At 60.6% G+C, this 60,948-nt stretch overlaps 2 protein-coding genes across 10 annotated transcripts; one reads left to right on the plus strand and one right to left on the minus strand.

Annotated features, from left to right (window-relative positions):
- The first annotated feature begins 32,644 nt into the window (after positions 1–32,644).
- Positions 32,645–50,680, plus strand: HSPA12B (heat shock protein family A (Hsp70) member 12B). Of its 7 annotated transcripts, none has more exons than XM_058287481.2 (15): positions 32,645–33,134; positions 38,341–38,476; positions 38,602–38,722; positions 39,124–39,183; positions 40,771–40,868; positions 41,550–41,674; positions 44,063–44,249; positions 44,783–44,887; positions 45,161–45,277; positions 46,610–46,784; positions 47,360–47,446; positions 47,791–47,895; positions 47,970–48,228; positions 48,604–48,707; positions 49,246–50,680. In XM_058287481.2, exons 4-15 carry the CDS (start codon positions 39,141–39,143, stop codon positions 49,911–49,913), a joined length of 2,073 nt encoding a protein of 690 aa, XP_058143464.1. In that variant the 5' UTR covers positions 32,645–33,134; positions 38,341–38,476; positions 38,602–38,722; positions 39,124–39,140; the 3' UTR covers positions 49,914–50,680. The 7 variants fall into 7 exon arrangements, with proteins under 7 accessions (XP_058143464.1, XP_058143463.1, XP_058143461.1 ...); XM_058287480.2 differs by lacking the exon at positions 32,645–33,134 and adding an exon at positions 34,243–34,331 and having other exon boundaries at positions 38,341–38,497; XM_058287478.2 differs by lacking the exon at positions 32,645–33,134 and adding an exon at positions 34,243–34,331.
- A 259-nt stretch (positions 50,681–50,939) lies between these two features.
- ADISSP (adipose secreted signaling protein) lies at positions 50,940–60,439 on the minus strand. Of its 3 annotated transcripts, XM_004463798.4 has the most exons (7): positions 60,348–60,439; positions 59,261–59,408; positions 55,503–55,617; positions 54,337–54,479; positions 52,445–52,583; positions 51,701–51,823; positions 50,940–51,537 (listed from the first exon to the last, which is right to left on the minus strand). In XM_004463798.4, the coding sequence occupies exons 3-7, from the start codon at positions 55,519–55,521 to the stop codon at positions 51,437–51,439; spliced, it is 525 nt and encodes a 174-aa protein (XP_004463855.2). In that variant the 5' UTR covers positions 55,522–55,617; positions 59,261–59,408; positions 60,348–60,439; the 3' UTR covers positions 50,940–51,436. The 3 variants fall into 3 exon arrangements, with proteins under 3 accessions (XP_004463855.2, XP_071067620.1, XP_058143485.1); XM_071211519.1 differs by lacking the exons at positions 59,261–59,408; positions 60,348–60,439 and adding an exon at positions 56,572–56,689 and having other exon boundaries at positions 51,299–51,537; XM_058287502.2 differs by lacking the exons at positions 59,261–59,408; positions 60,348–60,439 and adding an exon at positions 55,946–56,078 and having other exon boundaries at positions 51,299–51,537.
- Between the last annotated feature and the right edge of the window lie 509 nt (positions 60,440–60,948).

The following is a 60,948-nucleotide window of genomic DNA, read 5'->3' on the forward strand; positions in this document are numbered from 1 at the left end:
CATTGGCCCTGCAGGGGCCACCCCAGCCGGGCTGTGGCTCAGGCCTCCATGGAGAGGCGCCGGGAGCACAGAAAGGCCGGATGCGGCTGACGGCGAGCGGGGCTTGGCCGCATGCTGCGGGACAGGGAGGAAGCGCGAGCTGCAGCCTGAACCCATGCGCGGCCCAGGGGCTGGACCCTGGACCTCCGGATGCCCGAGCGAAAGTCCCTCCTCGGGCTTCTGTCCTGGGAACGCTGCTCAAGGCTTTCTCCGCTCTAGGGGGCAGCCACCTAAGCAGCTCAAACACGGCCCTGAGCCCCTCAGGGACCCCTTTAATTCAGGATAGAGCTCTGCCGCGTCCTAAAAGCAGCCAGGCCCTCCCGGGGTGCTGCCTGGTGCTGCAGGAGGCTCAGCCCGGTCCTGCGCCGGCCGTCGGAACTCTGCCCTGGAGAACACTCAGCCACGTGCTGTGGCCAGCATCCGGCCATCGGACCTCTGCCCTGGAGAACACTCAGCCACGCGCTGTGGCCAGCGTTCAGCCGTCGGACCTCTGCCCTAGAGAACACTCAGCCACGCACTGTGGCCAGCATCCGGCCGTCGAACCTCTGTCCTGCAGAACACTGAGCCACGCCCCTGGGCCAGCGTCAGGGCCCTCCCTGCCCACCTCCTGGCCCCCGCAGACCCCAGCCACCTCCGCAGCTTCCTGCTCCCACCCGCCCTCTCCTCAGGCTGGTTCCTCTTTGCTCAGGACACTCACCCCAGGGCGTTAGCCGAGCCCCTCCTCTGTGCTTCCTGGTGGGCACGGGCGGCAGGAGGGAGACGGCGGGTGGTGGGGAGGCCTCCCCTGGCCAACGGCAGGTGCTGGCTCAGTGCCACGGCAGGCATGGGTCTGGGAAGGCGGGCGAGGTCTGTGCCAGCTCCGGGGCCGGGAAAAGGGATGGGGAGTCAGGAGAGGCTCTGTGCCAGGAGCCCAGGGAACCCTAGCAATCAGCAGCCGCCAATGGGTGCCTCCTCTGATTCAGGAAGCGTCCAGAGGCTCGATGTCCTCCAGGAACCAAGCTCTGAGCCCGCAGGGGCTGGGGGAAGGAAGACAACGAGCAGGTGCTGGGCGCTGCGTCACAGCGTGGAGCCGGGCGGTTCAGGATGGGGTGTCAGGGCAGGTGGCTGCGAAGGAGAGAAGAGGCTCTGAGCACCTCAGGGTGGGGGGGGGAGCAGGTGCAGCCCCTTGGCCAGGCCCGAGGCTGCCCCACAGCCCTGCTCCCCCCCTGGGCGTTTCCCTAAGTAGGTGACAGCCAACCTGCCGCATGCGCGCCCGGGGCCACAGCGGCTTGTGTGAAGGCCCCAAGCTGGGGCCAGCCCAGATGGCCCGACGGGGAAGAGCGTGGAGCAAACGTGGCCCGTCCACACCGTGGTCCTGCTCGACAGAAGAGGAGTGGAGGTGGCGGCTCGCCCCGTGGAGCATCTCCAGGGAAGAAGCCGCGCTGACGGAGGCCGACCGAGGGGCGGGGGCCGTGCGGGTCCCTGCACAGGACATCCTAGTGCGCACAGTGTGTCTCCAGCGACGGGAGCGCATTGGTGTCCTGGGGTGGGGGCGGCGGAGGGAGGGGGGACGACAGGCAGGCGGTGCGCGGCCTTGGCCTCTGAATCGCAGGTGGACCGGGGCGTCACGTCCCGCCTCCCGCTGCAGCGGCTGAACCTGCAGTTACAGGCCCGTCACGCCCGGGGACGCTGCTTGGGGACAGATGGGAGGCGGCGGGGAGCGCTGGAGTCTGAGGAGCCAGGGCAGGCGTGGAGCCGCTCGGGGTGCAGAGCGCACAGGGGGCGCCCGGGGGCGGGGCCCAGAGCCGCGGGGCCAGGGGAGCGGAGCCCGTTCTCGGGGTCCTGCCTGCCGCCGAGCGCCCAGCGGGTGCTGTCACCTAGAGCCTGCGCGTCGGGTGCGCTCCCTCCTGTCCCGTCACTCTGCCCGCCCTGGGCAGCGGGGCCTTGGGCTCCACCTTAGGGGTCCCTGCTGCTGGCGCCTGCTGTGACCACAGGCGGGTGGCCTCTGTGGTTTGGGAGATGGGGCCACAGGCGGGTGGCCTCCGTGGTTTGGGAGATGGGGCCACAGGCGGGTGGCCTCCAAGGTTTAGGAGATGGGGCCACAGGCGGGTGGCCTCCGTGGTTTGGGAGATGGGGCCACAGGCAGGTGGCCTCCGAGGTTTGGGAGATGGGGCCACAGGTGGGTGGCCTCTGAGGTTTGGGAGATGGGACCACAGGCGGGAGGCCACCGTGGTTTGGGAGATGGGGCCACAGGCAGGTGGCCTCCGAGGTTTGGGAGATGGGGCCACAGGCGGGTAGCCTCCGAGGTTTGGGAGATGGGGCCACAGGCGGGTGGCCTCCGTGGTTTGGGAGACGGGGCCACAGGCGGGTGGCCTCCGTGGTTTGGGAGATGGGGCCACAGGTGGGTGGCCTCCGTGGTTTGGGAGATGGGGCCACAGGACAGGGTGGCCTCCGTGGTTTGGGAGATGTGACCACAGGCGGGTGGCCTCCGTGGTTTGGGAGATGGGGCCACAGGCGGGTGGCCTCCGTGGTTTGGGAGATGGGGCCACAGGCGGGTGGCCTCCGTGGTTTGGGAGATGGGGCCACAGGCGGGTGGCCTCCGTGGTTTGGGAGATGGGGCCACAGGCGGGTGGCCTCCGTGGTTTGGGAGATGAGGCCAGGGCCCGCCAGAGCACCTGGACACGCTCGGCCCTGGGCACCCTCTCTTCTCTCCTGCCTTCCACCAAGACCCCACCCTGGCAGCTTGGGGCACCCCCTCCATGTCCCACACTCTCCCCTGGATGTGCCAGGCCCGCCTGAACCCTTTCCAACCCCAGTCGGAATGAAGGGCAGGATGTCGTGCTGCGTAGAAACCCTGGGAGCAACTTGTCTGGGGCAAAGAAAATGCCAGAAGGAGGCTTCAGGGCTCAGGGTGATCACAGGGGAGGAGACCCTCGAACTCGGCCCAGCAGGACACACGGCCCAGAGGACGGGGTGCCCCGGTCTACTCTGAGTTTGGGGAGTGTTCTTCAGGTGAAAACTCCCTCTTTTCATGGGAGGCAGCTGGGGGGACTTCATCGTTTCTGGAAATCCACAGGGAGTGGCCGGCCCGCCTGGTCTGTGGATCGGGCGCTGGCCCCTCAGGTCCTCGCTGCCCAGCTCTGCGGCCCCTGGAGTCACCGCAGGGGCAGGGCTCTGCAGGGACCACCTGGGGGGGCAGAGGATGAGGCCGCAGGGGGCCTGGGTCGCCAGGCAGCCCACCTGCCGGTCCACCGCGGGGCCTGGCCCCTTCTGGACAGGTGCTCCAAGCTTCACACAGGGGGTCAGTCATGCCTGCACACGAGGAAACTGCTCTGCCCCTGCCAGGAGGAAGGAGCAAGACCCTTCAGGCTGGACCAGGACCCAGAGCGGAGGGGCAGCTGCTGCGGCTGTCTTTGGAGCGCGGCTACAGGTGGAGCTGGCTACAGGTGGAGCTGGCTACAGGTGGAGCATGGTTACAGGTGGAGGTGGCTACAGATGGAGTTGGCTACAGGTGGAGCGTGGCTACAGGTGGAGCGTGGCTGCAGGGCGAGGGTGGCTACAGGTGGAGGTGGCTACAGGTGGAGCGCGGCCACGGGAGCCGACCTCACCCGCTGGGCCCCGCCACACCGGCAAGGCAGCACCTTTCTGCTCTGCTGGTCTTTGCTTTCAGAGACCAAAACGGGCAGGATTTTGCTGGCTTCAAATTTTGCTTAGTCCTGGGTGTGGTTAGGAAAAGTTCACACCAGCCCTGGCCCCAGGGGCTGACCACCAGCGGCCGCATCCCCACGCCACCCCGTCCACACGAGGACCGCGAGCTGGACACCTCGGCTGCCCGTGCTGCCTCCTCAGCTGGCTGGGCCGCCCGCCCTGGCCCTTCCCCTTTACCTGCGACCTGGGTTTACCGGGGGCCTTTCACGTTGCACCTGAGGTGCAGGGCCATCCCTCCTCGCCTTGCCCCTCTGACGTTCTCCGTGTGTACAAGGATTTGGAGAGTATCTTCACTCCTAAAGGCAGGCTGCCATGGATCTGAACAGCTCTGGGTGGATAGACGCTAGCTGAGAGTCTAGATTAATTTCTGCCCTGAGGCTACAAGGTAGTAAGAAGAGAAAAAAGGCGTCTCTGGATCTCAAACACAAACTGCGGCCGCCCGGCCAGGCCTGCGCCCTCCCTCCTTCCCGCACTGAGGTCACATCCACATGGCACCGCCCGACCCGGGGCCCGCTGTGAGGGACGCACTAATCAAACGGGACTTTGCGGCTACAGGACGCATGACTCTCACTTGACTTTCCTCTATTTCCTCTTCCCTGGAAAACTTTAAAAACCTTCTCAGGCGAAAGAAAGGCAGTTTCAGTGCTAATCTGACTATCTCTGGCCCAACATAGTAGACGAACATGTTGTATCTTCTCCCTCCAAGAGAAAGAGAAGTACATAGCCACATGGAATAAACTGAGGACACGACACAGGTAGGTCATGTAAAAGAAAAGAAAGGCAATGAGAAACTCCAGGAAAACAAGGTCAAAGAGAAGAGATAAATGCATATAACTGCAGAATACTAGGGAATTTAGGAGAGAGGATGGACTGATAGTGCCAGTATCCTCTTTGCAAGCTGGGAACCTGCAAGATTCTCCTGTATTTTAAGGTACTCAGTGCTACAACGATAACCAGGAAAGAAACAACAATAATGATATTTTTGCCGTGGGTTGAAGGTGGAGGAGCCCTGGACAGTCTAAGCTCATTCTTCTCTATCCAGCAGGTATAACGGGTGAGGTCAGGGGGCACAGAGCAGAGAGCAGAGGGGCAGCAGCTCTTCCCTTTCATTGTATCTGTTTTTACACACTTACTCTTTAGCCATCTGTGTATTTCGTTGTGCAAAATAAACTAAAAGTGATTGGCTGTAACTGTGGGAAGAGTCTCTGTCCCGTGGCACAGGTTCTGGGTCTAATCGGACGACACTGGATGGAAATAAACATCCTGACCTGTCCCCCTTCACACCCTCAAACGAGAGATGGGGCCAGGCACCGGGGGCAGAAATGGGTCGTCTGCCTGGCACACGCCTCCCTGTGGGGCTGGGATTGTCCAGGCGACGAGGGGCACGGCTGCAGTGGTGTCTGGACGGAGCATCATGAGGTCCAGCTCCTGACTCTGGACCAGCTGACACTCTGGAAGGAAACCTCCGTGGAGGAGGCCAGTGTGAGGGATACCAGCCACGATCCTGAGGTGGCCAGTGTGGGCTGTGCCAGGCAGAGGCCTGCGGCCGGAGGGCAGTGGCCAGGCCTGGGCAGGGGGGCCAGGGCGCAGCGTGGAGGCCCGGGGCAGGGGGGCCGGGGGGCAGCGTGTAGGCCCGGGGTAGGGGGGCCCGGGGCAGGGGGCTGGGGGCAGCGTGGAGGCCCGGGGCAGGGGGGCCGGGGGGCAGCGTGGAGGCCCGGGGTAGGAGGGCCGGGGGGCAGCGTGGAGGCCTGGGGCAGGGGGGCCAGGGGCAGCGTGGAGGCCCGGGGCAGGGGGGCTTCAGGGGACAGCGTGGAGGCCCAGGGCAGGGTGGGGCAGCAGGCAGCATGGAGGCCCGGGGCAGGGGGGCTTCAGGGGACAGCGTGGAGGCCCAGGGCAGGGTGGGGCAGCAGGCAGCGTGGTGGCCCGGGGCTGGTGGTGCCAGGGGTTGCATGGAGGCCCGGGCAGGGGGCCAGGGGTCAGCAGCCAGGCCAGGGGCAGGAGGGGCCAGGGGGCAGCATGGAGGCCCGGGGTAGGGGGGCCAGGGGGCTGCAGCCAGGCCTGGGGTAGGGGGGCCAGGGGGCAGCATGGAGGCCCGGGGCTGGGGGGGACAGAGGCAGCATGGAGGCCCGGGGCAGGGGGGCTGGGGGCAGCGTGGAGGCTCAAGGCAGGGGGGCCAGGGGGCAGCGTGGAGGCCCGGGGCAGGGGGCCCGGGGCAGGGGGGCTGGGGGCAGCGTGGAGGCCCGGGGCAGGGAGGCCAGGGGCAGCGTGGAGGCTCAAGGCAGGGGGGCCAGGGGGCAGCGTGGAGGCCTGGGGCAGGGGGCCCGGGGCAGGGGGGCTGGGGGCAGCGTGGAGGCCTGGGGCAGGGGGGCCAGGGACAGCGTGGAGGCCCAGGGCAGGGGTGCCAGGGACAGCGTGGAGGCCCAGGGCAGGGGTGCCAGGGACAGCGTGGAGGCCCGGGGCAGGGAGGCCAGGGGCAGCGTGGAGGCCCGGGCCCTCCCCCGACACCTCGGGGCCCTGCAGAGTCCCGAGGGAGAAGCAAACCCGCCCTCGGGGCAGAGGCTTCTGCCACACGTGGGAATCTGGGCTCCCGGTGGGCTCAGCCCTGACGGCTGTGGGGCCTCACATTAGGGATCTCCCTGTGTGCCCCTGTCCTCCTGCAGGGCTGAGCTGGGTGAGGGGCTGGCCAGGGACACGTCGCTAACGTGCTGCTGGGAACCTGCACCTCGTTAGCAGCTGCGTTTCCAAAGGCTGCTGGTGGAGCTCTGCTCTGAGACTGGAACTGGGGAGGCCCAGCCAGAGCCGGTGGGGTCAGCCCAGGGTGCGTGAAAGCAGCACCAGGCAGCAAGCAACTAGCGAACGACAGAAGCAGAGCTCGTGGCCCGGGCTCCAAGCCCAGTCAACCCCAGACAATCTCCGCAGCGACTCAGCATGGCAGGGCCCATCACTAGCCCCATTTCACAGGTGGGAAATGAGGCACAGAGAGGTCAGGCGAATGGGCCCAAGGTCGCACAGCATGGTGGGGCCAGGCCTGGAAGGGAACCACCCGGGAGGCCACGAGCGATTCTGATGTCAGAACATTTAAACGAAAAGGAGGCACATGCACAGCAGGGTCGGGGGCCTCCAGCACCGTCCTTATGTCCCGCTGGCTTCATGCTCCTCGAAGAGACTTGGCAAGTGCTGGCGGTGACATGTTAAAAGACAAACTATTGGAAATAACAGCACTCGGCTCCTGGTCTCTTCCCCCTGCAGCCTCCCGGGCTCCGTCCATCCCGGTACGGCCGTCCCTCTCTGCCTCCACAAAACACCCTCTCCCAGCCCTGCTCTCATGCCCTCGGAGCAGAGCCCAGCTAGACATGAGGTGCCCTCTGGACGTGACGTGCCTGCTGGACGTGAGTGCCTGCTGGACGTGAGGTGCCCGCTGGACATGAGGTGCCTGCTGGACGCGAGGTGCCCGCTGGCCACAGGGAGACTAGAGGGTCTCGTCTCCAGGACACTCCCGGCCCCGGGACAGCAGCTCCCACTGTCCTGGCAGCCTCCGGGGACGGCGAGGGTCACTTCCTGCTGGACGCACGGCAGAGCCAGTGGAGGGAAGGCCCGGCTGCGCTCTAAGGCCGGCCTCCTTCCCCAGGGTCTGAGGGCTCCCGAGCAGGAAACCGCGCTGCTGGCTGGGAGAGGGCACTGCCTCTGCGCCAACCCGCTGGCCATTATTGGGCGTCCGCCTTCGTTCTGAACCGACGAGCCTACGGATTCAGGACACCCCGAACCACGACCCTGGTTCACCCACCCCTCCGTCTGGCCACGTGGCAGCCCCTTCTCCGCCCGCCCCAGGCCCTGGCTGCATATTAACCTCTAAGCACAGAGTGGCTGCCACGGGCCACCTGGCCAATGCTCAGCCACAGTCGGGCCCCAAAGCCCAGTGGGTCGTCGGCCTCGGCTGCAGCACTCGCACCCCCAATGACAGGTGGACCCCGTAACACCTGAGGGGGAGCTCTCGCCACCAGGAGAACACCTGGCCTGCCAACGGGCACTGCCCCTGCCAAGCAGAAGGTGACAATGTCAGAGGCCAGCACCGGACTCCAAAGCCCGAGGGGCCTCGGCCCTCAGGCCACTCGCCTGACTGCACAGGCTGGTCCCAAACTGGGGGTCATAGTGGGGTTGCTGGACGGCCTGGCAGGGCTTGCTCGGGCACAGGACGGCTCTTTGGCATCGCTGGAGGTTGGCAGACCAGGTGCAGCCCTGCCCGGCCGACAGCTCATGTCCAGGGCCAGGAGCCGCTGCCCAGGTCGGCAAGCCGCCCGTTCAGCCCGCGGCAGCCGCGGCAGGGCCTGGGGTGTGCCTGCCCGCTGCTCCCACCTGTGCTGCCCAGGGCGAGGAGGGGTCAGCGGCGAGCAGGAGGTGCAGCCCCTGCTGGCAGGTGCCGCCCCCAGATGCTGGCCAGAGGCCGCCCGAGCCCCAGGGACCACGGCCCACGCTGCAGCGCCTGCACCCCTGGGGACGCCAGGTCTGAGCAGGGGTCTCTGCCTGAGCCCCGGCCTCACTCCCCGCACACCGACGGCGCGCTGTGCGTGCTGGGCCGCCCGGGCGCCAAGAGCGGCTCCTGCCTCATGGACCCGCTGGCTTCAGATCGTGGCTCCGGACAGAGGCGCGGAGGCCATTTTAAAACCGCGTCCCTGCGGCAGAGCCGGTGCCCTGTGGCAGCCCAGGCGGCCCCGTGGGCGTGCGCCTGCCCGAGGGCCCGCGGCGGCCCCGGGGTCTCTGCGCCCGACGGGCTGCCTTCCCTTGGGGGCACAAGGACCCCTCCTCAGGAAGAACGTGGACGGGCCTCCTCCGGGGGGCCGCCACCTCCCGCTCCCTCGGCCCCTGCCCCGCTGCCCCCATGGCTCCCCCGGGGGAGGCGAATCCCAGGGCAGGTGTGTGCTCAGGGCTGCACGCGGGGGAGGCCGAGGGCGAGGGCACCTGCGGGCAGTGTTGGGGCTCCAGGGGCAGAGCAGCTGCGTGTGCAGTCGGGACGACGAGCCCCTGACCCGGGACCACCCATGCAAGGCAAGTGGGGAGCACTTAGATGGGGGGCAGCCCCAGAGGGAGACCCCGGGGAGGGCAGCCTGTGGGGAGCACACTAAGGGGCGCACCTGGGGGCAAACATCCTGGGCTCCAGGCTCTGGGAAGGGAGCTCCCCAGGGGGCTCGGCCTGGGAGAAGCAGCTGGGGCTGGAGGGCTCCCGGGAGGGGCTCCCGGGGAGGCGGGCGCTGGGGTGGGCCGGGGGAGTCCAAGAGGAGCGTCTTGGGGGGAAGAATTCTGGGTCGGACGAGCTTCCACGGCTGCATCCTGGAGGGGAGGGGTCCTGGAGTAGGGGCACAATCGGGGAGCATCCTGTGGGGGAGCATCCTGGGGGGCATCCTGGGGAGCATCCTGGGGGCGCGATCCTGGGGAAGCATCATGGGGGGGCATCCTGGGGGGGCATCCTGGGGGGCATCCTGGGGGGGCATCCTGGGGGGAGCACTTATTAGTCTACGTGCCCCCGACTGCCCTGTGCATCGGCCGGACCCCTTGGTGCTGTCCGGCCCGTGATAAGCTTTGTGTCCACAGCGTACGGGTGGCCGCTGCCCCACGGCCGTCACGGGACACGTGAGTAAATGAACGGCGTGGCTGCTGCTGGCCTTGGAGCCTTCCGTGGGCGTCCTCGGAGCATCAGAAGGACTTGGGCGCCTTCCCGAGCCCGGCCCTCCTGCGTTACCATGGCGTGCTCGGCAGGATTTTCCAGGAATCTCACGGGGATAAGGCGGGTGAAAGCACATCAGCCATTCCAGAGGCGAGACCTCAGCCCACGGGGCGTCTGCGGGGAGTCCCGGGCACTGTGCCCGGAGATGTGGTGCGCGCCTGCCCAGCTGGTAGACACTTGGGGACCCGTGAGGGAGTTGGGGGCGCCCCGTACACTCCCGCTGGATTCGAGCAGTTGCAGAAGAGAGTAGAGGAAACTAATGAAGAAAGAGCAACCTGCGGTGGCTGCGGGTGTCGCGTGGCCCTTCCTCCTCGCCTTGCGCGAGAGTCCCGACAAGCCGTTAGCAGCCAAAGCAAGGGCAAGGCGGCTGGAGGCGAGGGAGGTACCGCTGGAGCAGGATCTCCGACTAGTCCAAGTAGATCAGAAGGAAGATTTAACCAGGAAATGGAAGAAGCACAGAAACAGGTGCAGACAACGGCGGTCTATTTCCTGGGGTTAGAGGAAAGAAGAATTACAACTAGAAAGGAATTTGCAGCTCCTCCTCTGCCGTGGAGACAGGTCTCTCTGAGCGACTAGATAAGGAGATAGAGACTCAGATGGAGAAAATACAGAAGAATCTTTAAATCATGCTAAACCGCGTGTGGAAAGGAAGGCTGAGTCACAAACACAACATCCTGCACGAGCAGAAGTACTGTCAGTGAAACCTTGCTTGTAAGGAAATATTCTGCTCAGGAGTTAACCAAGATCAGGAAGACATCCCAGCAGCAACTCTGCTAAACCCTGCTGCCTGGAGGGGGTGACTGAGGGCTGGTGGAGGCTGATAGAATTAAACTGCTGGAAAATAGAAAAACTTAGCAAATTTAATGCTATCTGTTTTGTTTCCATGCCAATTCTAATTGGGCCTGGATAGCCTCAATGATGAAATTACTGCTGTTAAAGTTTATTAACTTTTAAACTGGACAACTCTATGGAAGTAAGAGAAAAAGAAGGAAAAAAGAAAAGAAAAATGCTAGCAGCTTTTGTACACTTGTAATTAAAATATATTACAAACTAAAAGTCCATAATACTTGTGTAAACTATGGAAGAATTGAATGGGATGTTACTTTCACAATATTTTAAGTTTCAGTCACTTTTTTTAAAATTTATTGAAGCATATCACTCATACATGAACATACATAAACAATAAATATGTAGTAATAGTTGTGAACTTAAAAAGCAAACTATGTAACTTCATACAGGGCTCTCATACCTCACCTATACCAATACCTGGCATTGTTGTGAAACATTTTTAACTCATGATTAAAGAGCAGCCTCAGAATATTACTACTACCCAAAGCATTTTCCCCCAACTCAGCCTAGTATTAGTAGTTTCATATCATTTCTATGTGAGCATAATAAACAATAAGGGCCTAGTAAAAGTTGTGAACTTACAAAGCACACACGCATAGCATCACACAGGGGTCCCATACAGCAACCCTCCACCAACACCTTGCATTGTTGTGAGACATTCCTTACAAATTATGAAAGAATACTGTCAAAATCTTCCTGTTGACTATAGTCCTTTTCTGATAATTGGTGTATTTTTCCCCCAACCCACCCAATTTTTTTAAAAATATGTTTTTATAACAGAAGTTGTAAACTTACAAAACAATCGTGCACATGTGAAGAATTCCCAAACAACACATCCCTATCAGCACACCATACCATGGTGGAACATTTGTTACAAATTATGAGATGATATCATCCAGTTATTTCTAGGTCCATAGTGCATATTTGGCACACATTTTCCATACTCCCCCATTATCAACACAGTACGTCTTTGGCATAGATGCAAGAATATTACATTAGTACTTCTAACCACAGTCCACAGGTCACTCCAGTTGTATTTTTCCCATGCGTCTCCACATTCCCACCTCCCTGCAGTAGTGATGTACATTTGCTCTAGCACACAAGGACACTCTTGCATCTGTGCCACCAACCACAATTCTCACCTCTGGGTTTACTGTGCTATTCAGTCCCTAGATTATTCTCTAGCTTTCTGCCAATTAGTATTTATATCCCTAGATTACCATTTTCAGGCACAATCCCTTTATAAACCAGCTGTTACTCACTATGATGTGTTACCATCAACTCTGTACATTTCCATACTTTTAAAGTAAAGTTAATTTAAACTTCTACATACATTAAACATCAGTAATCCATCTGTCTTCTTACTTCCTTTTTTTAAAATTTAGAACTTTTAATGTTTATATTCACATCTATACATTAAAATACATTTGTTTTATTTCTAAAGAAAAATGATGTCTTTGAATAAAATCTCATGTACTTTCTCCACTACACATTATCAGAATTTTTTTTATTGGGTGAAATTCACATAATATAAAATTAACAAAATTTTTTATTCATCTTTTTTTATGAGCATTTATTTTTTATTGTATTTTTTTGAAGATACATAGATCACAAAAAATGTAACATTAAAAAATATGAGAGGGAAACGGACTTTGGCCCAGTGGTTAGGGCGTCCGTCTACCACATGGGAGGTCCGCGGTTCAAGCCCCGGGCCTCCTTGACCCATGTGGAGCTGGCCCATGCGCAGTGCTGATGCGCGCAAGGAGTGCTGTGCTACACAGGGGTGTCCCCCGCGTAGGGGAGCCCCGCGCGCAAGGAGTGCACCCATAAGGAGAGCCGCCCAGCGCGAAGGAGGGAGCAGCCTGCCGAGGAATGGCGCCGCCCACACTTCCCGTGCTGCTGAAGACAACAGAAGCGGACAAAGAAACAAGACACAGCAAAAAGACACAGAAAACAGACAACCGGGGGGAAGGGGAGGGGAATTAAATAAATAAAAATAAAATCTTCAAAAAAAAAAAAATATATATATATATATGAGAGGTTCCCATATATCCTGCCCCCCCACCCCACCCCATTCCTCCCACATCAACAACTTCTTTCATCATTGTGGCACATTCATTGCATTTGGTGAATGCATTTCAGAGCACTACTGCACTGCATGGATTATAGTTTATGTTGTAGTTTACACTCTTCCCCAGAACATTCAGTGGGTTATGGCGGGATATATAATGTCCAGCATCTGACCCTGCAATATCATTGAGAACAATGCCAAGTCCTCAAAAGGCCCCCAATCTTATCTCTTCTTCCCTCTCCCTGCCCTCAGCAACTACCATGGCCATTTTCTCCACATCAATGCTACAGTTCCTTCCATTACTAGTCACAATAGTTCTATAGTAGAGTACCAGTAAGTCCACTCTAATCCATATTTTATTCCTCCATCCTGTGGACCCTGGGATGGTGATGTCCAGTCCACCTCTAGATCAAGAGGGGCTTAGATTTCACATGGCTGATGGATGGAATTCCTCTGCCTGCAGTTGTAGGCACTCTTGATTCCCTGGTGTGATGGTTGTCCATCTTCACCTCCCTGTTAGCTTACCTGGGTATGTCCAACGAACCAGAGAGTAGGAGTTGCAACTCTGCTAAGGCTTGGGGCCCAGCTGGCACATGGCCAGTCCAAAGATTCAAGTCTCCTGAGTATACACCAACCCCAGTGCCAACCACAGGTTCAGTAAAAGTGACAGAAGAGGCATGTGTAGAGAGTCCAACTCCATCACACCCAGGAGAACAAATTCCAAAGTAGGGCCCACTGGCAAGGCACTGAACTCCAGAGCCAACTGCCCTGACCATAGGTCTTATCTCCTTTAAAAATCCACCACCTACCACCAGGTGTTGCATATATTTTCCTACATTTTCTTCTAGAAGCTTTATGATTCTTGCTTTTATATTTAGGTTTTTTATTAATTTTTAGTTATTTTTTGTATAAGGTGTGAAATAGGAATCTGCTTTCCTCCTTTTGGCTATGGAAATCCAGTTCTCGCAGCACCATTTGTTGAATGGACTATTCTGCCCAAGCTGGGTGGGTCTGACAAGCTAGTCAAAAATCACTTGATCATACATGTGAGGGTCTGTTTCTGAACCATTAGTTTGGTTCCATTGGTCTATGTGTCTGTCTTTATGCCAGTACCATGCTGTTTTTACCGCTATAGCTAGGAAATACGATTTCCCATGCAGGAAAGCCGCTCTGTGCAGGAGTGCCAGCCAATGCAGAGATTTGGTGCAGCAAGATAATGCAACAAAAGACACAGAGGAGAGAAAATAAGAAGACATAGTGGAACAGGGAGCTGAGGTGGTGCAAGAGAGTAGTCGTCTCTCTCCCACTCCAGAAGGTCCCAGGATCGGTCCCAGGATCAGTTCCCGAAAACGCCTAATGAGAATACAAGCAGACATAGAAGAACACAGAGTAAATGGACACAAAGAGCAGACAAGGTGGGGAATGGTGAGGGGGAGAGAAATTTAAAAAATTAAGTCTTTTTAAAAAATGCTGGTGGAATTTTTATCAGGATTGCATTGAATCTGTATAGTAATTAATTAATGTAATTAATTGAATCTGTAGAATTGACATTTTAATGATATTTAGTCTTCTGATCCATGAGCATGGAATGTTCTTCCAATCATTTAGGAATTTTTTTTTACTTTTTTAAAAACCGAGTTGTAGTTTTCTGAATGCAAGTTCTTTACGTTGTTGGTTAAATTTATTCCTGAATAAGTTTATTCCTGAGTATTTCAGTTTTATCTATCATATTTTATATTAACCACTCTTTTGACACTTTCAGTTACTTTTGCTGATACACTCTTCATTTCTAGACTCTCTTCAGGCCTCTCTTGCCTGTCTTTTCTTTTCAAGCTGTAGCACACCCTTTAGTATTTCCTGCAAAGCTGGCCTCTTGGTTATAGTCTCTAGAGTTTCTGTTTATCTGTGAATAGTCTAAACTCGCCCACATTTTTGAAAGACATTCTTGCCAGATATAAGATTCTTGGCTGGAAGTTTTTCTCTTGCAGTATCTTAAATATATTATACCACTGCCTTCTTGCCCCCATGGTTTCTGGTGAGAAATCAGCACTTAATCTTATTGGGTGTCCCTTATATGTTATGCATTGCTTTTCTCTTGCTGCTCTCAGAATTCTTGCTTTGTCTTTGGCCTTTGACATTCTGATGAGTATGTGTCTTGGAGTAGTTCTATTTGAATTTTTTCGCATGGGAGTACGTTGTGCTTCTTGGACACAGATATCTATGTCCTTCAATAGGGTTGGGAAATTTCCTACCATTATTTCCTCAAATATTCCTTCTGCCCCTTTTCCCTTCTCTTCTCCTTCTGAGACACCCATAACATGTATGTTTGTATGTCCCTTGCTGTTGTTTAGTTCCCTGAGACGTTGTTCAACTTTTTCCATTCTTTTCATCATCTGTTCTTTTGTATGTTCACTTTCAGAGGCCATTTCTTCGAGCTCACCAATCCTTTCTTCTGCCTCCTCAAATCTGCTATTATGTGATTCCAATGTGTTTTTAATTTCATTTATTGCACCTTTCATTCCCATAAGATCTGCTATTTTTCTTTTTTTTTAAAGATTTATTTATTTATTTATTTATTTCTCTCCCCTTCCCCCACCCCCGCCCCGGTTGTCTGTTCTCTGTGTCTATTTGCTGCGTCTTCTTTGTCCGCTTCTGTTATTGTCAGCGGCACAGGAATCTGTGTCTCGTTTTTGTTGCGTGATCTTGTTGTGTCAGTGCTCCGTGTGTGCGGCGCCATTCCTGGGCAGGATGCACTTTCTTTCGTGCTGAGCGGCTCTCCTTACGGGGTGCACTCCTTGTGCATGGGGCTCCCCTACGCGGGGGACACCCCTGCATGGCATGGCACTCCCCGCGTGCATCAGCACTGCGCATGGGCCAGCTCCACAGGGGTCAAGGGGGCCCGGGGTTTGAACCGCAGACCTCCCATGTGGTAGGCAGATGCCCTAACCACTGGGCCAATCTGCCGCCCAAGATCTGCTGTTTTTCTATTTATGCTTTCAAATTCTTCTGTGTGTTTATCCAATGTCTTCTTAATATCCTTAATCTCTTTAGCCATCTCATTGGATTTATTAAGGAGATTTGTTTGAACATCTATGGTTAATTGTCTCAACTCCTTTATGTCATCAGGAGGTTTATCTTGTTCCTTTAACTGGGCCGTAGTTTCCTGTTTCTTGATGTGGATTGTAATTTTTTTTTGTTGGCATCTTGGCATGTGGCTTACTAGAATATTTATTTTGGGTGCAGTTTTCTCTTCCGTTTAGGGCTTCCTGCCCTTTCTCCCTTGCTGGTTGTGTAGTAGTAGCCAAGGATGTAGTTGGTGCTATAAGCTGTGGAGACTCAAGCTGCCCTCATTGCCCCAGTGCAGGAAAGTGTTAAGTTTAGTTTTCTCAAAGGGGAAGCCTGAACCGGCTCTGCCATTGCAGGACAGAGGGAAAGGGGTTCTAGTAGCTTTGGCACACCAGGAATTTGAAAAGTGGTGCCAAAGCAAGAGGGTTGATGGTGAGAAGCGGAGGCGGGACCAATCGTGAAAGTGGCACCAAATTTGAAAAGTGGGCCAGGAGCGAAAGGGGTACCAAGCCCGCCCAGCCCGCCGGGGTGTGGAGAGCACAGGAGCAGGGATGCAGAGCGGAACGGTGGAGCTCAGTTAGACGATTCAGACAGGCTGTGTCCCTTGAGGTACCCAGTCAATGGGAAACAGGGGAGGGACCTGCGTGTTAGGTTTAGGGTATAAATGTCAGTGTTTCTTGCTGTTTGGCCCACCAGCCATTTAATCCAGGTTGGGTGCCTGTTCTTGCAAGATGGTTAATAAAATTCTTTTCTCCTCCACAATCAGGTGAGCTTTTGTGATTTTACAAGTGCAGCTTTCTTTCTAACACCAGAGACCAGTGAAGCTTCTCCCAACTTTCTCCTTTGCCAGGGGTCGGGAAAGAGCCACAGCTGTGTGGGATAATCCAAGTCGTGCAGGCCTAGACTGTAGTTGCCCAGAGGGACTGATGAGGCTTCATGCACCTTTCTCCCCTGCCTGGGGCGGGGATGGAGCTGCAGGTGTGGGCAGCAATCTAAGCAGTGAGGGTCCAAGATGACTGCAATTGCCCTGGTAGACTTCTGACTATTCACTCTGTGCCAGCTGAATGCACCTGCAGTTACCTGGATAGGCTGGAGCAGGGCCCACCAGCCTCCTCCCTGCCAGAGGTGGGGCTGAAGGCTGGGCTAGGGCTGCAGGCCGATCTGGGTGAAAGAAACCAGTTCCTACCGTCACTGTGACTTTCGGTCAGCCCGGCTTTCCCTCATGCTGGGGGTGGGATAAAAATGGTGACTACCAGTCTCTTTCCAACCTAGACAGGTTCAAACTTTGGCTGTTCTTAGGGTTATACTTTAGCCAGCCAAATGTACTAATCAGTAGCTGCAGCTGGTGACCTGCCATCTCTTTCTCCCCTGTTTTGGGGAAATGGAGCTTCCATTCCAGCCCCAGAATATCTCCTGAGGCAGCTCACACTGCCAAAGTTGGATGATCACTGGCCTCCTCAGTGTGGCCTGTATTTTCCCAGAGAGGCTGGCGCAGGTACCCCAACTTCCTCCCTGCCAGAAGTGGGGCTGGGGCTTATGCTAGAGCTGCAATCTGACCTGGACGGAAAGAAGCTGGGCCCCACCAGCCCTGTGATTTTCAGTCCACCCCACTTCCCCTCGTGCCAGGCACAGAGTTAAGATGGCAGCTACTGAAAAATTTTTAAAAATTAAAAAATAAAAAGATGGCGGCTACCAGCCTCTTTTTGACGTGGACAGGTTCAAACTTAAGCTGTTCTCAGGATTATCCTTTAGCCCACCAAGTTTACTCATCAGTAGCTGAAGTCAGTGCCCAGTTGTCTCTTCCTCCCCTGTTTTCGGGAAGTGGAGCTTCCAATTCCAGCCACGGAACTGCTCCCGAGGCAGCTTGTGCCTCCAGTGGAGGATGGCTACCTGCCTCCGGGGCGTGGAGCCTCTACTTACGAGTCTTCTCTGCAGATGGGCAGTGTCCCCCTTCCATTCTTTTAAGAATGTTGCAGGATGCTCTTCTGGTCTCCTGGAGCCCCAAACGGGTGCTTTAGAGAGCTGTGGGTGTTTACTAACTGCCCTGTAGCACGAGCTGGCTCTAGGAGCTCCTTACTCTGCCTCCTCTTTGCTGGTTGCTGCAGTCACATTTTATTTTGATGAGAATTTTTATCAAGGTGTTAAAAGGAACTTTCGGTTTTGAATCCATCGCTTACTCCTGAACTTCAAGCCTAAGTATACTCCTTAAGAGTGGTAATCCAGAATATGTATGTGTTAAATGTCTGCCTAAACTGCTGTATTAGTGCTTAACTGCATTTAAACTGCTCAAGTAATCCTAACTGGTTGCTGATTACTAATGAAAATGTTTCCAAGGCAGCACTGATTCCAGAAGACTCTTAAGAGCAGTAAAATCAGAGATGAGAAATGATTGAGGGCTTGGAGACAGCCATGCAAAAGGAGTCAGAATTATGAGTCAGATGAGTGAGGTTTATGTTGCTGTTGGTGTGCTTAACTCTGCTGATGCTTTGCTGCTTGTTCAGTGTCTATTCTGGGCCTTTGAATGGTAATATTAAATTAACAAATGAAAATTATTAAAAGAGCTCTACTCAAATGGCCAAAAATTAAGTAAGTGCTTATATTGATAAATACATATGGCTACTAATAAGACAAATTAGCCCTATATGTGTTAAATTTTGAAGCGATTAAAAATTTAAGTTTTGACTAATGAAATTACTACAAACTTCTTTTTGAAAAAAATTTGTTTTTGCCTAAATTGAAGTGAATAGTTTATTTTTTCTTCACAGAACAGAATGAAGGATATGAGACTTAAATGGATATAGAAAGAAGTAAAAGTTTTGTGGAAGTGCTGACTAGAATTTGGTAGGTTTGTTTAAGGGAACGTGTTTTGTAAAGGTGAAATTTGTCTTGAGATGAAGTAATTATACTCTAGGTGGTTGTGGATAGTTCTAGGGAGTTTGTAAAAGCATTGTTTAAACTGAAATATATAAACAGCTAATTCCAGAAAGCAATTATTTAATAGAAACTGAATTAATGTTAATAACAAAAAGTTACTTCATAACAGGAAAGCCTGTCAGAGGCCACCTCAATCTGCATATTAAAGTGGTGGTAGGGAGAAGATAATCTTGATTCCATTGGGAATCTTAGATTTTCATAAAATAATGGGGAAAGCAGTTTCTCCTGTACTGCTAAAATAAAACACATGTTAATTAATGTAATCCTGGTAAAGGTATAAAAGTGAAAGGTAAAGTAATAAAATAGTTAAGTTCACTTGATATGTTATAAGTTGAATGAAAAGTGTTTAGAAACTGTTATAAAATTAAAAGGAATTTTCTAACCTGTTAAAGTTGTATGGGTAAAATGTTCATAGAAATACTTAAAGATTGTATAAAATTCCTGGAAATTTAACAATGTTTTCTGCATAATATTAGATAAAAATATAATGTTGTTAATCATGGTTTTAATTATTTTAAAAAACGGTATGTGTCACAGAAACAACCTCTTTGCCTGGAAATCAAGAGGCGGATGCCTTGGCTCATGTTCATCTGATTTGCTCCACCTCCAGCAAAGCAGAAGCTCGGTGGCTGCAGAGAGAGTGGCCCTTCGGGGCTGCTGGGGGCTCACGGCAGTAGCTGATCCTAAATTAAAGCAACGCCACTGCTGTCTGCAGCAGTCCCAGGTATTGCTAGTTTGTTGAAAGAAATTAGTGCCCGCTCAGGTCACCATCGCTCTGTTTTGGAGCTTGCTGAGGCTCTCTTTGAATCTCCTTGGGCAGGTGAGCCAGCCTGCCTTCGCCTTCACGTGGGGAGGTGCGGGGGGTCTTGCAGTGCTTCCCCAAGGCTGAGCGCAGAGCCCGGCCATCCGTCCTGGCCTGGCGGCAAAGGACCAGCTGCGGGAAGAAACCTGTGGCTGTAGCCCCATTTCATTATGATGCGATATTAGGTTAACCAGAATCCTCTCCCAGAATCAAAAGGAGCATCAGAGACAGCGGTATCTTCAGAGCCTGGGTGGACAAACAACTGGGACCAGCTGCCAGGTGCCTGCTGCTTTGCCACGCTCTCAAGCGTTGGTAAAGCGCGGGGCTCACCCACACCCCAAAGCAGTTAATGGCCTTTCCGGGGTTGCTGGGGCACTGGAGACTCTTCACCCCTCATTTAGCTCAGATATTAAGACCATTGTGTGTGTTAATCAGGAAGGGTTGTGCTTGGAGATGAGACGACTCCCCAGCAGGCTGCTTTCAAAGAAGCAAAGAGGGGAAGCGGACTTGGCCCAGTGGTTAGGGCGTCCGTCTACCACATGGGAGGTCCACGGTTCAAATCCCAGGCCTCCTTGACCCGTGTGCAGCTGGCCCATGCACAGTGCTGATGCGCACAAGGAGTGCCCTGCCACGCAGGGGTGTCCCCCGTGTAGGGGAGCCCCACGTGCAAGGAGTGCGCCCCCACGTGCAAGGAGTGCGCCCCGTATGGAGAGCCGTCCAGCGCGAAAGAAAGTGCAGCCTGCCCAGGAATGGTGCCGCCCACATGGAGAGCTGACACAACAAAACGACACGACAGAAAGAAACACAGATTCTCGTGCCACTGACAACACACAGAGAACAGACAACTGGGGGGGGGGGGGCGGGGAGAAAGAAATAAAATAAATCTTTAAAAAAAAGAAGCAGCCGCAAAGAGGGCAGTAGCACAGGCTTAAGCAGTGAGGGTGGACCCCGACTCGCCCTGTGAACTGGAGGTGGCCCGCGCCAACACTGGCTTTGGGTGGGGTTTGTGGCAGGGGCGACAATCTAAGCAAACACCCCTTGGGATTTAGTCACGATTGTGGGAAGGGGCCAAAGTGCTAGGAAGCCCCTAGGAAAGGAGCGTGCGCAGCACACCACGCCCTGCGGCACGTGAAGGGCTTGGCCCAGCAGGGCCCGTCCCTCTGAAGCCGCCACCCTGTCCAGGGGGCATCGCCGATGCCAGAAACAAGACAGGAGCAACGGACAGTCGTGGCTGCCCCATGGGGGGCGATGTGTGGAGGGACATCCGGGACGCCTGCCAGCAGCGGCAGGGACTGTCATGTCCCGCCCGCTCCTCTAGCGCCGCTCTCGGGGCTGTGGAGGCAGACGCCCTCGCGGAGATCCAGAGTCACGCCAGCGAGCCCGAGAAGCAGTGGAGTGGCTGGAGAACGGACGTCGTGCTGCCAGAGCCTGTGGCAGCAGTTCCGCTGCCAGTTACTTGCCAACAGCTTGCGGATATCACCCACGAGTGTCCATCGTGCTCGTTGCAGTGGCTGCGACAGTTACCTCACCAGATGGGACACATTCGCCGAGCACAGACTCCAGTAACGATGGCAAGGGGACTGCCCCGGTCCCCTCCCGCTCTCGGAAAGGGCGAGGTGTGCTTGCGCTGCCACAGACCCTGCCACGGGACTCCTGTGACCAGCCACGACTCCTCGCTGCCTAGAAACCTAAGTGCCCTGTGTGGGATGCCAGCCCCAACTGACGGACCCAGAAACTGTGGTCGCCTCATGCAGTCTTAGACTAGGGACCAGGATATTGTTTGGGCTTTTCGTAGAAAAGACGAATGAAACAGATAAAAGGTGACAGGGGGTCTTCACAGCAAAGGACTAAGTTTAAATTCAGCGCGGTGGGCTACGGCCCCAGGTCCAGTTAAGACGCTAACAGCAGGCAGTGAGGTTCTGAGTTAAAGTGCCAGCTGCCCCACAGCCCAAAAGGGGAAGTAAGAGTAACTTGTCACTGCCTATGCCTCAAACTACACAAACTGGGGAAAATGAGTCATTCGGTCGTGGTTCTGGGCTGTGCAGCCTCGCTGGTTGGGAGTCTCAAGTCCATGGGAAATCAGAGTCGCCCAAAACATTGTTATGAAACCACAATTTATAACCCAAGGTCTCCTATACCTGCTGGAACTCTCTGTATCTTGTGAACTTTTCTTATGCCTAAACTAGTTTTTAATGTCACTAAAGGAAACTCAGAGAATTTAGAAGGGGAAAATGTATGGTGTATTAGTCAGCCAAAAGGATGCTGGTGCAAAATACCAGTGCCCTAATGGCATGGACCAACCAAAGCCCTAATCACAACTTAATCACCCAAGTACAGACCAGAATACAAACATAATCCAGTATCTATTTTTGGAATTCATAACCATATCAAACTGCTACATGTGGTAATAGAAACCTCCTCATAAAGTCACCTGCCTGAAACTGTGTTTTCTACTAATGAAAGTGCTACTTATATACTGTTAGGCCAGCACAATCTGCCCGTCAGTATAACACAACAAAAAGAAATCTGTAATATAAAATGATTACCCCCCCTAAATTATGTAATTTCACTGTCAAGCATTAATGTTCAATGCTGTGCAGATGTTACCCCTTGTATGAGCCAGCCAAAGGGGTGCAGACGCAAAATTCCAGAAATCGGTTTGTTTTTATAAAGGGTATTTATTTGGGGTAGGAGCTTACAGATACCAGGCCAGAAAGCATAAGTTACTTCCTCACCAAAGTCTATTTCCACCTGTTGGAGCAAGATGGCTGTCGGTGTCCGTGAGGGTCCAGGCTTCCTGGGTTCCTCTTCTCCTGGGGCTCATTTCTCTCTGTGCTCAGCGCCTCTGTGTCCTCCACAAGGTCAGCTGAGGACTCTCAGGTGAACAGCGCTGTCTGTCTCTCCGGGGCTTCTGCCGTGTCTAAGGAGCCGTCTCTGTTCCTGTGTGTGCTTCTCCTGTGTGTTCACTTCCCGGGCTCCAGCTCAAAACTCCCACCGCCTCCTCGTTCCACGTCTTCTATCTGTGTCCCTGCCCGTGAAGGGGCGGGGCGCAACACCCTCCTGATGTGGCCCAGTGTAAGCCTTAACCATTATTTAACCAAGGAAACCTCTGAATCCAAAATAATCTAATACGCCCGGAGGAAAAGACCAGTTTACAAACACAATCCAATACCTATTTTTGAAAGTCATAACTATATCAAACAGCTACACCCCTATTATTCTGTGGTCTTTTATATTGTTATACAACCTGGGTGCAATGTTTCAATGCCCTAACTGCTCAGGTGATACCCAGAAGATTTACACGTAGAAAGGAAGGTGGAAAGCAAAGTCAGTTTTTGTTTATTAGAAAATGTTTTTCCTTCACTCATTTTTTAAGATTTTTTAAATACCCCCCCCATTGTATTACACTCGCAGTCTACTCTCTGTGTCCATTCTCTTTGTGTTCTTCTGTGTCTGCTTGTCTCTTCTCTTTAGGTGGCACCGGGAACCAATCCTGGGGCCTTCCAGAGTGGGAGAGGGGCAATCATTCTCCTGCGTCTCTTATTGTCTCTTCTCTGTGTCTCTTTTTGTTGCATCATCTTGCTGATCTAGCACCCACGTGGGCCAGCACTCCACACGGGCCAGCTCTCCTTCACCAGGAGGCCCCAGGAATCAAACCCTGGACCTCCTCTATGATGGACGGGAGCCCATCGTTTGAGCCACATCTGCTTCCCCATCCTTAGTTTTGAAAAAAAATTTAGGTGGTACAGAATTCTAGTTGGCAGTTATTTTTCTCAGCTCGCTGAAGACATCATCCCATGATCTTTGGCTTCCATTGTTGTCATTAAGACAAAGCTCAAATTTTGTCCAGCTCTGCAAACGCGTTCCTGATCCAATCGTTGTAGCGCTTCTGGTGGTTCCAGCCTTCACGGAGGCTTTCCCCTGGTGCCTTCTCCACTGCCTTTTTACAGCAGCTTCCCTGAGCTGCACTCACATGCCACACCGGTGCTACACTAAAAAAATATGAGGTTCCCATATACCCCCCACCTCCCACCCCCACTCCTCCCACATCATCAACCTCTGTCATCATCGCGGCACATCCTCTGCACCTGGTGAATACATCTTGGAGCGCTGCTGCCCCACATGGATAATGGTTTACATTATAGTCTACACTCCCCCCAGTCCACCCCGTGGGCCATGGCAGGACATGCAATGTCCAGCACCTGTCCCTGCAGCACCACCCAGGACAACTCCAAGTCCTGAGCGTGCCCCACAGCACATCTCTTCTTCCCTCTCCCTGCCCTCAGCGGCCACCGCGCCACTTTCTCCACCTCAGTGCTACGGTTTCTTCCATTACTAATCACAATAGTTCCATATAGAATATCATTCTGTTTTTAAACCCACAAGTCACTGTGGGGGGATAAAATCACCCAGTTCCGGGCCTCCCCTCCCTCCCGGGGCGGTCCCCAGCCCTGTGTGACCTGCGGCCCCAGCGGGCGCACCTGCCCAGAGCTGGGGGCGTCGGGGCCGTCTACACCACTGCACACCTTCCACCCAGCTGTGGGCTCAGAACCTGAGTTCATTCCGAGCCCCCAAACCCCGCGAAGGCACAGTAAGGAAAGGGAAAAGGAAATCAGTCCGCCTAAGGGCTGAGAACAGGACAGGCATCAGCCGCCTCCTTCTAGAGGACAGAAAGGTGGATTCCAGCGAGGGGCAGCAGGCGGACGAAGCCAGCTCTCAGAGCAGGCCTGAGAGGAAGCTGCCCGAGGCCAGGGGGTGGCTGCTGGCGAGGAACCCCCCACCCCCATCGCCAGGCGGGGGGCGCCTCGCAGCAGTGCTGCCGCCCCCACCCTGCCCTCGTTCCTGGAGATGAAGGGATCCCCAGGAATTACCAGCGATTGAAGAAGGCCAGTGAAAGGGGGAGGGCCAAGAGAAGAGCGGCACGTAGCTACTAAGCGTGCGCTCCTCCAGGACCCCACACTCACTGACTCACGCAGCAGCGCTAGGAGCTCGCCGCTCCTGTGAGCTCCCCTCTACAGGAAACGGAGTCTCAAGAGGTAAAGCCCCTTGGCCGGGCTTGTAGGGGCAGGATTGGAACCCAGGCAGCCTGTTTCCTGAACTGTACTCTGAACTACTCTGCTTTCTTCCTCTTTAAAACCAAACAAAAGGTGAACAAATGAATCCTGAAGGAAGCAAAGATAACTCAAGAAACAGATGAGAACTCTTTTTTTACTTTTATTCCCCGCTGCGCCGGATGGCTCCCTTGTCTGTCAGCTCGTCTTCCTCAGGAGGTATGAGGAACTGAACCCAGAACCTCCCATGTGGGAGGTGGGTGCCCAACTGCTTGAGCCACATCTGCTTCCCTTTTTTTGGGGGGGGGAGGTATGGGGGATTAACTCAGGACCTCGTACATGGGAAGCAGGCACTCAACCACTGAGCTACATCTGCTCCCCAATGAGAGCCAGTCCCTTTGTTTGTTTCTAGAAAGTACAAGGGACCAAACCCAGGACCCCACACATGGGAAGCAGGTGCTCAGCCACTTGAGCTACATCTGTTCCCCAGATGAGACCTTTTTAAAAGAAAGATTCTAATGCTATTGCATTCAAAGAACAAAAAAATATAAATAAATAAAAGCTGTGAAGATTAAGAAATCATTCTTGGAAATGTAAACTAGATCGCTGGAATAAAAAGCAACAGTAGGAAGGTGTGTGAACACCTGTGGTTTAAGATCCATTCGTCCTTCTTTGGTAAAAGAGCACTGACTGCCTCCTGCCTTCTCGAGCCTGGGGACTGGGTGGGATATTCCCCCCTCCCCTCACTACTCAAGAGGAGCACATGCTGCTGCTGGCACCCACTAGGAGGGGCCCGGGATGAAACCGACCCCGAGCCAACACCAAGGGCAGAGGAGAGTCCCTGGGGCCGTCGCCAGAGTCCCTGCATCAAGCCGTACCTGACGCTAAAGGGTGAGGGCTTCTCTCTCTCAAGAGCCGCTCTCCAGAACCACAAAAGGACTGCATCATCAGCTCAGGTCGTGTGTCCCCCCCTTATGAGTCCCATCGAGGGGACAGGGTGCTGTCACCTGCCCCGCCTAGCACAGCCTACCCGAGGGCCCTGCCGTTCGCAGAGCCCCGACTCACGCTCCTGGACTGGGGTAGCCGCAGTTCACCAAATTCAGGTGCTGGGTAAACAAGAGCTCCCACGCCCCATTGCACCTACGACGGACAGGCGGGGAAAGCGCGCAGCAGGGGAAGGGACGGGGGGGGCGCGATGAGACGACAGCGTGTCTTCTTTCAGAGGGAAACAGAAAGGCAGTTAGAAAACCAGAAGAAACAAAGTCTATTCCAGAAAGTAAACACACAAGGCATGACTTTGAGTAATTAGTATAAGAAGAGAGAATCCACTTGACCTTGACAGGAATGGCATTACATTTCCTTCTGAGCACAGCTGTCTCCTCACATGGTTCTGAGGTAAATGAGGTTAGCATAATAATAAAATACGGGAAGAGGAAGTGTCTCAAGCGACTGGGCTCCCATCTACCATGTGGGAGGCCCAGGGTTCAATTCCTGGGGCCTCCTGGTGAAGGCGAGCTGGCCGGCATGGCAAGCTGGCCCACGCAGAGCGCTGGCCCTCACGGAAAGATGGCGCAGCAAGATGATGCAACAAAAAGAGACACAGAGACAGACAATAAGAAGCAGCAGACCACGGAGCTGAGGTGGCACAGGAGATTGAGCGACCCTCTCCCACTCTGGAAAGTCCCAAGACCAGTTCCTGGTGCTGCCTAAAGAGAAGATAAGTGGACACAGAAGAACACACAGCAAAAGGACACAGAGAGCAGACAATGGGGGGGTGGGGATAATAATAAAATTGGTTGGTTTTAGTTTCCAAAATCATCCTTAGATAAAGCATGGACAATTTAATTATAATTACAGAACAGAATGTAGATGTTATAAACTTCAGCAGAGGAAATGCAATGAGAAAACCAAAAGAAATTGGAAGGAGGTAGGGAAGGAAAGTGTCAGGTGGTCGGCTGGGCTAATTTATTTTTCTGACATAGTGGGGGTCAAGAAATTCTGTCTGAAGCTGATGGAAGAGGAGCTAAATGTAAAATCTGTCTTTAGAACTATAAATGGAACCAATACAAAACTGGAATAAAAAACAGAATTCAGAAAAATGGTTGCGGTGGGTGATGTGATTTAAATCCCTTCCTGTAATGATGAGGTCTTAGCAGGTGCTTTCTCAAGTTAATCAGTGGAGAACGAGAGCGTAAGCACATTATTACAAAGCAGATACCACCCAGGGACTCTGTTTGCCCAAAGTACTAGTCATCCAAAGGGGTGCTGATGCAAAATACCAGAAAGTGGTAGGCTTTCATAAAGGGCATTTATTTGGGGTAAGAACTTACAGACACCAGGCCATAAAGCGTCAGTTACTTCCCTCACCAAAGTCTGTTGCCACGTGCTGGAGCAAGATGGCGGCCGACGTCTGCCAGGGTCAGGCTTCCTGGGCTCCTCTCTTCCCAGAGCTTGCTTCTTTCCAGGCTTGGGGTTCCTCTCTTCCCGGGGCTCCAGCTTAAGGCTTCAGCATCAAACTCCAACATCAAAACTCCAACATCAAAAACTCCTCAGCTCTGGCCCTTGCCACGTCTTTTATCTGAGCCCCCACCCACCAAGGGGTGGGGACTCAACTCCCTACTGGCAGGAGAGGTTTACCTGATGACTTAACCAAGTAAACCTCTTAATCCAATATAATCCAATATGCCCAGAGGGGAAGATCAGTTTACAAACCTAATCCAGTATTTCTTTTTGGAATTCATCAACAACGTCAAACTGCTGCACCCGATGCTTGGGAAGCCAGCGCTGAGTCACCAGGATTCGAGAAGGAAGAGTTTATTGCGGGGTCCGCCAGCAAGGCGTGTGGGGCAGGGGTCGGATCAGGCTCCCCCAGCAAACGTGCGCTTGGGTTTCACACCGTCTGGGCGGGGGGCTTGGGGGCCAGGCTGGGGTGAGACGGCCTGGGGCGACCCGGCTGGGAAAGGCAGGGCCAGACGCAGCCAGCCCTGCCGCTCTAGCTTGCTCCCAAATGGAGGCCCGGCGAGCGCTGGGGCTAGAAGCCAGTAAGTTCTCCCACGAGGCAGCCAGCCCCCATGAGCAGACGTGAGGCGGCGGGCCTTTCAACGGATATTTCTAGAAACTTCTACAAACCGGTAAGGGAGGGACCCTGAAAAGTGGGTTAGGAAGCGGCGGTTTCCTGGGGGTTGGTGAGTGGTGGTTTCACTGTTAAAACTCCAGAGAACCTAAGAATGGGGAAAAGCTCTGAGGAGTGGAAGGGGGAGTAGAAAATGCAGCTTTTCGTTTGGCCCCATTCTGTGCTGGTTGGATTTTTTCACCTATGTAGACTCTGCCACGTGCCCTCCCCGTCCCCACCCAGAGGCTCTCCCCACTGTCCAGGGGGACAGCCACCCCCTCCTGGTTTGTCCTCCTGTGCTGCGGAGTCTGGGCAGTTAAAGTTACATTCGCCAGGCTCCTTCCCGCTACCTCACCGCCACTGCCCGCCAGCCATTGGGAACTGCCCACTTCACCAAACTGGCCAAATGAGTCTCTCCCCAGAATTTGGAACTGGGAATAAGAGACACTGCTTAGTTTATCTGTTGTTAGCTGGAAGGAAGGGGAAATAAATTCAGGAGATGTGGAATGACCATGTGCACAGAGAAGAAAAACAAATAAAAAGACAATTTTTGAAGAGAACGAAGAAGAGTTACATACCAGAAGAAAATATTTGCAAAACACATTTGATAAAGGACTTGTACCCAAAACATGGAGAGAACTCTTAAATCTCACCAAAAAATCAAACCACCCCATTGCAAAAATGGGCAGATGATCTGAACAGATGCCTCACTTCGATACACAGACGGAGAATGAACATGTGAAAAGATGCTGAACAACACAGGGAAATGCAAATTAAACAACAATGAAAGACAAACATTAGCCTACGAGAGGGACTGATATCCAGAAAGCCGACAATCCCAAATGCTGGCGAGGTTGTGGCGACAGGAATTCTCCTTCATTGCTGGTGGGAACGCAAAAGCCCTCTCTGACAGTGTTGGAGAAAAAGGGCACTCAGGGCACACGGAGGCTGACTGCAGGAAGGGTTTACCGGGGAGCTCTCCCAGCGGAGGGGGCCTGAGGAGAGGCCTCAGCGCCCCCGGAAGGGGATTTGGATTCACACAGAGCTTTCCTAGGCAGGGAAACGAGAGTCAGTGGGAGGGGTGCGGGCCGAGCCAGGCGCAGGGGCCACCGGGGAGCCCTGGAGGTGACAGGTGACGACGTTCCCGCGGACGGCTGGGGGGCGGCAGGGAGTTAGGCTTTCCTGGGACGCTGAGGACAGGGGGCGCTTTGATGGAGGGGGTGAGGGTCCCCGTCTCCCTTTACTCCCCTGTCCGTGTGGTTTCTTCGTTCAACCTCTGGGGAAGGGCCCTGCTTTCAGACACGCAGGCTTGCGGGGCTTGTCTTTCCTCAGTGCAGGCAGGGGAACTGAGTCACAGCTTGTGAATTACTGCAAACCTAGTGGGGGGGCCCTCTAACAGGAAGACAGCTTGCGGTTTCTGAGAAAGCTAAGCCTGTGATCCAGCAGCCAGCTCACCGCAGTCCAGCTGAGAGCGCTGTCGCCACCGAGACCCCCGCGTGGGCGCCAGCAGCTTCCCGCCCAAGCCTGGAAGCAACCACGACGCCCTCCACAGGTGAAGGGGCCATCTAACTGGGGCGCATCCCCACCGTGGAACGTTGTGAGGTGACTTAAGGAAAAAATAAACACGCTATCAAGCCCCAAAAAGTTACAGAAGAAACTTGCATCCACATTGCTAAGTGAAAGAAGCTAGTCTGAAACCTACCTGCCCGATGATTCCAGCTATAAGACGTTGTGGAAACGGCAAAATTATAGCTACAGTAAGAAGATCACTGGTTGCCAGGGTGCTGGAAGGGGAGGAGAGAAGACAACGTGAGCACAGGGGACCGTCAGGTGACGAGACTGTTCTGTGGGACGTTGTGATGCTGGGTGCGGGGTATGACGTCAAAACCCACAGAGCAGCGACAGAGTGTGAGCCTTAGTGTAAACCGTGGACCTCAGGGGACACGTCAACGGCGTTAACGTAACGAAAGCAAGACGTGCGCACGGGAGGAAACTGGGGAGTAACGCGGAATCTTGCTCTGCCCTCTGCTCGATTTTTTTGTAAATCTAAAACTGCTCTATAAAATAAAGTTCATTGTAAAAAGGGCAACCTACAGCAAGGAGAGGTCAAGTTAGCAGACACGCAGAGCGTGGCGGGGCAGGGAGAGAAGGGCCGGGCAAGGCTGCCCGCTTGGCACATCCTCAGCTCCTTGCGCCAGGCCCCCACCCTGATTCCACGGCAGCCAGGGCACGCGTCCTGGATGGGCAGTCCTCCCCCTGGAGCTGCCCACATGGCTTTTGTCACCGTGTAACGTGGACAAAGGCCTTGTCCCCGAGGACCAGTCTCCAGTGAGGTTATCACGAAACAGCCCCGTCCAACCACCGAGAGGCAGTTCGTCCACATTTCAGGTTCTTCACGTGAGTTTTCCTGAGCACCACGGGGGGCCCTCGCCATGCCACGCTTTACAGATCCCCGTCTTCCTTCCCCCGAGCCGTTTGGCCTCACAATAAAGCTGCTCTTACAACACTCTCTAAAAATGTCCCTTAGGGGGGGCAGACTTGGCTCAGTGGTTAAGGTGTCCGCGGTTCAAACCCCGGCCTCCTTGACACCTGTGGAGCTGGCCCATGCGCAGTGCTGATGCGCGCAAGGAGTGCCCTGCCACGCAGGGGTGTCCCCCGCGTAGGGGAGCCCCATGCGCAAGGAGTGCACCCATAAGGAGAGCCGCCCAGCGCGAAAGAAAACGCAGCCTGCCCAGGAATGGCGCCGCACACACGGAGAGCTGACACAATAAGACGACACAACCAAAAGAAACATAGATTCCCGTGCCGCTGACAACAACAGAAGCGGACAAAGAAGACGCAGCAAATAGACACAGAGAACAGACAACCGGGGTCGGGGTGGGAAGGAGGGAAGAGAAATAAATAAATAAAATCTTTAAAAAATATAACAATAAAAATAAAAACGTCCCTTCTCCCCGTCCACACACCTCCCTCCTCCCCCAGCCCCTCGCCATCCTGACTCTGCATGGGAAAAGCCGAGGACGGCCCTGGCCAGGCAGCGGCCGCCTCCCAAGACCCCGTGCGGCGGGAGGGGGCGGACGAGGCCTGGGTGGGCGGGGGTAGGGGGGCGGCGGGCGAGGCGGCCCGCGCTGCCCTCTTCTTCTCTCTTCCCACACCGCGCTCCCCGGGTGGGCCCCCACTCCCGGGGCTTCGACTCTGCCTCCAGGAGGCTGACCGCCACGTGGGCACCCCAACCCGAGCTCTCCCCGAGCCCCGCCTCCAGGTGCGCACTGCCCCGTCCACCCTCCCCGCCGCCAGGGAGCGGCGCCTTCCGCCACGGGCAGGAGAGTGCAGCCGCGACAAGAGGAGCTGCTCTCCAACTCTGAGGTCTGGCTGGCGCGGCGACATTCCCGAGAGCGGCCACCTTGGTCCCTCACCTTCCGGCCGAGGCAGAGGTCAGCGCTGCAGGCAGGAGGACGGAGAGAAAGCCACAGGGGCACGCGGTGTCCAAGGAACGCTCTCGGAAGACACCTGCACTTCTGGAGCGTTCTCGGAAGACACGCTGTGCTCTGTCTCCCCGGCCAGCCCTGAGTCACACAGCCACGACAGCACCAAGGCTTGGAAACACACGCTTTACGCCGGCTTTTGCGAGCGTGGCTAAAAAGAAGCGGCTCTTCTATTACGTAAAAAGGTGGGGGGCACCAGTGCCGTCCACACAGCAGCCCCGGAATTCCCCCAAACCCAACGGGGAAGCCCACCTTTCCCCTCCAGCCTTGGTCCTTCTCTGCCCCACGCAGCGGCAATTCTGTGGGTGGGGGCTGAAGGGGGTCCCACCCAAGCTCCGTGAGGGGCTGAGCGGAGCTGGGATGGCACCGCGGGGCCGGGCGCCAACAGGTCTGGACCCCCAGACCTCAAACAGAAGGGGCGAGCAAGGGGCGCAGCCGGGGTGCCTTCTGCAGGCAGGGGCCGAAGGGGAGCCGGGGGAGGCGGAGGGGACGGCCGCACCCACACTGCTGCCCCACCCCGCCGCCCGCCCACAGCCCCTTGAGGAATGCCCTGCCCCCCGCGGGGTCTACCCTCTGTGACATCCTTCAGGGGTCACACACCAAGAAGGCTGCCGAACGCCCTGCCTGGGAGCCCCTCCCTCGCGCTGGGGCAGGGGCTGCAGGCCGGGGCGGGGGCACCAGAGCTCTAGCAGGTGGGTGCCATTCGAGGCGGGTCTGGGGAGCCCCAACAGGCAGCTGCGGCCCCAGGACCCCCGTCTGCCCGCGGAGCAGAGGCAGCAGCCCCAGGGCAGCCCCGGCCGTTTCCGGGGGACAGTGGCGCAGCGCCGCCCAGGCCGCAGAGAGGAAACCAGGTCGGGCCGTGCAATTCCTGGAAGGAAGCGCGCACCTCTGGAATGTGGCCGAGGCAGGATCCTCCAGCGCCCGCTGGCCTGTCCCAGGAGCCGCCCAGGAAGGGGCCGCGGCGGCCAGGGGGGCTGCCACCCCGCGCCCAGGCCCGCCCCGCCTGCCGCCAGCCCCCCGCCTCGCGGCACCGGCCCACGCGGGCCCTGGGGGGCCACGGCCCTCCTGTCTAGGTCTCGGCGTCCCGCCCGCGGGTGCGGGGGTCCCTGAAGTGGCAGGGCCATCAGGGCGCAGGGGTGAGAAAGGTCTGTCCTCCTTCCCGCCCTGCCCCTGGCCCCAGCCCCTGGGGCAGAGAAGGCGCCGGCGCTGGTGTGGAGGGGGCCCTGGACGAGGCCTCCCCAGGCCCTGGCACACCTAGCCTGGGGGGGACACGTCCTGAAATCACCTTCCCACTCGGCCGGAAGAGGCCCCTGATGGCCCCAGTGGGCGGCCTCCTGCCTGGAGCCATCGGGCCGATGGGGCGGCCGGCCTGGGCCCAGAAGGCTCCGGGGCACGGGGGTCTTTCCGGCTTTGTCCTTGGCGCGGCTGCCCTCGGGGGCTTTCCCGGGCTCTCGGGGGCCCCGTTCTCTGCGGGGCATCAGTGGTGACTCTCCCCTGTCCCCTGCACTGCCTTGCTTCCAGGGCGCCTGAGGGGCGGGGGTGGCCCTGTCCCTAGGCTGGGAGTGAGCGGGCGGCAGAGGGCAGCCCAGGCCTGGGGCCACCGGGGCTTCTCCTGTGGGCGAGAGGATGCTCAGGAGAGTCGGAGCGCAGGGGTGCGGCCACCCCCCCAGGGTTAGGGGTGGCTCAGAGGGTCAGGCCGGCAGCCGGGGCCGGGCCATCCTCAGCTTAGGCCTGGAGAAGGGACACTGGCCCTGGAGAGGCGGCCCCCTGCTGGTGCTGCCCCACCCCGGGAGAAGCTAGAAGCTCGAGGTCAGTGGGTGGGTCCCAGCAGCCTGAGCAGGAGGGCGGTGGCAGGCAGGGGCAGGGGCAGGGGCTCGGCAGGACTCTCCAGGCCCCCTGGGCGCAAACCTGAGGGGGGGGGGGGGGAAGGAACTCCCTCCATGCCCCATCCTGCCTCTGCTTCCATCCTCTCCTGGCAGCCTGCCCTCGGGCGGGGCCGTGACCCCATCAGGCTGGAGGGGGACGCCGCCAGGCCAGGGGCTGGGGACCACCCCCGGTCTTCACTGCCGGGCCCTCAGCCGAGCCACCTGCAGCCCTGGGGCAGGGAAGGAAGGAAACGGGGCTGGAAGGGAAAGAGGCAACGAGAGGCAGGTGGATGTGCTCGCCGGGGGCCACACACACTCACCACGGCCTCACGCACGCCAGGGCTTTCGGCAGCCCCTGGAAGGAGCCTGGGGCCTGCCCGGCCCTGTCGCAGGACCCTGCCACGCTCAGACACACCAACCAGCAAACAGCCACGCGGGACAGACACACAGACAGGTGGGCACCCGGGCGCTGGACGCCTGACCGCTGGCACTGCCGCTCACGCCTGCACCCCCACGCGCGGGCGGGGCCTCTGCAAAGCGGCGCAGGGTGGGAGGTGGCACTGGCGCTGGGACGACGTGGGTGAGCAGGAGAGGGAAGGCACCCCAGGGAGCGAAGGTGGCTCTTGCGGAGGTTTGGGGCAGGAGCGCAGGGGCGAGGCTTGAGGACGCGTGGGGCCCCATCTGGTGGGGTGGGGGGCGGGCAGGAGGCTGGTCCCAGCACAGAGCCCGGCTGGGGAGCAGCCCCTGCCCCCTCCCAGCCTAACCTGGGGGGGGGCGGGCAGGAAAGGGGCAGGCAGCAGCCTCAGGCAGCCCCAGCAGCGGCCTCCTCCCCAGGCCCACAGCCTCCCGTGGGGGCCACCTCGGGTGCCCCCCCGGGGCGGAAGGGAACCCTGAGCCCCTTAGAAAGTGGCTGCCTGCTCCTGGGCCAGGGTCAGGCTGAGTCCTAGGCCATCCCTGGTGAGGGGGGGGCCCAGCCTGCCAGAACCTTCCCTGGCTGCCCACGCTGCAGCGAGGCCCGCAGCCCCCTCGCCCACTCTCCCTCCTCTTTGACATGACGGGGGCTGAAGGGACAAGGGCTCTGGGGCCCTTACGGCGAGGTCATGGGCTGCGGGGGCCTGGGCTGCCGGCCCACGCCCAGAAGCAAGCAGATGGCTGGTCTGGGCTGGGCCCGGGTGGGCCTGCTCGGGCGGGGGCCCTGCTGGGCCAGGGAGGGGAGGTGACGGGGTCTGGAATTCCTCTCCCTGCCTCCGCCGCCCCTCCGCCGCCCTTCCCCCACCCCTCTCCCACCCCTGCCCCCACCCCCTCCCCTCTCCTCTACCTCCACCTCCCCTCCGCCCCTTCCTCCCTCCTCCCTCCCCCCTGCCCCCCACCTCCCCTCTGCTCCCCCCTCTCCCCGCCACCTCCCCTCTCCCTCACCCCGGCCCTGGGGAAGCCGGCAGAACGCGGGGGACGCAGGAGGGGGCGGGAGGCGCGGGCCGGGGCCCCTCTGCGCAGCCCGCGCCGCCAGCCCCGCCCCGGCCTCGCACATCTGGGCAGGGCGCGGGCCCCGCGGCGCAGCTGGGCGGCCCTCTGGCCGGGGCGGGACGGGGGCGGACGCCGTCGGAGCTGCGGGCGGGCGGCGGCCGGAGCTGGAGCAGTGGACGCAGCGGCGGTGAGTGCGGGGCTCAGCCGCCCCAGGCTTGGGCCGAGACCCCCCACATCCCCCTGGGCCGGGCGGGAGGGGGGCAGATCCGCAAGCCCCTTCTGCAGCAAGGCGACAGGGCAGGGAGGCGGACAGGCCCGGGGGCGGGGGCTCCCACCCGCGCTCCGGGACCCCACACCGTGCTCCGCGAGGGTCGAAGCTGGAGGGCCCCTGTACCCGGGCCGTCGGGGCAGCTGGGTCGGGGCCGCGGGCCGATTTGCCTGGCCGAGGTGGAGCCCGGGGGTTGAGAGCGGAGGGCTTGGGGGCCCAGGGGCCCGCAGACCCGAGGTGGGGCAAGGCCGGCCAGTGGCTGGCGAGCGGCCAGGCCTGCGCCTGGAGCTGGGCGGCCCCCGGGCAGCTCTGGTTTCTCCTGGGGCGGCGTGGGGCGCGTGGGGCGGCGTGGGGCGCATGGAGGCGGCGTGGGGGCGGCGTGGGGCACGTGGAAGAGGCGTGGGGGCGCGTGGGGGCGGCGTGGGGCGCGGTGGGGTCTGGCCGCCGTGGCCCGAGCCTGGCTGGATAAGGAGGCCGCCTGTGGACGGCTGGAGGGCTGGAGCTCTACAACGCCCACCCAGAGAAGAGCCAGCCCCAGCCCCCAATGTCAGGGAGGTAATGGGGGCTGGTGGGCGTGGGGGGGGTTGTTTGTGAACCGGCTGCTGCCGGTGGTGAGTCCCCAAGGGGTGGGACAGGATGTATGGAAAGAGAAGGTGAGGACAGGGGCCGCCACGGGAGCCTGTTTCTGTGGCCCCTGCCCCTCCCAGCCTCCTGCCGTGGCCCCCTCCTCGAGGCCCTCTCCAGAGACGCCCTCTCCAGAGATGGGTGGGACAGCCCTGGGGGTCCCGTTTTCTCTGTCCCTTGGACCCCAGGAGCCCAGGCTGTGGCTCAGGAGAAAGCCTGTGGCCTCACCTTGTCCTGCTCCCTGGGGTGGGGAGTTGGGGGGGAGAGCCCCATGTGAAAGGAAGCCAGGGTGGGGGCATGGCAAGCTCGGGGGGGCTCTCTGTGCCCAGCCCAAATGCCCCCACCCCAGGAAGAGCTTGGAGGACTCACTCCATCGGGCAAAAAGCCCTAGCCCTCTGTGAGGCTGGGGTTTCTCTGGGGTGGGGGTCTTGGGTGTGACTTGGCCACATTCTATCCTGGTCCCCTGTGACAGAACTCACCTGCTGGATGGAAATCAGGGCAGGGGTCAGTGAAGCTGAAGATTAGAGGTCAAGACGCGGCCAAGGGTTAGGCGTGGTAGGTTCGGGGCCAGTCCACGGGCAGAAGGGCCAGGGGGCAAGCGGGGCCCGTGGGTGGGTAGGGTTAGAGTGTGTCGATAGGCACGGTAGGGGTCAGTCCATGGCCAGGGTAGGGGCCAGGTGGAGGCCAGAGTTGGGCCTGTGCTTGTAGCCACAAAATGGAGTTACTTTCTGTCAATCAAATGGCCCCACCCAGTTATTCCCAAACCCCTAAGCAGGACCCGTCCTGAGTTGGGTGGGCCCCTGGACCGATCTGGCTCCCCGCTTCCAGCCGTGGACTCTGCCCAGACCGTGTTCTGGGAGGGGACACTGTCCTGAGCCGCTGTCGGCGTGCTCTCCAGTGCTTCCTGGGTGTGTGTGGCGGGGTGACGCGAGAACACGCAGCGCGGGAGCGCCTGCCTGCGTGACTGCCCCTCCACGCCCAGCGCCCGAGGCATCGGCTGGGTCCTCCTTTGATCCCGACCGGCTCAGGCCCACCTCCTGGCCCGAAGCACCTCCACACGACCAGTGTAGAAGGCTCAAAAAGAGCAAAAGCTGCTGGCAAGAGAAATTTCCAAGTCCACACCGCAAAGGAAGGAACGCTGCTCCTGTCTGCCCAGCGGCACCCATGGGTCCCACCAGCCCCCTCATGTGGCGCATTTTGCGGGGAAGGGCACCGAGGCACAGAAAGGCGACACTCAGGCCACGTACTGTGCCAGACCCTAGCCATCCCTGAGGCCAGCGCAGGGACCCGTGTAGCCCACCTCGGGCATGGCAGGTGCCTGACCAGCTCTGGGAATTTGGAGATTGTAGGCACAGGGGGTGGACCTGGACCCCAACCTGGAGTGACAGGCCGAGCCCTTCCCTGGAGGGGCTGGACCGTCTTCCCCAGGTGCCAGAGCCTCGGTCCAGAAAACGTGCTAGTTCATTCAGCAGAGTGTTTCCCCAGCACTTAGCACAGAGCCTGACACCCCCCAAAACAAAACAGTCGAAACAATGCGCAAGGAAGGTGGCCAGCGCCTCCCGGGTGGCCCCCTCCGGCCCCCACCCAGGAAAGAACTGGTCCACGTCTTCCCCCCCGCACTCTGGAGGGGAGAAGCCTGGACTGCGGTGTTGCCGGTTTCCGCGGTGTGAGCGCTCCCCCTGGGCGGATCCCCCCGGAGCAGGCGGCATCCCCTTTCAGCAGCCCCTGCAGCCCGGCTCCGGCCTGGCCCCTGACCCCACGCCCGCCCTGCTGTCCAAGTGCCACAGCCGGCCCCGTCCTTATCCGGGCTCCTGGACACCTCCACGCAGGAGATGGGAGCACGCTGTGCATACCGTGGGGGTCTGGGAGCCTACCCTGTGAACTGGGGGGGGCGTGCCGGGGCCGCTCTGTGCCATGTGCAAACGCCCCGATCAGGCCCCTGGCCCTGGAGAGGAGCGGGCTCCGGGCAGCCCCCACCTCTGCTCAGGGGGCACCCAGCCCCCCAGCTGGGGCAGCAGCAGTGGTGACCTGGGACATGGCCAAGTGGCGCCGCTGAGCAGCTCTTCTCAAACTTTGACGGAACCCCGAGTCACCTGGGGATCTTGCCAAGAGACAAGTTCCGACTCAGCAGGTCTGGGGTGGGGCCTGAGGCTCTGCATTCTGACAAGCAGGTGCTCTGAGGCCATGGGGAGCTGGCCCTAGGCTCAGAACCTCAGGGACACCAGCTCCTAGAGAGTAAAGTAAAGCCCTCTCGCCTCCCTCGAGCTTGAGCTCCCTCCTGCTCGCTCCCCTACGCCCACTGCCCCTGCCCGGCTCCTCCATCCTATTGAAATGCCTGTTCCCAGGCCCTCCTCGCTTGACCTCTCGAAGCTCCAGCTCCGCGCCCTTCTCTTCTGCTGCTCCTGGAAGCCCCCGCAGCCCCTGGGCCAGCCCCTCCTCCTCCTCTTTCAGCCGCCTCCCTCCCCCGGACCCTCGCCCCACCTGTCCCGTGACAGTATGGCTCATCTCCAGCCCCCACTCCCCCCAACCTCCAAGACCCTTCTCTGCCGCATACTCGGTATGTTCTCCCAACAGTGTCAAAACCACACCCCAAACCTGCCCCCCGCCCAGCCCCCAAAGCGTTTTCCATCCATCTCAGGGGGCACATGAGCCAGTCTCGCCCTTGCCACCGTCCTCTTCCTCACCCCCACCAGCCTCCTTGTTGCTTTAATTCCTGCGCAGCTCAGAGCTGCCCCCCTTCTGTCTCAGGCACAAGCCGCCGCGCCCCGCTCCTGGTGGCTGCAGGGTCCGATGGGGCCCCTGCTCTCTCTGATCCCCGCTCGCGCTGTGCCGCTTGGACCTCTGCTACTGCCCCTCGTTTCAGCTGGGTCGAGAGGCGGGCTGCGGCCTGCCAAGCACCCCCGGTCCCCGCCTGCTCCCCTGCCTGAAATCCTGGACTGTGTGTTCGGTCTCCCCACCAGGCTGGGGGCCCCTAGGTGGGGTCCCGGTGCCCACAACCCCCAGCTCCTGGCAGAGGGGGCAGCCAAACGCATCGGGGAGGATCCTGCGTGGAACAGAGCAATGGGGGGAAGGTGTTTCTGAGGCCAGCTGGGACTGTGGGACTGAGAATTAGATATTAAGGAATTGCCGTCCATTTGGGGAGACATGATAGAGGGGATGGGATTTTTTTTTTCTTTTTTTGAGGAACCAGGGCTGGAGATTGAACCCAGGACCTGGTGTGTGGGAAGCCGGTGCTCGATACTGAGCCACGTCGGCGCCACTGACTTGGTTCCTTCATTTTTGTTCTCTTGTTTACTGGTTTCAGGAGACACCAGAGACCGACCTTGGGACCTTCCATGTGGGAAGCAGGCGCTCAGGAGCCACATCCACTCCCTGGAATTTTTTTGAAAAGTTTTCTGTGCCCTGCGTAAGAAACCCATAGGGAGACCCTAACCCACCCGGTGAGCCTGTGCCCTGCGTGGGTGAGAAGTTGGTCTCTCTATATATATGTTATGTTTTGTTTTCCCTGTATGAATGAATGGATAAATAATTTAGGGGCTTGAATGGGTTCCTCTTTTTCCTAAAGGTTGACTGCTCGCCTGTGTTGTTTGTGACATATTCAGCCTTGTTTCCTGCGATAGTGTCTATTGACGACGCGGCAGACAGGCGTGGAAAGGTCTGCGTGCGCGTCCTCCTCGCTGTTACAGGTGCAGACTCTACGTGGCCTTTAAGTTGCTGCTGTTTAATGTGTGGGTTATATCTGTGCAAAAATATCCTCTAAATTCATCCCTGGCTGGGAAGAATTTACTTGGATATAAAATTAAGGGTCATAATTTATTTCCCTGAAGGCTTTGTAGGCATTCTCCAATATTACATTTTGTTGCATGAATATCTTTGCATATTTGGCTTGAATTTTTACCCAGACCCTAAAATAAATCTGGGAACAGAAAAAAAAGAAGTGTTTTGCAGAATTTCTAGGTGAAACAACATATCTGGGTTTTGCTTCAAAGGACTCCAGCCAAAAGTAAAGAAATAAAATAAACAGGTATTCAGTGAGAAAACAAAGGAGCAAATAAATCCCATTCTGCTTGTCCGTTCCCGTCCACAGCCTCGGGCCCTGCGAGGATGCTGGCGGTGCCGGAGCTGGGCCTGCAGGGGCTGCACATTGGTAAGCCGCCCGCTGCCCGCTCTCCCCCCCCTCCCCCAGCTCTGAGACACAACCCCCCCGGGGCTGTCCACATGGGCGTCCCCTAGCAGGGGTTCCTGGGAGTTGGTGTGTGCAGGGAAGGTCTGTGCAGGACAGTGTGTGTGCCTACAGCCCTACACAAAACTGTGTGTGCGTGTGCGGGTGCAAGCGTGGGTCTGTGTCCACAGGCCGCCTGTGTGTGTGCGTGTCTACAGTCCATGTCCACAGGACTGTGTGTGTGCGCGTGTGCAAGGGTGGGTCTGTGTCCACAGGCCGCCTGTGTGTGTGTGCGTGTGCACGTGTGTGTGTGTCCACAGCCCGTGTCCACAGGCCGCCTGTGTGCATGTGCACGTGTGTGTGTGCGCGTGTGTCCACAGCCCATGTCCGCAGGCCTGTGGGCGTGGGCGTGGACAGGGTGGCGGTGTGTTCTCTGCAGGGCTGCGGCGCAGGCCCTGCCTCAGGAAGTCGCCTCACAAAGCCGGGCGGGCGGGCCCTTCCTTCCTGCCTCCCTTCCCAGGCTCGATGCACCTCGGCCGGAGCCGGCGCCGGAGCCGGCGCCGGAGCCGGCGTGGGCTCGGGCCGCAAGGGCTGCCTGTGGAAGGGAGCCCTCGAGGGTCCCCGCCATGGCCTGTCCCTCTGGCCTGGCAGGGCACTTCCCAGAGCCCCCCACCCCCCGCTAGGGAGTGGCTGGGAGCCGTCCCGGGCCCCCGCAGGGCTGCTGAGAGCACAGGTCCCGGCCAGCTTAGCTGGCAGCTGACCCCCGCGGCCCCCCTGGCCAGCGCCCCAGGCCCCACCCAGGCATCTCGTCCAGGCACCCCGAGGGGGCCTTAGCGCAGCCCTCACCTGGGCCGGCCCAGCCAGGCCCCCCACTCCACCACCGCTCGTGTCTCCGAGCTGGGCCTCGGCTGCTCCCACCAGAGGCCTAGCCCGGGCCTGGCCACGGGAGGGTCCAGGGAGCCTCCGGTCCCAGCTGCTGGCCGGAGCTGTGTGCAGACTTCCCGGTGTGCGGCCGGCCCCCGTCTTGGGGAGGGGGGAGCTGCGCCCGCCCCAGCCTGGGCCTGTCTGTGTCCTGACTGGGGCCACAAGGCTGGACTAAGGGGGAGGGCGCGGCCCCGCTGCCCCGTGGTCTGTGGTTTCCCCGCCTCTCCTGCCTTCTCACCCCCACCCCACCCCGGAGCTTCCCCGCCTTCCGCCCTGGACTCAGTCTCCCCACCGCAACGCTTCCCCGTCTCCCTGCCTCCCCCGCTGCATCTGGGCCTGAGATGCATCTGGGCCCACCCCCGCGTAGCCTCCAGGGAGGGGCTGGCCCCAGCCGAGGTGCCACCTCCCCCCCCCCCCCGGAAGCCCACGGCAGGCCCGGCACGTCCGCAGGCTCCTCCGGTTCCCCAGACACGTCGCAAGGGGTCACTGTGAAGGAACCGGCCACACCCTGACCCCCAGCACCCCCCCAGTCTGTCCTTCCCTGGCAGGGGGCCCCTTGCCCTGCCCCGGCAGGGGCTGACGGACCCTCCCAGCGCCTGGCCAGCCCCCCGCCCGCTGGCGGGATGACCTGCCGTCTCGTCTCTGCAGGCTCCAGCCCCGAGCAGTCCCCCGTGCCCACCCCGCCCGGCTCCCCGAGGACCCAGGAGAGCTGCGGCATTGCGCCCCTCACGCCCTCGCAGTCCCCGGTAAGCCGGCGCAGGGATCGGGGCAGTGCCCAGGGGTGGCCTCTGGAGCGCAAGGCCGGGGTCTGGAGGGGTGGGGGAGCTGGGGGGCAGCCAAGGCCCCACAGGGCTGGCATGGGTGGCCGGCCGCAGGGGTGGCCCCGGGCACGTGGCTTTTCTGAGTCGCAGGGCGGGGGGCCCCTGGGGCAGCCACAGCCCCACGTCCTGACTGCGGGCGGCCGAGCCACACTGCCGACCACGCATACTGCTAGCTGGAGGCCCTGGGGTGTGACCCTCCGAGCTCCTGGGCCCCCACTGGACAGGATGGCCCTGCTGGCCATCGGGGACCCCCCAAGAGCCCAGGCCTGGCCTGAAGGTTTGTGTCACTGGCTGCAGGGACCAGGGAGAAGGTGTACACGCAGGCCCCCGGGGGCAGCCCTGCTCCCAGCTGGGCCCGGCTGGAGGAGGCCACGGGGGCGTGCGGGGGGGGGGGGGGGGGGGCGGGACGCAGCCCTGGTGGTACCGCGGCAGGAAAGCAGGGCAGGAGCCAGAAACTGCGCGGGGCCACCTGCAGGCCTTGGCGCTTTCTGAGCAGTTGGCGGCTCCGGGGTGGGCCAGGGCGGGTGGGAACACCGCCAGCGGAGCGCCCCCAAGTGCGGCGGGCCAGGCCCGGCTGTGCGCTCACGCTCGGTTCTGCGCTTGCAGAAGCCGGAGGCCCGAGCCCCCCCGCAGGCCCCCTTCTCCGTGGTGGTGGCCATCGACTTCGGCACCACCTCCAGTGGCTACGCCTTCAGCTTCGCCAGCGACCCCGAGGCCATCCACATGATGAGGTGAGCGTGCAGGCTGGGGGTGGGGGGCTCTCATCCTGGGAGGGCTGGCCCCCGGCTTCCTGCTTGGGGAGAGGTGGGAGCACGGGCCCCAGGCCGGAGCAGGGCCTGCCCACGGCAGCGAAGGCTGGGCTGTGTTTTGAATTATTTTGAGGTATATTTTTATTTTTTACTGAGATACAACAGACATAGTAAAATAGATCTTTTTTCTGGACTTGTACAAACACAGGTATATATTAACACAGATATACATATGCTCATATAGGGTTTTTTTTAATAAACATGGTATATCATACAACTTACTTTATATTAAACTTTCAACACCAACTTACAGATATTTCACGTCAATATATACTGAGGAAGTAGTCTTGGCCCAATGGATAGGGCGTCCACCTACCACATGGGAGGCCCACGGTTCAAACCCTGGGCCTCCTTGACGCATGTGGAGCTGGCCCACACGCAGTGCTGATGCGCGCAAGGAGTGCCCTGCCACACAGGGGTGTCCCCCGTGTAGGGGAGCCCCACGCACAAGGAGTGCGCCATAAGGAGAGTCACCCAGCGCGAAAGAAAGTGCAGCAGGGGGCCGCACACATGGAGAGCTGACACAACAAAAAGAAACACAGATTCCCAGTGCCACTGATAAGGATAGAAGCAGTCAGAGAAGAACACATAGCGAATAGACACAGAGAGCAGACAACTGGGGGGGGGGAAGGGGAGAGAAAAAAAAAAAAATATATATATATATATACTGAGCTACTCCTTTTTCTGGAACAGGTGTGTAGTATTCCATAGTCATAGATGTGTCATAATTTACCCAGTCCCCTATTGAAAATTTTTGGGTTTTTTTCAGTTCCTCTCACTTTTCACTATTACAAAAGTGCTGCAGTGACTATCTGTCTTTGGTAACTTGTGCTGGGATTTCTACAAGATGAACCCAAGAGGTGGATCCTGAGTCAACATCTCAAATGTTGCAAAGAAATGCAAAGAAACGCAAGTTCAGAGGGTTTACCGAGTCCATAAGTCATGCAGTTTTTATGAAAGAGAAATTGTGAAAATCCATTCTCAGGTTTTCAGGCTTTGTTTGAACACAGCATTTGTTCAAAATGCTCCTATGGACCTCAAGGCCCTGATCCTTTAATGTACCTTAGGTGGGCTGCCGCCAGTGACCCCAAAACTCCCCCAAAACCCCAGGGTTCCCCGGAGCTGGGAGGCTGGAAGGGTGGATGAAGAGATGGACAGAGAGGTCACTGCCCCAAAGCTGTAAGGGACCCGGGCTGGGAGAGCCTGGACTGTCCTGCCTGCCTTTGCTCCCTCCACCGCCACAGAGGCTGCAATGGCTCTGGGCACTTACAGCCTTCTAGGAGCTGCAGGCCATCCCAGTGGCGTGCTCCTCAGCACACACGCTGAGCACCACTAGCTCTTGGCCCTGTCCTGGGCATGTGACAGTCACAGGAGTAACTTGGGGGGGTCCTGGCCTCCTCCCTTACCCGCCCCTCCACCAGCCACCAAGCCCCATCACTTCTGGTTCTCCCCACGTCTCTGGAATCCCACCCACTTCTCTCCATGGCCACCACTCCTGCCGCAGGTTAGCCCACCCTCTCTCAGTGCCTCCTCCATGGTTTGACTCCTCCATCCTCCCCCCTCCAATCTGTTGCTCCTGGGAACCTTTCTAAAGGTAAACCTGATCCCTCCTCTTCACTCCCCAACTTACAACACACCAAGAGAGAATTCTGATCCACATGCGCTGCCCTTCACCGGCTGACCTCGGCATCACTGTATCTTCTCCTGCCGCGTCAGAGCTGACGTACAGCCGGCTCCACGCGCTGCTTCCCCTGCCTGCATTCCCCATTCTTTCGCCAAAAGCCTGCTGCAGCAAGCCCGGCCTTGAGGGGTCGGGCCATGCAAGGAAGGAAGGCCTGGCCAGGCCAGCCAACCGGGCAGGGAGTGCCGGTGGAGGCCAGGCGCACCTGTGGACAGGGGCTCATTTCCGGGGGTACTGCCCAGATGGGCCGTGTGGGAAAGGTCATAAAAGGACTTAAGAGCCTGGCCTTACTGAGGTCGGTGGAGAATGGGCTGGAGGAGGGGAACCTGCGGCCAGGAGGAGGCCAGGCCAGGCAGTTGGATGATGGCCTGCTGCCACCACTGCGCGTGCCGCGTGGCGGGGTCTGACCGCTACCCCACAACAGGGAGTGGGAGCTGAGTGTGGCAGGGGACCCCGGATGCTGCAGGCAGTGTCCCTGGAGTTAGAGTGGTGTGAACTCTGCACGGGACCCAGGCGGCAGGGACTGCTGCCATTCCCACTGGACAGGTGGGGAGCCTGCCCCCAGGGAGGCCCTGACACGCCCAGGGGGCACAGCGGGCCCCACAGCTGACCGCCCTGTGTCTCCGCAGGAAACGGGAGGGCGGGGACCCAGGCGTGGCCCACCAGAAGACCCCAACCTGCCTGCTGCTGACCCCGGAAGGTGCCTTTCACAGTTTTGGCTACACTGCCCGCGACTACTACCACGACCTGGACCCCGAGGAGGCGCGAGACTGGCTCTACTTCGAGAAGTTCAAGATGAAGATCCACAGTGCCTCTGTGAGCCACGCTCCAACCAGGGCCGGGAGGGAAGGCGGGGCTGCGGCGGTCAGCGGATGGGAGGGGTGGGGTGGATGGGGCTGCAGAGGGCCGGGTGGAGGGGCGTCGTGAAGTAGGGTGGGCATGGTTGGGACTTGGCTAATAAGGGCGGTGTGGTTAAAGGAAGGGGCATTGGCTACGGGGGCGCGCCTGGTTGGAAGCACGGCTAGGGGTGGGCGTGGTTAGTGGGTGGGGCGTGGCTAGGGAGGGCGGGGTGGTTGGTGAGGGGCGTGGCTAAGGATGCGGGCGTGGTGGCAGGGGTGTGGCCAAGGACGACGGGCGGGTGGTGGAGGTGTGGTTGGGTGGGCGTGGTTAGGAGTGGGGCGTGGCTAAGGAGGGTGGGGCGGGACACAGCGCTAAGGTGAGATGGGCCAGAGAGGAGCGGTGCTGAAGTGGAGGGTGCTAAAGGCAACTGGGTGATTTTAAGAGGGGGGTAGTCAGGAAATGAGGGCACAGCTAAGGACCCCGCGCAGAACAGCCTGCGTCCCTGCCAGGATCTCTCCTTGAAGACCCAGCTAGAGGCAGTGAACGGAAAGAAAACGCCCGCCCTGGAGGTGTTCGCCCACGCCCTGCGCTTCTTCAAGGAGCATGCCCTTCAGGTGCGCTCTGCCCCTGCCTGCCCTAGACAGGGACCCCAGGCCTGCCAGTCCCCGCCTTCCCCCTCCGCTCACCCCTCCGTGCTCACCCCTCCCCCGCCCTGCCGAGCTGTCTCCTCCAGTCCCTGCCCTCCTGCCTGGCAGAGCTGCATCTGGCTCTGGGGGGTGGTCTTCCAACGCACCTGGGGTGCCCTCCCGGCTTTGATTAGTGCCTCCAGCTCCCACAGACGCCGAGGACTCCGCCCCCCAGCCAGTCTCCCCCTCTCTGCCCTCCAGGAGCTGAGGGAGCAGAGCCCGCTGCTGCCCGAGGAGGACCCTGTGCGCTGGGTGCTGACGGTGCCTGCCATCTGGAAACAGCCAGCCAAGCAGTTCATGCGGGAGGCTGCCTACCTGGTGAGCGCATGCAGGTCCCCAAGACGGAGCCGGGGGACAGAGGACTGGGCAAGAGCAAGAGCTTGGCCTGATCCACAGGGGGCTCCTGAGGGAGGACTGTGTCAGCGCTCACCGGTGGGTCCACATCAGTTGTCACTGGCTGCTGGGGGAGTGGGAGAGAGACGTCCCATTCCGAGAAGGGGCAGCTGGGAGCCAGCAGCAGCCGACACAGGAGCCTGGCAGGGCCCGAGGACATCCACTTGAGCCAGCATCAGGATTTGGGGGATTCACCCCTGACCCCTTAGAGAAAGAAGATTATGAAACTATGAAGGGAGCGTGGCCCATCTTTGTGGTCTTCCTACCACAAAAGGGGGAGGGGGGTCAGACTCTCCTCCAGGAGGACAGTGGCTCCCAGAACAAGACTCATTGCTTGGTTCTGCCCCTGCAGCCTTATGGGAAGGACCCTAAGGCCTCCAAAAGGGAGCTCAGGCCTGCTTGTGGGGCCTCCGGGAGGATACCAGGACCCCCCCATTCCACCACAGGAGCTAACCCTAGCCTGGTGGGCATCCCCCCAGCCAGAGCCCACGTGCACACGCCAGTGCCCTCCTGCCGTCCACCTGCCCTGCCTCCTCCCACATTTCCTGTCTGCCAGCTCAGGAAGGGCTGGGCCTGGGCAGGAAGTCTCGATACCCACCCCCACCCATCCACAACCTGGTCGGAATCCAGGGAATCCCAAAACCATAAAGTTCTTTCCATGGGGATCCCCTGCGCTGTGCAGGAAGTAACAGATCCCAAGTGTTTTTCTCCCTCCAACCGGCCAGGCTTGGTGCCTGGAATTCCGCCATTGGAATGGCCCTCTCTCTAGCCCAGAGTCCCATGAGGTTCTCCTGGGAGTAGGAGGCGTGTGGCCTTGTCTACACCAGCCTACTGGAGAAGAAGGTTCTGCGAGACAAGGCCGTGTCCTCCAATGGCGGCCTGGCCGCCGCTGCCGCTGCCACCCAGCCAGTGCTCACCTGGCCGGCCCTACACCTTGAAGGGGAACTTGCCACAGCCCCTGCCACCATGGGCAGCTTGGAGGGCAGATCCGGGTCGGCACTCTGTCCAGGGTCTCCCTGTGGCCCACTCTTTGGCGCCCTTGGCCACACCATGCCGTGCCCCTAGGTTGCTCAAAGGGCAGGTGTACAGCAGCTCCTAATTTGCAGGTGTAGGGCAGCTCCTAATTTGCACGAAGTGGAGGGGCCTGGGGCATTTAGCATGGGTGGGGTGCGATGGGAGGCGGTGGGAGCACCATAGGCCCTGGTTCCTCGCCCCAGGGTGCCACCGCAGGGGTGACAGCCCGCCACCCACCTCCAGGCTGGCCTGGTATCACGAGAGAACGCGGAGCAGCTCCTCATCGCGCTGGAGCCTGAAGCTGCCTCCGTCTACTGCCGCAAGCTGCGCCTGCACCAGCTGGTGGACCTGAGCGTGCGGGCCCTGGGCGGCAGGCGCCTGGGTGAGCGCCGCTCCATCGACTCCAGCTTCCGGCAGGGTGAGCACCCCAGGCGCACTGCAGGGCTGGCCTCGGGGGTCAGAATCCCGAGGCCGGGGCGCAGCCGGGCAGCAGGAGGAGCCCCATCTGAGGGGTGGAAACGTCGGGCAGCGGGAGAGGCAGCCTGTCCAGGGGAAGCCCAGTCCTGGTGGGGGAGACAGCCCCGTCCTGGGGGGTCCAATCTGAGGGCAGCGGTTCCATCTTGTTCTAGGGAAGCATGGACCAAGGGGCTGAAGGAAGCAGCCTGCGAGAGGGAGGGGTATGGGGCAGGGAGCACGCTCATGGACAGAGAGGGACAGCAGCCCCCCAACTCTGGCCAAAGGAGTCCCTTTTTCATTCCTTCAGGGCCTTTACACACCCCCCAAACTAAAGCCCTAGCCCTGATTTTGCCCTGGCCGTGTCCCCGTTCTGGGCTCCAGAGTCGGGATTTCCGTGGGCTCCAGCCCTGCCTCTCCAGGATCTGGGGCGCTGGCCACTCGGGTGCTCCCGGAGGCCTGTCGGAGGAGGGGGCTGGAGGAGGAGCTTGAGCATATCCCTGCCTCCTCACCTGTCACTCGTGCTTCCCCGACCCCCAGCCCGCGAGCAGCTGCGGAGGTCTCGGCACAGTCGCACCTTCCTGGTGGAGGCGGGCGTCGGAGAGCTATGGGCGGAGATGCAAGCAGGTGAGGGAGCCAGGGCATGGCGGGCGGTCCTCAGAGGGGAAGGGCACCTTGGCCGGCCGGCCCCAGCCCCTAAAAGCCCCTAACCTGGCAGTGCCCTCCCCGTCACTGCCCCCCACCCCACACACAGCTGCATCCCTAACTCGGTCCTCCCGGGGATCCTCCATGGACGCTCAGGCCGAGATGCAGAGCTCCTGGAGCAGCCCCCCCCCCCCCGCAGGCCCTGCACCCCTTTCGCAGTAGCCTGAGGTTCAAACTGGGGGCCCGGAGCAGGGTGGAGGCTGGGCGAGTCTGGAGGGGGCGCAGGGCTGAGGTCGGCCCCATGAGTGTGCCGCTCTCCGCCGCAGGAGACCGCTACATGGTGGCCGACTGTGGCGGGGGAACAGTGGACCTGACAGTGCACCAGCTGGAGCACCCCCACGGCACCCTCAAAGAGCTCTACAAGGCGTCAGGTGAGCAGCGGGGCAGCGCCCTCTGTGTCCAGCACGCCGCGCGCCAGCTCGGCCAACGCTCCCCGACCCCCCAGGAGGCCCCTACGGCGCGGTGGGCGTGGACCTGGCCTTTGAGCAGCTGTTGGGCCGCATCTTCGGCGAGGACTTCATCAGCACCTTCAAAAGGCAGCGGCCGGCGGCCTGGGTGGACCTGACCATCGCCTTCGAGGCCCGCAAACGCACGGCCGGGCCCCACCGGACGGGGCCACTCAACATCTCGCTGCCCTTCTCCTTCATTGACCTCTACCGCAGGCTGCGAGGCCACAGCGTGGAGACGGCCCTGCGCAGGAGCAGGTGGGCGGGAGCCAGGGCCGCGCAGGGCTTGCTGGGGGGGGGCCTGCCTGACTGCCTCACAAGGCACACATCCTGCCCGACAGAAGCAGGAGAGCTCCCGGGCCGGACAGGCCCCACCCCAGGACTGGGGGCCATTCTGGGCGCCCAGAAAAGGCCCAGCATCTATCCGGGCCCACCTGTTCCCAGGGCCAGCCAGGGCTCCTCCCCTGTCTCCTGGGTCCTCAGGCCTGGAGTTGCAGCGGGACCGCGCAAAGCCCCTGGAGAGAGGCGGGGGTGAGGGCGGGGGCCCAGCAGGCCCACTCCCGCGCACGGCGCCGGAAGCAGGGGCAGGCTGCGGGCCCTCGCCCACGGCTGTGCCCCCCTCGCCACCCGCAGCGTGAACTTCGTGAAGTGGTCCTCACAGGGGATGCTCCAGATGTCCTGCCAGGCCATGAACGAGCTCTTCCAGCCCACAGTCAGCGGGATCATCCAGCACATCGGTGAGTGCCTGTGCGCCCCCTCCATCCCACCCAGCAGCGCCTGGCGGCCCCCAGACACCTGCCCACGCTGGGGGGAGACCCAGAGTCATCAGGAACACCTGGAGGACAGCACCCATGGGGGCTGAGCAGAGATGACATGTAGCCTTGCCGAGTTAAGGAACCTCCACCTCTGGTGCCTCAGTTTCCCCATCTATAAAACGGGATATACCGAGTTCCCCAAAACGTTACCACAAAGATTGAGCGAGCTGAAATACCTAGAGGGTGAACGCAGTGTCTGACGTGCAGGAGGCATCTAGTACGTCCTTCTCCCTCCACGTTGTGGGGGGGAGTGAATGCTGGGGAGACCGTGAGGATTGCCAGGGCCCACTGTTTTTCTTTGTTTAGCTCCTCAAAACCAGGCTTTCATTTTAGAGTTGAAAGCTTCTTGTTGCCAGGAGGGTACATTCCTTCCCTGAGCCTGTGCGCGGCGCAAACTGGGGGGCCCCGCCCCCGCGCAGGGCGGCTCAGCGGCTCTCCCCCCCCCCCGCCCCTCCCGCAGAGGAGCTGCTGGCGCGGCCCGAGGTGCAGGGCGTGAAGCTGCTGTTCCTGGTGGGCGGCTTCGCGGAGTCGGCGGTGCTGCAGCACGCGGTGCAGTCGGCGCTGGGCGCCCGCGGCCCGCGCGTCGTGGTCCCGCACGACGTGGGCCTCACCATCCTCAAGGGCGCCGTGCTCTTCGGGCAGGCGCCGGGCGTGGTGCGCGTGCGCCGCTCGCCGCTCACGTACGGCGTGGGCGTGCTCAACCGCTTCGTGGCCGGGCGCCACCCGCCCGACAAGCTGCTGGTGCGCGACGGCCGCCGCTGGTGCACCGACGTCTTCGAGCGCTTCGTGGCGGCCGAGCAGTCGGTGGCGCTGGGCGAGGAGGTGCGGCGCAGCTACTGCCCCGCGCGCCCGGGCCAGCGGCGCGTGCTCATCAACCTGTACTGCTGCGCCGCGGAGGACGCGCGCTTCATCACCGACCCCGGCGTGCGCAAGTGCGGCGCGCTCAGCCTGGAGCTCGAGCCCGAGCCCGAGCCCGCCGCGCGCGCCGCCGACCCGCCGGGCGCGCCCCCCGGCCGCCGCGAGATCCGCGCCGCCATGCAGTTTGGCGACACCGAGATTAAGGTCACCGCCGTCGACGTCAGCACCAATCGCTCGGTGCGCGCCGCCATCGACTTCCTGAACAACTGAGGGCGCGCGGGGCGCGGCGCCCCCGCCCTCCTGCCCGGGGGAGAGGCGGTCCCGGGACGGTGGGTGAGGACACATCCAGAGACTCGGGCTTAGGGAAGGGGCCCTGGCCCCTGACTTGAGGGCCCGATGGCCGAAGGGGACGCCGCCCAGTGCGGAGAGGCCAGGCAGGCTGGGATGGTCTGCGGGACGGTGGCGCGCCCGGGTGTGGCAGAGGGCGTGTGACCCGAAGGCGTAACGGACCAGAAGACTGAGCCCTGGCCTGGACTCGGTGGGGCCGGGGGTAGGCCAAAGCGGAGCAGTAGGAGGAAGGGGGCTTGCAGGGCCGGAGCTGCGGGGCACAGCGCACTGGGGGGTCAGCCAGCGCGGGCGGAAGAGCCACAGGCGCACTCCAAAGGGGCGGGAGGGTCTCCTGGGTGAGACGCAGACCCCAGGATGGCTGCCAGAAGGCGATGGCTGGCCAAGGGGGTGCACATTAGGGCGAAAATAAGATGGGATGGAGTAGCTTGCAGGGGCCCTTTCCTTAGGACAAATGGCCCAAGGGGGCCAGCCATGAATGACCCCCTTGCACCATCATCCCAGCCTCAGAAGGGCAGCTCAGGAAGGGTAGGGAGGACACGGAGCACCGAGGGCTGGCTGCCTGCTCCTTCACAGGCCTCAGTTTCCTCAAGTGTGAAATGTCAAGCACACACACCCCCCACAACTGTGACCCGCAAAAACCCCCTATCTGAGAATCCCGAGACAATAAAGCATTGGTGGTCCAGGTGGAAGCAGAGCCCCCTGGTCCGGTCCGATGGGCCTGAGAACTCGGGAAAGGGAGCCCTCCAGCTGTGCACAGGGCGGGGAGCTGAGCAGAAGCAGGTGCTGCTGTCTCCCCATCAGGAACCCAACAGCTCCCCCACCGCGCCGCCCTCTGTGACCCGGAGCAGCAGCAGCAGCCTCCTTGGCGCCCTTGCCTCCTGAAAGAAAGCTGGGAGCCACCTGTGGAGAGCTGGGTGTCCCCAGGCTCTAGAGAACAGAAACGCTGGCTTCTGGTGTCCACTGGAAGTTTTATTTCTCTGGGGGTTTATCCCAACCAGTCACTTAAAAAACAAGACCAGGGGCAAGGGCTGGGGGCTGCGCCTCCCTACCCCGTGGAGGGGAGGGGGAGGGAGGAGGGAGAGGCGGCTAAAGCGAGACAGCAGCAGCGGTGCCGGGGCCCGGCCGCCCCAGGGCCAGCGCCCTCCTCTCCCGGCCCTGGCCGGGCCGATGGCTTTGGGTGGGGGTGGGTAGCACCCACGCAGGCTTCCCCCACCCCTTCCCCCCTCAGGTAGCCTCCTTGGGGGCTCAACCCATTTCTTCCAGCAGGAGACTGAGGCACACGGAGAGGAGGAAGTGGGAGAGGGGCACGCGGGAAAGGCAGGGCGGTGACACTGAAGGCAGAGCTGAGAGGCGTGGGCAGCACCCCACGCCCACCCCGGGAGGGGCGAGGAAGCCACGCAGCGCGCGGGGAGACGGGGTGGGGCCCGAGGCCGCAGCCGGTGGCCTCAGTCGAAGCCGTGCCAGTCGCTGTGCTCCGAGTCGTACTCCAGCTCGGCGCCCACGCTCTTGACCCCGTCCAGCAGCATGGGCGTGCCGTGGTGCCGGTCTGCAAGGCGGGGGGTCAGTGCGCGTGGGCCCGGCCCACCCGGCACCGCTTGGAACCCGGGGCGGGGCGAGGACCCCTTCTGCGGACCCGGCTCCTGGGAGGGGGGCGGGAACCCCTCACCCCGGCTGGCGCCTCCCCTCTCCGGGCAGACGCGCGCCCTCACCCATGACGCGCGCCTGCACCGTCACTCGCACGCAGGCGCCCGCGCCGCCCTCGCACGGCAGCAGCAGCTCCTCCTTGAGCACGCCCTCCTTGTGCGCCGAGTACTCGCACTTGACGCTGTAACCTGCCGGGCCGAGCGCGCCGTCAGCACGGGCCCCGCCAGCCAGGGCCCCCGAGAGGGGGGCCCCTGCGCGGAGGCCCACCCAGGGCGGGGCGCGCAGGCCCCGGAAGAAGCCGGCTCCCGGGGGTTCTAGAGCCTCCCGCCTGCCTCGGGCTTCCAGGAGGACTCGCCGCTCCCCCAAAGGCAGGTAGCAGGAGCGGTAGGGACCAGGACAGGGCCCTGGGCAGCTTGAGCGGCTCGGGTGGCAAGAGGCCAAGACTGCGGGGTCTCGCCCAGCCCCTGGCACGAGGGCCAGGTGGTAGGGGCCAGGGACGCGGCCGCACACTGCCAGGCTGACACCCGAGCCCCTGCCGGGTTGCAGAGGAGCCGGCAGGGCCGCCCAGGCTGGTGGTGCTAGGAGCGGCCCCACCCGCCAGGCTCAGCAGGCTTTTCTGCAAGGGGCGGGGGGCGCCTGTCTCCCCACCCCTCCCCGGAGGTAAATGGCACAGGGGGGGACAGGCACAGCCCGTGTCCAGGCCAAGCTGTTCCACTGCAAGTGTACAAGGAGGACCCGTGCCCACCTTCGCCCCCGCCCACCCGGGCCCTGCTGGAAATGGGCGGCCTCTAGCCCCAGAGGGGACGCACCTTCTGGGACGGGGACGACGCTGAGGAGCTTGAGGTGCAGGCTGGGGACAGGCACCTCCCGGACGTCCCTGCTCAGCCTGCGCCCTGGGGGCAGGGTGAAGGTGATCTCGTACCTGTGCAGGATCTTTAGGAAACCAACCTGGAGCAGGAAGAAGGCTCCGTCACCGGCCGGCTCAGGCCACCGCGCTCCTCGGGGAGCCCCCTCCCTCCCTCCTGCCCTCCCCGCCCCCAGCCTGCCAGCCTGGAGCCCTCACCCTGGAGGCCTCACCCACAGCGCGGGCAGCACTCTTCTCAGGGCCCGGCTCCGAGGGGCCCAGGCGCAGCCCAGGAAAGTGGTAGTGCAAGAGCACGGCCAGGGCAGGATCCTCCCTGGACCTCCTGGCCACGGGCCACAAGCAGAGCCAGCCCCCAGTGCCACGACGCAGGCCACCCACCTGCCCCCACCGCTGGTCCTCCAATCACTCATGGGGAGACACAGGGCGAGCAGTGGCATGGGGTGAGGGCCAGGGTGGAACGAGGAAGATGGACACTTGGCCGGCTGTCTGTCCAGGGCTGGCAGGTGCCGGCACTGAACCCGGGCTCCTGCCCACCTGCTCAAGGGCATGCTGGGCCCGCGTCCCTACACAGCCTGGACCAGCTCCGCTGTGCACACGGTGCTTGGCAGCGGGCACCTTCTGGGGGGGAGGCGTCCCTGGAAGCCCTCGTCGTGAGGACGGTCACAAGTGGGAAGTGCTGCGGGGCAGGGTGGCCGGCCGGCCGAGAGGCAGGGGTACACACGGGCTGCACCCCTGCTCCCCGCGTCGGGGACCAGGCTAGCACCGTGCACTCCTGAGCTCACGTGACCCCCCGCCCCCACCGGGGACAGCTCTCAAGAGGCCTCCTGGCTGCACCTGCCAACTGACCTGTGACCCAGCGACACCACCTGCAGGACTTTCCCAGGGAAATACTCCAGAGATGTGCAAGAAACAAATGCTCCTCACTGCTTATTTACGATAGTGAGAAACAAGAGCAATCCCGCCACCCGTGACCCAGATAAGGGCAGGCAGCTGGAGCAGCTCGTGCAGAGCCTTTTACTGACAAAGACAGGAAATAGTGCACACCCGAAGCAGGCAGAAAACGGCAGGGACACAGCGATACCAGCTTTTTGTTTTTAAAGCATATACAGTGTTGTATACGCACTTTTAAAAACTGGAACGACACTCGCCAAAACATTAACCGTGGTTATTTATGGACAGTATGATTGTGGGTCCTTTCACACATCTTTACATTTTTCTCTATCTTCCAAATTTCCTCTATTAGGCATAGACGGATTTTGTAATCAGTGGGGAAAAAGCTATTTTTGAAACTTTTCGGTTCCTTCCCCTTACTGCCTTGGGGAGCTGTCGGCTCTAGGAGAAGTAAGCTTTGAGTGGAACACCAACGGGCCCAGAGCTGGCTCCTTTCCAAGCAGCAGCAAACCCTCCTGGGGTGGCCTCTGTGGGCCAGGCCCACCCCCACACCACGCCACACCTGCTCCACTGTGGGCCTGGAGGCTACTGACCAGTCCAAGGGTCAGGCCATTTCCCCCAACCCATCCCCTTCTGCCCGTGGGGTTCACAGCGTCCCTGCAGTTGGAGGGGCCACTAGGAAAGGCGGGTGCTCCACCGAGCAGAAAGGGGGCGAGCCCAAACCAGCCGGAGAGGCAGACCGGGGCCCAAAGCTGGACCCCATTCCACTGAGGCTTCCCGCTCACCTGCCCCCGTGCGTCATCCCTTGAAGCCATACCACCACCCGCTCTACAGACCAGGCAGGGAGGGGCAAGGACGCACCTGCGAGGCCCGTGAGAGGAGGCCCCGGCAGCGGGCGGCCGGGCAGGGTGCGGGCAGCAAGGCCGAGGAGGGCGGGGCGCGTACCTTCACCAGAAAGCTGCTGTCGCTCTCCTGGGTCACCATGACCACCGAGTCATGCAGCTTCTCGTCAAAGTGCACGTGGCCCTGGGAGCCCTCAGCGTCGTGGCCCGCGGCGAAGCGCAGACTCCGGGCTCTGGGCTTGCTGCCTAGGAAGGACGGCAGGGCTCCAGGCCGCTGCCCACCCCCGGGGCCACCCCCAGACTGCCCTCGGCGTCGCCCAGCACCCACAGGCCGTGCCCACCTCGGCGCTGGGCCACGCCCCCCTGCACCCCAGGCATCCACGGGGCCTGAGGCCCCTCCCCATCTGCCCTGACCCTGCACTCCCACGGGGCCCCAGGGACTGGCGGGCACGGCCCCCCACTCAGTGGGGAGGAGGCTGAAGGCGGCAGGAGGGTCGTCCTCCAGGCCCACCGGCACCAGGCAAGACCGGCTCAGACCAGAGCTGCCACCGCAGCGCGGGCCCCTCTGGAACCTGACCCCAGGCCCACCAGGCGCCCCTGCCCGCCTCGACCGGGGAGCTGCCTGGACAGGGGAGAGGCAGGGCCGGAGGACACAGCCATCCCCCCTAGGAGAGCAGCAGCGGCCTCCACGCTCACGCCGGCCACCAGCCCCGGACCCCTCTCCCAGGGAAGACCCCGCCCGACCGGGCCCTTCCTGCCGCAGCCCAGCTGCACGAGGGCCCGGCCGCCCCGAGCCGCCGTGGGGTGCTGCTGGGGGGGCAGGCAGGGTGGGGCAGCCCCTGCCCACAAGCGTGAGGCCCCGTCCTGTCTGAGCCCCTCCGCCCCAGGCTTCCCAAGGCTCCAGCCCAGGGTGCGCTGGTGGAAGGGCCTGGGCCAGGCCTGGACCCCCGGGGGGCCCAGCAGCCAGCCTGACACCCCCACCCCTCAGATCCTGCCAGGTCGCCCTTGCCCAAGGCTCTCCGCTAGCCCTTGTGGACACTGAATGGAATCCAAACCTCCTCCCTCCATGCTGGCCCCGCCTGTCTCGCCCGGGGCCCACCACCACCCTCAGGCCCCCACCGCAGCAGGCGCAGGGCACACAAGGAGCCGCAGGCCCCACGGTCCCTGCCGGGGCTGGGGTACGTGCACGCCCACCTTCAGACACACACAGGGGCCGACGCGGGCCCCACGCGCAGCCACGCGCCTCCCCCAGGCCGGGACGACACTCACCCTTGTTGGCTGCAGCCATGGACCCCACCCCGCCACAGGCGGGACGAGCAGCTCCTGCCGGGCACTGCCGCTCCAGCTCAGCAGCCTCCCATGCTCCAGGGACACCAGCAGGCGCCTGGGGGGAGGGCAGGGTCAGTGCCACCCATGGCCCATGAGGTGGAGAGCAGAGCCCGCCTCTGAGGAAGGGCCCGGGGCCCTGCCGCCCTCCGCAGGGGCTTCTGCCCCCATCCTCCACCCACGCCCCACAGCCCCAAGAGCCTTACCCCTGCCCGACACCCAGCTGACCCAGGGCCCTGCCACCATGTGCGCCAGCCCAGGACCCCTGCGCCCCAGCCCCCCGGCGGCGGGCAGGGCAGGTGGCCTGGAGCGGGGGACCAGCTCTGGCACCAGTGACTCAGACCGTGCCCTCCTGCAGCCAGGGGCCCTGCTACCAGGTGACGCACCAGCACAGCTGGCTCAGGACAAGTCACCAAGATGCCGGGGGACCGCCTAAGAGGAGCCTGCTCTGGAGCGTTCCCTCCACACTCAGTGGGCCACACAGTGCGGACGCCCGGGGAGGGGTGCGCAGCCGCCTGAGCCCCCCCAGACAGCGGGACCGGCCACCAGGAGGCCTGCCCAGGCTGAGCCAGGAGCACCCGGCGTCAGAAGAACAATGAGACGGACGCCATAAACTCGGAGCGCGCAGTGACTGTAACGACAAAGAGAAAAAGCAAGCGCTCCGCCCTGACCCTCGTTTGTCACCACTGCCGCAGCAGCGCCCTCACTGTTTACTGGGAAAACGCAATCAAAGAGAAATAATTCGGTGTGGCTCGGCCTTTCCCGTAATCGAATCACCCCGGGGGCTGAAGGAAAGCTATTCTCCACAGAATTCTCACTAATGAAAAACAAAGGAAGGACCAGACGCAAAGTCATTCCGTAAACCCCAAAGAAACAAACGGGAGGCAGGAGAACCGGTGGCTGCTGAGCCCGGAGGCAGAGGGCAGATGGGAACGCGGCTCTCCGGCCCAGCGTCCCCACTCGTGACCTGGTGGTCTGTGGGGGAGTAAGAGCCGACAACAACGGCCAGGACCTGACGCCACGGGAACGCGCTCCTCCTGCTCAGCCAGCAGTCCCAGCGGGACAGCCTATGAGGCTGGCGCCTCCCGATGTGATGCACAAAGTCACAGCCCTCACTGACGAAGGATGCGTGCCAGAGGTTCAACCTGCATGGAATCGAGCCTCTGGCTCCAACTTCCTGTTTGCTGGAAATACAGAGGATTGTGGAACAAATTAAACAACTCCATGAGAGAGCAACCAGCCAAACTGAGAAGGCAGGATATTCCACGACAACTGATGTAGTTTTTCTTTTCATTTTCAAACTGAAAGAAGGGAAATAGAAGGGAAGTGGGGAGCTGTCCTCGTTAGGGGGCCAGCAACCTTTGGTCCTGGAACCTGTTTTTTGTACACAAAATCAGGAACCCAGCCACACTCAGTTTTTTTTTAACATATTGTCTACAGCTGCTTTTGTGCTAAAGTCAAACTACGGTGCGTGGTCGTGACAGACCAGATGGCCTGTGAAGCCCCAATATTTACTCTGTGGCCTCTGCAGAGAGCTTGCCAGCCCATGCCGGGCCAACAGACGCTTGAGAAACCCAAAAGGCAGGCTCCTCCCAGGGCGACCGCCTCAACCGCAGGAACAAACGGGAAGGGGGTTCTCATGAGCCACCCACGAGAGAGGGCTCTGAGCCTCTTCACAGGAAGTGGTGCCGGGGCTCGATGCTATCTGACATTAAGGATGGGTTTTGCTAGGAAAATAATGGCATTGTAGTAGATAGACAAGTGTGTCCCTATTTTTCAGGGACAAGGTACTAAAGCACTTAGAGACACATGACCTCGGCCGGCCCAGAGGACGGAGAGGAGCCCGGCTGGCCTCGCGGCCGGGGCCAGGCCACACGGCTGCTCTAGGGCCTGTGGGGCCAGGCAGCCCCCGGCCCTGTAATGCTGGGTCTGTCCCCAGGAAGCTGGTCTTTGGGGAGCGGTCTGGCCCTGCACCCCACCCAGAAGCAGACCACCTGGCGCAGGCGACGTGGCAGGGGTGCCAGGCCTCCTCCTGCCACGCCCGGGGCTGCGCCAGCCCCAGAGCAGCCGTGGAGTGACGGCCCAAGGCGCACAAGAGGCCCTTGCCAGGACACTTCCTCGAGGCCAGGGGAAACGCGACCAGCAGCCGGCGGGTGAAGGCGCCCGGGCACTGCCCCGCAAGCCCTGCCAGGGCCCCGTCCCCCACCCGCACCTCGGCCCGGGCCCCCGTCCCACGAGTGTCTGACCCTCTTCACGGGCTCCCCCCCCCTCGCTTCTGGGACCCCCTGGCCTCGCCTCGCCTCACAAGAGCAGCGCATCCAGTGAAACGCTGGCCGAACGACAACCAACCCAAGGGGCGCCCAGCCTCCACCTCAGCCGGGCCTCCAGGCGGACGTGGCCGCAGCCCGGCCTCGGCCCGCGCTCACTGCCCTCCCGCCCGCCCCGCACCTGTGCCCCCTGGAGACGGGAACCCCACTGCTGGCAGGGAGGCGGCGGCAGGAGGCGCCCGACTGCCTCGGGGCCCAGAGGAGGGGGAGAGCCAGCCTCCCCGGCAGCCAGCGTCCGGCCTCAGCTCCTCCTCAGAAGAGACCACCAGCCTCCCCTGCGCACCGTGTCCAGAGAGCACCAGGCCCCGGCGGCCAAGCCTGGCCCTGCCTCCCACTGCTTCCTGTGCCAGATGCGCCTCCAGCCACCACGGGCGGCAGGGAGGTGGCCAGGAGCAGGGGCTCCAGAGGGGCAAGCACAGGCTGCTCGGCCTTGGGCCAGTCACTCCACCCCTCGTGCCTCAGTTCCTCGTCTGGGGCCCCCTCCTCGCTGGGTCTCGTGACCGCCATCCCTCAAGCTCGCGGCACCACCCTAACTCCCTCTACCCCTGCCGCCCACCTGCTTCCCTCCCCTCCCCCATTCCTAGGCCAGCCGGACCCCAGCCAGGGCTAGAGGACGGCCTGCTGGCACCCTCTGTGCCCACCTCCACAGGACTCCTGGGTGCCACCTGGACTGGCCCCGCCCACCGCCCTGCTCTCAGGTGAGTGTCCTGGGGCCCCCCCAGTGGGCTACTGGCAGACCAAGTGCGGCCCTGGACAGTCACAGGGCGGAGAGGATTGCAAGGCTGGGCAAGGGCCCTGGGGGTTTCTTAGCCTCTTCAGCTGCTCTCAGCGAAAATGGGGTGGAAATCTACCAGCCTGGGCTCCCTCTGATTTCAAGGAGAACGGCTGCTGTGAGGCACCCAACCCAGGGCAGGGCTCAAGCAGACCAGGGGGCCCCTGGCCCAAGCAGCAGGCCCTGGGGCACGCCAAGCCGACACACAGGTGGACACAGGAACGCACCCAGCGCCTGCTCCAGGGCACTGGTCCACGGCTCCAGGCTACAGGGAAAGCCCCAGAGCCCATCCCCTCTCCACACCACCTCTGCCCAGAGGCCGCCACTATACCCCCCGGTGCCCCGGGGCCAGCCCAGCTGCCCTGCCCTCGGCTGCGTGGCTGGCGCAGGCCTGCTCCTCCATCCTTCACTCCCGGTTCTCCTTCCCTGCTCCAAGCAGTTCTAGGCCAGAACTCTCCGACCGCCGGTCCCCACCTTCTCCCCTCCCCGCCCCCTGCCTCAGGTCCATCGCTCAGTCCAGCAGAAGCCCCCTCCAGCCTCCCGTTAAAGCACAAGCCCGTAGAAAGGACACCCACGGAAGCCTCGGAAAGGGCCACACTGACCTGCTGGCTCCCAGAACCCGTCAGAGGACTGGGCCACGGCAAGGCCCATACACCGCGGGCAAGGCCTGGAGAGGCACGGCTGGAGGTCTGGCGGGCACAGCTTCACATCAACTGTCTTGATGTGCCTCAGTTTCCTCTTCCCTGCACTCTGGCCAAGGATGCAAGGATAAGTATATGGATCATCTCTCTCACAGACAACGGGGCACAGGGGAAGTAAAGCGAGGAAGACCCACCACCCCCCACCCTCCTGTCTTCCCCCAGCAGTGGCACCCTCCTCCACTACCACCCCCATATCCCCAGCTAGAGGGGGCATGACCTCCTCGAGACCCCAGACCGCCTGCCCCCCAGGCCCTGCCCAGGACCTGTAATCCAGAGGCCCCAAGAAGCAGAGGCCAGGACGTCCAGGGGATGACAGCTCCCCGCGACCTTCGTGGGTCCCCTGGGGCAGAGAACTGCCCCGCCCCCACCTCCGGGGTCAAGATTCAAGGGGAAAGGCACCCAGAGACCACCCCCCCAGGCCCGCGGAGGCCCTGCTCACTCCCAGAACCTAAACCATCTCCTGTTGCTGGGTACGGGGGCTGCCAAGGCTCCAGAAGCACCGAGCGCCTGGCTGGGGCCTCGGACTCTCCCGCCGCGATCCCCGAGGGTCAGGGGACGGCCAGGGCTGGACCTCCCACGCCGGAGCCTCCCGGCTGCGCGGCGGTGGCCGGGTCCCTCAGGGCTCAGCCTTGGCGCTCCACCCCGCCCCGCCGGGCTCGCGGTCCCCCCGGGGTGCCGAGGCCCGGGAGCCCCCGAGAGGCCGCTCATCCAAGGTCACGCTGCGAGGCGCTGGCCACGGTAGGGGGCGCGCCGGTGACCCCATTACGCCCCCGTCTTCCGCGCCTTACAGGGAAGAGCCCTGCGCCACCGGCTAACGGCCAGCCGCACCCCGGGGCCCACCCCCGGCGCAGGTGCAGGAGCCTCCCGGGCCGCCCCGACAGCGGAGCCTGCGGGCCCAGCCTCGCGTCACCGCGGGGGAGCCCCGGCCCCGACCGCCATCCCGGAGCGCAGCGGTCCCGGCCAGCGGCGCGAGGAGGCGCAGCCTCACCGTGCGTGGAGCCCCGGCTTCCAGGCAGGGACCGCGGCTCAGCGCCGAGCACGCGGAGGCAGCCCCGCGCCGCCGCCGCCCGGGCACGCCCCCGCCGCCGCCCATTGGCTGGCCGAGGGGGTGGGGCGAGGGCCTCTTCCCACCAATGAGTGGGCGCCAGGGAACCGCCAACGGGCGCGGCGCCCCTGGGTCACGTGCAGGGGGCGCCGCCGCCGCGCGACGCCCGGCGAGTTCTCGCGAGGAAGGCGACTGGGCCGCGAGCAGAGGAGCCCCGGCAGGCCCCGCCCCCGCGGACTGCGCCCCGCGCTGGGCCCCTCCCGGGAAGGGGTCGCCCGGGCCCGCCCCGGCGGCGGGGGCGCTGCTCTCTCACTAGGTCGTGCCTCGGTGCCGAGGACCGTCCGTCCTTCCCTCTCCGCCCACCCCTGCGCACCCCGGCCCGGCCCGAGCGGCCTCAGAACAAAGGAGGCACGGGGTGTGGGCGTGGAAGAGCCTGCGCGGGCGCCCCGGGGACCCCGGGTCCCGCTCCGCGTCTCCATGGAGGCGGTCTCCATGGCAGCGGGAGGCGCCGGCTCGGGGCTGGGGAGCCAGGGGTGTGGCCTTC

This window comes from Dasypus novemcinctus, chromosome 24, assembly GCF_030445035.2.
Source record: "Dasypus novemcinctus isolate mDasNov1 chromosome 24, mDasNov1.1.hap2, whole genome shotgun sequence".
In the NCBI taxonomy this organism is placed as follows: domain Eukaryota; kingdom Metazoa; phylum Chordata; class Mammalia; order Cingulata; family Dasypodidae; genus Dasypus; species Dasypus novemcinctus.

What these genes read in the sequence shown, in the direction of transcription:
- HSPA12B (XM_058287481.2), top strand. Translation starts at nt 39,141, where the DNA reads ATGCTGGCGGTGCCGGAGCTGGGCCTGCAGGGGCTGCACATTG. An exon ending in CGACTCCAGCTTCCGGCAGG is followed by an intron (nt 46,785 to 47,359) that starts GTGAGCACCCCA and finishes CCCGACCCCCAG; the next exon opens with CCCGCGAGCAGCTGCGGAGG. An exon ending in CGGGATCATCCAGCACATCG is followed by an intron (nt 48,708 to 49,245) that starts GTGAGTGCCTGT and finishes CCCCTCCCGCAG; the next exon opens with AGGAGCTGCTGGCGCGGCCC.
- ADISSP (XM_004463798.4), bottom strand. An exon ending in ACAGCAGCTTTCTGGTGAAG is followed by an intron (nt 52,584 to 54,336) that starts GTACGCGCCCCG and finishes TTCCTGCTCCAG; the next exon opens with GTTGGTTTCCTAAAGATCCT. An exon ending in GGTGCAGGCGCGCGTCATGG is followed by an intron (nt 51,538 to 51,700) that starts GTGAGGGCGCGC and finishes CCCGCCTTGCAG; the next exon opens with ACCGGCACCACGGCACGCCC.